Consider the following 72089-nt stretch of genomic DNA (forward strand, 5'->3'; position numbering starts at 1 on the left):
AGGAAATTTAATGTCCTCTACATACTTTGAGTTTTCTTTTTCTTGTACGGATAGAATTACATTCAACTTATTGGATAGATTCCTCAACACAAATGCTACTGTTCTTTATCATAGTTCAGGATAGCTGTTTGATGCGAATCCTTTTTCTCTTTCTTTTGCAAATAGTTATCTGCATAATAAATCATCCTAGCGCGTTTCTTTCTTATACTATTGACTGCTTGGGGTTATACAGAGAAGAAAATGTTGGAATCTATACTTCGGCGGTCGATGGGGGGTTCTCCGTAATATCGCCATCTGTTTCCAGGCCAAATCCGTATTGGAAGACATTTTTTTTTTATTTCTTCAAACATGAGTCCAAAAGAGGCAAGGGTACGTTTATATTAAAATTGCAAGACTTTCAAACTTTCCATATTTTATGTAACACTATTTACTGTGGCACGTTTAGATTCTTGAGCACCATCTTTGAAGGAATCGTTTACGAAAACCATACTTTGTCCGCAAAATTAAACTTCCAGCTATATGCATTTCTAGTACAGTAAATCTTCAACATATCAAAATAGGTTTTCCACAGAAAATGCACTGAGTCAAAGCTTAATACATTTTATTTCGTGTGCTTTAAATACATATTTAGCCCTATCTGAGTATGTTTATAACACAAATACACAAGTATCAAGAATTACTGGTGCATGTTTCCTGGTGTATGACGAACATTAATGTCATTAATATAATATACTTCAGTAACTATATTGTTATAAGTATTTGATGGTACTGCTCTTTATAATAAATTCAGTAATTTATAGAAGATATTTATTCAAAACATTTTATCCAAAACGCATTTGCGAAGATATTTAGACTTCGGGTATGCTTAAATAAAGGTTATAATAAGAAGTTTCTTTAGAAAAGTACAGAAGATGTAGAGAAATCAAAAATAATATGGCATGTTATTCTGACAGAAACACTGCTAATGAATTATTAAAGGAATTTTTCATTGACTTTTCACGATATCGCCCTATTAATTGTTTAACATATTGTATTAAATATACAAATATATCAACATACTTCAGATTACATTTTCTAAAAATTCCTTTCTTTCAATCTTCGAAGTAGAAATAAATAATTTGTTGTAATGCCTGTATACGATTTCCTTAAACGTATAAATCTGCTCAAATCATTTATTTAATTTTTAAGCTTCAGAAGTTCGATATGAAATTATGTGAATGGCAGGGATAAATATATCATATGCACACTGTATTTGATATTTAACAATGCAGTTTCCTAGATGAACCAACTACATCGTCCCCTTATTTTACATACAAACACAAGTTTTTATTTCATGTGAATCTTTGATTATGGAATTGTAACGAAATGATTGCTGGAGATACTGAAGCAATAAGAATCAACTAAAGTTTCATAAATTTCCAGGTTTAGTTTTGAAGGTTTCAGTAGAAATTTCCACTTCAACTGCAAAGGTATAAATTAGGAAAGAAAATTCTGCTCCGACGAAGCAATAATAGACCAGATAAATAAAGATAAGGGTGTCTATATAGACAAAAACTGAAAACAACTATGAAAAAAAATTCTTTAGATCTGGAGGTAATGCTACGATCATAATTAAGTTAATTAACTAGAACTGAAAGATTTTTTATCAATTTGAAACGCATGTGGAAAATTTATTTCATCAATGTTAGATATCTTTTGTATAATTTTGACTGCAAAAATGGAAGATCTGATTGACAATACAAGATTCATATGTTTCTTAACATACGCCTCATGCTTCTTAATACGCTATTTCAAAGCTCTCTTAGTTTGATTAATACAGAATAAGGTTGCGCAAGTCGTACCCCCTAAAAGTAGGTATAAATCGCAGGACTTATGAAAAATATTCAAGTTATGCATGGTAATAATATATTGTGTTATCGTTGCTGATATTAGTTACAATAAAATTCCATACAATCTACTTCCTTCGATTAAATTAACAAAAGTTTTCTACACGAACTTAATATGACTTCAAAAATCAGTATTTTAAGTCGTACCAGATATAGTTTAAGTCGTAATACATTCAAAATTGGGCAGTGACAAAACCACTTTCTTTTCCTGAATTAATTTATATATACAATTAATTACAAGAATGTTCACAAAGATATATTATTTTAACTTTATTGTCAATTGTAGCACATGAATTGGCACTGAATCATATTCTCTTCACAGTCCTCCTCACATATATTACAGGGAGTCGAACACGATGCGAAAAAATATGATCGACTAGGGCGGAACTGGTTTTGTCACAGGGCGCGCAGTTGGCAAGTTATTAGGGACAACATTAAGACTTAAGGGGTCTCACGACCTTTAAATCTTCAAAAATATCGATTTTTTGAAAAACATATATGTTTTAGTTTGAACATTTCTGCGCACTTAAAAAAAACCGTGTTAAAATATTCCGTGTAGTTTAGGAGATATCATTAAAAACGTAAAGGTCACTGACACGAGAATCCTTCATCACGTATGTAAATAAACATTTAAAGGGACACGTCATTTGCTCACAGCTGTCCTAGCCATTATATAACTGAATGTTGCTACATTCTAGCCTACAAGTCTTATTTTTATTTCGTCAGCAATCAGTAGCAATGATTCTACTCAACTTAATACTTATTCTGAATGTTTACATCGTGTTTCCGTAAGCTATTACTACGTTGTTTGATTCTGCAAAGTTGTATTGACGTTTGCAGCATTTATTTGGTGTATATTGAATTTTTGATGCGTTAGTCTTTTTGCTGCAATAATAAGTATATTTATATATTATATTTGTGATGGCAAATAATAAAAGAGCTTCTGGGAAGCGAGCTAAAAAACGTCGCTTCCACGGCAACCGCTACACGAATATCAGATCTGAACTTTCTGATAAAAGCTTGGTTTCATCAGGTGATGACCATAATACTCAAATTGAACATGTAGAAAGTGCATCCGAGAAAAAGCTTAACAATGCATTATTTAATGAAAGTGATACTGACATTATGAATCGTTTTTATGGCTATATAATTATGGATAAAGACATATTGTTTGCATTTTTGAAAGAGAATGTAATGTGCAAATTGTGCTATAATTCTGTCAATATTTCTGAGAGAAAACCCTTTGGATTATTTTCAACAATTTCTGTGAAATGTGAAAAGTGTAGTTTTAAAACAGAATTCAATAATTCAAAGTTGATTGGTGAACACAAAAATGTTCCTGAATTAAACAGACGAATTGTTTATGCTATGCGATGCATTGGTCAAGGTCTGGAACCTCTGGAAACATTTTGTGGTGTAATGGATCTAGGTAAACCTGTGACACAGAATGCTTATGACAAAATCTGCAAACATATAAATGCAGCTTCAAAAACTGTCGCCATTCAAAGTATGAAAATTGCTGCAGAAGAAGAGGCATGCAAAACTGCATCAAATTATGTCACCGTAAGTGGTGATGGAACATGGAAAACGAGAGGACATACTTCACATATTGGAGTATGATCTGTAATAGGTGCTGAAACAGGGAAGGTTTTAGATGTTGAAGTTCTCTCGTCCACTTGTAAAAGATGTGATCTATGGAAAGCAAAAAAATCTGGGAAAGCTTTCGAAGAGTGGCAAATGAAACATTTGCCAAATTGTCAGAAAAATCATATCGGTTCTTCAGGAAAAATGGAAGTCGATGGTATGATAAAAAATTTTCACAGATCAGAAGCTGAAAGAGGTCTCAAATATATTAATTATATTGGTGATGGTGATTCTAGAACATTCCCTGCTATACGTGACAGCAAACCATATGATGATGAAACTGTTTCAAAACTTGAATGTGTTGGTCACGTACAAAAAAGAATGGGAACTCGACTGAGAAAGCTAAAACAAGACTATAGATGTAAAAAGCTGGAGGACGGTAAACCTTTATCAGGCAAAGGACGACTGACAGACACCATGATAAATAGGCTGACTCAGTATTATGGAAATGCAATTCGCTCAAATGCTTTGTCAGTTGATGAAATGCGTAAGGGTATTTGGGCAGTTTATTTTCATACGAGATCAACTGATGCTGAACCGTTACATACATTTTGTCCTGCTGGTGCAGACTCATGGTGTAAATATCAACAAGCAGTTTCAAATGGCTCAGTGGGTAAATTTCATCATAAAGTGACTTTGCCATCTTCAGTCATGGATGTTATAAAACCTGTTTTTAAAGCTTTATCAAGTCCAGATCTTTTGAAACGATGCCTTGGTAGCTTCACTCAGAATCCAAATGAATCTTTTAATTCCCTCATATGGCAGATGTGTCCGAAAACTTCTGGATCTGGGAAACGAATTGCAGAAATTGCTGTATATGAAGCAGCAATTTTATTTAACATGGGCAAAAAGGGTAGGCTATCTGTCATAAGGCAAATGGGTATCCATCCAGGTATAAATGCAATAAAATCTCAACTTCGCAGTGATATGAAACGTGTAAATACTGCTAAGAAGAGAGCAATGCAAAACACTATAGAAGCACGAAAAGCAAGGAAAAGATCCAAAACAAGTTTAGAACATCAGCAAATTGATCAAGAAGGAATAATGTATGAACCTGGAGGTTTTTAATTTGTGTATATAAATATTATGAATAGTAACAGTATTTTGTGATAAGTTATGTGTGTCGAGAAAAATTTAAACATCTTGTTCAAGAAACTGATTATTAATTATATTTTTATTCTCAAAAATATTTATAGGTTTATAACACAGTTTGCACATTGCATTCTCTTTCATGTATATGAAAAATATATCTTTATCTGCAATAATGTATCCTTGATAACGGTTGACTGTGTCATCACTTTCATTAAACAATGCATTGTTAATTGTTTTTCAGATGCAGTTTCCTTATTATAAATATATATTCTGTCATTAACTTTATTCAAAACACAAACAAAAAGCATAAAATACAAATTAGGTACCAAATACTACGAGTTAAGTCACAATGTTACTCATTTTTATAGCGATGCAAACTTTTTACACATTAAAAAAACACGTTTTGAGATAAAACAGGTCTTTATCTCAAAACGTGTTTTTTTAATGCGTCGCGCATGATATTTCAAAAACTTTTTAATGTATCTTTATGGAATTTGTACCATAGTATTATCATGTTACACTAAATTAATTAAACTAAAATTTTGGTATTTTAATGAAATGTTTCAATTTTATAAGGTATGTAAAAATCAAAATATAGCAAAAAAATTATATTTAATATATATATCATAAAAAATTAAAAATGCATGAATTGTGTAATATTTTTAGTTCAGTTATATTCTCAAACATTCTTCTGCATAAAAAAAGAAAAATTAAACATTTTGGTACAAAAAATTTCTTGTACATGTGCGCGCAGTGTGCGTACAGATTAATTAGATGTGAAAAATGTCTTATAATTTAACATTTGTTTTTACAATTTTTATTATAATTTTCAAATTTCAAGTACATTTAATTAAAGAATAGACATTAAATTAATAATGAACAAAATATTGAGTATTTTTGATAAGAATTAAAAAAGTTGCACAAGATTGAAAAAAGGTAAAAAAATTCATCTTTCGACTCATTCAAGGGTCGTGTGACCCCTTAAGCTGTGGTACGACTTGAGAAACTTTACCCTATATCAAACCACGCTGGCAGGGAATACTCTTTATATACTAAGGAGATTATACCCGAAATGGGGTCTTTAAATGTGGAACTTCGAATTCGATTAATAATAGGAAACATAACACGCACGAAAGTTAACCTTCTGTAAAGGAATGCAATTTTATTGCTAATTTAAGAAACGAAAGGAATAACTACAGAATTTTTAGAATCTATCACAACTGGAAAATGTTCTTTATTATGTAAAAATGAGCGCTTTTTTAACCGCTTAATCATAAATATTAAGTGAGAAACCTCTAGAAATTACAAGTGTTTTACGTAGTTCAGTTCTTAATCAAAATCTCAAATACTTAAGAGCTATTTTAATCACATAAGCTCATGTTCCTTCTTTATCATTTTCACTGCTGCAGCTGGTGCTGTTCAGATCTTCGTAATTAATGCTGAAAATTTGTACAGCCTTCACTGTTTCTTCTTACTTCAGTATCCCTAACATTTATTCTTCTGCGTGCTATTTTAGTTAACAAGGTTGTGATTCTTTAAAATGACCCGGATAGCTATTTCTGGTCGATGCCATTATGTCTTTGTTTAACGAATGGGTCTAATATCGTTTAGGATGAGTGTATAGACTGTAGATAACAGCTTACGTTTGATCAAATTTCGCTACGTAGCCTAATCAATAAGTAAATCAGAGCATGAGTTAACGGAGAAGGATTAATGCAGGGTCAGGTCTTCTTTTATAAGGACATATTATCTGGAATTTTGTAGGCATATTGTTCACTCAATTTGAATTTCTCTAATTTTATCTCATAAAGATGCTTCAAATATCAGTTTATGAAAATTATTACCACTCAAATGAAAATAAACTTAATGGAAGGACAAAGATACAGGTATAGGTGGAATTAAAAGGGGCACCAGAAATTTACCAATTGTAGTACATGTACAATTCCGCCCTATTGTTAAGGGAGAACACAACGGGAGGGGGGCGGTTTGATGGCGCCTTTACACTTACAAAAAATCTATGTTTTCTCCGAGATTTGAACCTGTGCCCATCGATACGGCAGTCAGCGCCACTAACTATTATACCGGCTGGGTGGTGAAACAGAAAAACACATTATAAATGATTAAGTATTTCAAACTTGTCCCAGAGGTAAATGTTTAGCGATAAGACAATAAATATACGATTGTTACGTAAAAGACTATTTCATTTCTAAATAAAATGCAAAACATTTTATCTTAAACACAAATGACAAAATGTTAAGTCACATGTGTATATTATGGAAGTAAGAAAGATAATCCTTTTTATGGAAATATAAGAGCTCTTGTTAGGGCATATCGTAAATAATAAATGCGAAGTTCCACGCGAAAGTATCGTATACATTATTGTATTTAATGCGAGCATTCTTGTTATGGATCAATATGTCTGAGTTTTTCCGTTTGCTTCTTAACAAAAATACTGTTCTGCCTACCCATTATGAGAGACGCAATAACAGGATATTTTTATAATTATTAGAACCAGATATATAAAAATGAAAGTACAACAAATATTGAACTGAGTTTGTGTGAGTAAGAAGAAACTGAGTCAAGAAGAGATATAAAGAAGCTTCATTGTCCAAGCAGGATTTGTTCTGAAAGATTGCTATAAGAGTAAATCATCACTTTATACAACTATCAATATTTTTTAATCAAATTAAGTGAAAACCCTTTTGACTAACATAGCAGTTGTTGTATTAAAAAAAAGACTCTGCAGTAAGCAGATATGCCTGCGTACTTACTGAATCATTGCTCTCTGATGCTTGCTTAGTTAACAAGCATGGTATAACGTAGCGCAGCTTTTAAAAATCCGTAGCGAGACATTTTTAACTGCAAGCTTATTACTAATAAGAAGAGATAATTATCTTTTCTGATATTTTACTCACGGGGCAAACTTCTCGAAGCCTAAGGAATAAGTATTCAGTTTTATTGGAAACACACTTTTACAAATCCTCTTTGTAATACTCTACCTCTAATCTTGAGCTAGTTAAAGCATATGCATGCATGACGAATAGATGAACAAGTATTACACTCTTATATATATATATATGAACAGTCGATTTCCGCTATAAGGGACTTCAAGAAACCGAAATTTTTTTCGTTATAACCAGTGCCTCGCTATATCAGATTTGAAAAGAAAAAAATAACTTATCTAAAACAATAGTGTCTAAAATGATTAGTGAATCACAACGTAGCAGTCAAAAAAGAGGGTAATAACTATATTAATTAAAAAGTAATTAAAAGCTACTTATAATTATTATTATGAGAAATTACTAAATAATGTGCGCAACTAGAGCACAAGGTACAAACTAACCTGATGAGCTTCAGACGCAAATATTGTCGCCAGGTTGATGATACATGGCGATTTCACCCATTTAGCAATTTTCTGGAAATTTAAATAACGAAACAACTTTCTGATACTCTTAACCGTGAATTTCTCAGAATTTCCTTAAAGACCATGCAAACCTATATAAGCCTGTTTTGTATGCCCTATATAAACCTGAGTTCGACCAGCTGAAGTCAGCTCAGACGCGAGTTAATTCAGACAGACTGATGCTTTCGCTACCAAAAGACTTCAAAATATTACCTGAATTATCTTTCAGAGTTTATTGCATTATTTCTCGCATGTTAAGAAAGATTTACATTATTTTACATTTTTGAAAATTTACAGATGTTTTTAGAGGTGCAGAAAGCAACGAGAACCAGCGTAATATTCTGAAAACTGCAAGTTTAATTTCGAAAGTTTAAATACAGAGTCGTCTTCTTCATCTGCACAAGTGCAAATGAGAAAGTGGATACTGTTCTCAGGTCATAACAATAAGAGGAAGGAAGTCAACCTACTGGTGCTATCTGTTGATGAAAATGGAAACATAAATTCATCTTTAAGCTAGTGTTTTTTATAAAAAATGCTCATTTCCACACTTAAAGATCACATTCCAGCATTAATCCCCGGGATATATATGATTCTTAGCAAGTGTATTTTAACACTTGTGCAGTAGAACACGAAGCATACACTGGGGAGGAAAAAACACATAAATCTTTAAAATCCTATTTTCCATACTTCTGTAGTCAAAATTATTTATTCAAGAAACATCTTTCGTAGGCAAATTAGGTTTCCTAGAGGCATTCCACAATCATAAAATCTTTCTGTTCTAGATAACGATCCCAATGCGATCAAAAGATATCGCCAGTAGCTTCACTTCCTTCTTCTCATTGTGTAATCTGAGAACACGTTTCTCTTCCGTCATCTGCATTTCTGAAGCTGAAGAATAAATTTCTAGACTTAAAATCTTCAGAACTAGTCCTGGAAATGAATATTCCGTTGATACTTGTTGCCTTAGAACTTTCTATATTCAATATTCAGCGCGCTATTTTAAATCAGATTCTCAGATTTTATTTGTTATATGCAAATTTTTTTAATTACGGCAACTTATCAATTTCTTCTTGTTTATCTAAATATCTTCCGACTATATGACTTTTTCCAGTACGAAAAAGATTTTGAAACTGTTTTCGCATGTCTGCATTTAAAAAAAGGCTAACTACGATTTTCATGTGAAATGAACTTTTATATAACTTGTGATTAATTACTCAATTGACTAATTCTCCGAAAACATTCTTTAAAAAATTCAAAGCATTAAATATTTAAAAATTGCTAATCATTTGTAAATTGCGATAAAAGGTTAGATTAGGCTATTTAATTACGGCAAACCCTCGAGGGCTATCTGACCAAGGGGAGGGATGCCTGCGTGGAAGACATTCTAAGGGAAACTGGCTCTATACACGTTACACATGGGGAAAACCACGAAAACACCCATGCAGCCAGCCCGTTCGCAGGATTCGAACCTCGGACCAAACTACCAGTGTTCAGCGACTTTGTTCAGTGTTCAGCGACCGCTCGGCCGCTGGTTGACAATTGAGATGAAAGAAATTATCGCTCTGAAAACGGTAAATAAATTAGCAAAATCATAAATCATAAAATGTCTCAAAATCTGATTATGTAAATCTGTGTATTAATTAAAAATTGTAAGCTTTGTCAAAAAATTTTAATTTAATCACCGATAAGGAATTTGAATTCATATTATTTAGCGTTATTTATGGAGCATAATATAATTAAGCTCAATGAGAAATGAATTCAATAACGTAATTAAGATTACAAAGAATAATGAGCTTCGTATTAAAATGGTATTGTAGGTACCGATAAAGACAAATTAACTGCAGTCAAGTAATGCCAAAATCGAAATTTTAAAATCGAATGCTACTGACAAAACTTTTATATATATGAAATCTTGATATCTCATAAATAAGCCAAATGTTTTGAACAAAACTGCTTTGATGAGGCTGCTGTGATTAAGAAAATTTGTCCACGAGTATATTTCTATGAATTAGTATGAAGGTCTAATTACTTCTATGGATAGTTTTAGCTTATAACTCTTACTTTTTGTGATAGATCAAGTATTTATATTTTTCAACAATCGTTTGTTTAATTTTGTAAAAAAAAATCTTTGTTTTGTTTTTCTCGGGTATCAATTACTAACTAGAGCTAAATTTGCATGTCCAAAATGTTTGTTCTATGGAGTAGCAACGTTAGTTATACAGTCTAGTTTTAATCTCAAGAAATGCATTTGAACAAAAATAGTTGGAATTATATAAATATTGTATTTGTTTATATTTTATTATATTTTATAAATAATAATTATTATTTTTTTATTATTTACTTGTTAAGCATGTAAATAATAAAAAAAAGTTTCGCTTCGTATTTACATAAATTAAACTCTGTAAAATCTTAGAATTCCTCAAGAGTATTCTGAACCTTCTTTTAAATAATAGAAGAAAGAATTAAATAATAATTCCAATTGAAACCTGAAAGGGAAAAGATCTACAGCTGCGGAAATGACAACTATTATAAAACATGCATTTTATAATATTTACTGTCTATTCATTATTGTTGATAATAATTAAATTTATTTATGATTACTGAACGAATTATTTTCAGTTTAATATTTTTCAAATAAATTTATATTAACAATGATAGATTGGGTTTTGGCAATAATAAAAGGCCAGTTTTTGTGTAGGCCATGTATGAATGTGAAATAACTCAAAACTGAATGTTAAAAGACGATGTTATTATGAGAAAGGTGATATCAAACAATAAATTTAATTTAATATCAGACAGTGTTTTCTTTTTTATAAAGGAATATAATAGCGCTCGCAAAATTTTATTGATAGAAAAGTGAGAAGAACTCGGGCAATGATCCAACTATTACTAGAAGATTTTGAATTTTGTTCAAAGTCGGGTCATTTTACTCCAGTTTTTAGCAGGAAAAAGCTGCAATTAACTGACGAGTTTATTTATAATCCGTGTTTTCAGCGTCTTTGTGTCATTATATTGATTTCTTAAATCGCACATAAGAAAGCAGATTCAAAAGCATTTCAAATTTTGGAATTCAATATGCAGAACGCCGCGAAAGTTTGTTAATACATTGAAGAAATCTTAAAATGCGTCTCTTGAAATTTAAAATCTTTTGATAATTGGATAAAAGCATAATAATACCCCAATTTAATACCTTTTTCGTACTAAAAAGTCGCTTTTATTGCAGATATTTTCGTACCAGTTATACTTTGCACATTGCTTGAAAGAATTACTAAATTTTAGGTTGAAGAGGAAAACAGTAATTGATTTAACTGTGGAAGAGTTTTTATAATATATATAATTAGAGTATATACTTAATATATATATATACGTAAGATAAAAATATGCAATTCAAAATATTAATTTAAACTAACGGTAACTCTTTCATCCTCGCTCTCTGTTTTAAAAATCGTAATATATTCTTTGGATTGCGTCAATTCTAGATCATTTTGCATGGCCTGCGCAACGCATGCTGATGACGTAATAATTGGGAACTGTAACTTTAAACCAAAACTTTTCTTTTCGTGTGCACCTTTCATAATTACGCACTTCAGCTTCGCTCTCTACCCTGCTAGAATGTAATTTCGCTGTCTTGCTTGATGTTGCAATAATATCAAAAATGTAAATGTTCTGTAAAAAGACACGACTAGAGTGTCAAGTGATTGTGGCCACAAACGTCAACTGGAAAATAAAAATGGAATTAAAACTGCCTTTACAGCCAAGTTTCTTAGATATTAACATTTTAGCTTACGACGCAATCAGACAATCTTCCTCTCCAATATGCCATCTACGATCTATCTGGGTATTACGTATCGACAGTGTCCAGCTTTTCCTTTGCTATTATTTCATATATATATATACATATATATATATATATATATATATATTCTCTGTTTCATCGAGAAAATACCTCACTCTGTACTGAAATATATTTTAAGAAAACTTCAATAGTATGATATAGAATTATTCAGAAATAAATGTTAATTTAATTTCTCCATCTTTATAATTTTTTCGTTTTAGCAATACGTGCTAGGTGCAATATGTGAAGCAAGTAAGAATTCAGGCCCTGGGAGATAAATTTAGGTTGATTCTTCTCAGATGGACAAATGCATAATAAATTTAAAGAATAAATGGTGAAGTTAATGGCAATTTGCTAGAGAAAACTACAGCCATTAAAACAATCAATGATAGTACTACAGTACGTTCTGTCAGGTTACCTTTAACTTGAGTAGAAGGGTAGCGAAATTTATATTTCCCTTTACTGAATTATTCCAGTCCTCTGACTATCAGTTTAAGTTCGATGCTATAAAAATTTTTAGAACTCAATATGCTTAAGCTTCAAATTTATGCTTTTCAATTATGCTTTAAGCTCAGTACATGAAGGTGAAGGTAACAAAGCAAACTATATACCATATCTCAAACATTTCTGATACTACAGAGGTGTTTGATAGCTTCTATTTATACCTGCATATGCATGCTATTTTTTAACCTTCAGTATATTATTTTATGAATAATTTAAGGCAATTTAAGTTTTATTATAAATCCCCGTCAAATTATTTTCCAGCTATAGGCTACTGTAATATTTTAGGCAGAAAATATTCTGATACTCTGCAGCATGATTACTATATGATATTTTCAACTTATGACTTAAACTCAACGTACTTCGGAAGCATATGGGAGATTCAGTACTGTTGATACTGAAGCAGAAAAATAATCTTAATTTCTAAATTTATTCCTATTGACACAAAAATATAGCATTCTAGTATAAGAGAAAAACTCCCTAAATTAATACAACATCTATGAACACATTTTCAGTAAAATATGTTGACCATATTAATGCATTATTTTATTTAAAAAATTAAACTGGACGATGATGATTTTATGAAGGAAAATAGTTGCTGTTATCAACATTGCTTACTGTTTAATTATCTTATAAGGTATTTCTCCCGCCTTCAAAGTGAGCCTTCCTAAGACTGCACGCTCAGCGAGTAATTCAGAGCTCCCTGGTTCGATTCCCGGCGAAAGCGATTGCTCATTTTTCATCTAGCCTGCTTCATAAAATACCTAATGTCTCTGCAGTGCCGCCCGAATAAAAGGATGTTGGATGATGGTTCTCCTCTCCCAGGATTTGGCGATTGGGTCCCCTAAAAAAGAAAAAAACAGCCACCCTTTAAAAGGGGAAGTATATAAGGTATTTCTCCCGCCTTCCTAGCAAGCCTTCTTGGTGTATTTGTCTGCGCGCTGAGCGTAATTCAGAGGTCCTTGGTTCGATTCCCGGCGAAGGAGATTCCACATTTTTCATCTTACGTGCTTCCAAAAAAAAAAAAAAAAAATAAAAAATAAAAACCTAACTCTACAATATGATGCCTTGAAATGTGCCTTGATGCTGTAAAACTGTTTTATTACTATTAAACTTAAATTAACATAAACGTGCAAAACAGCTTCACTAATAGGCATCATAAGTTCAAATCAAAACTCAATGTATAAGGAGAAAAACCTTCGTGGACACTAAATAAACTGTGGTCAAACTATTTCAAGAGGCAAATTACATGATTTTGTATTCTTTTTCCGGGACTCATGCATAGTATAAAGGAAATTATTCATATATAAATAAATATATCTATACAGAGCCATCTTACAATATGTATATGTGTGTGTGTGTGTGTGTGTGTTGTTAGATGAATTGGAGTAAGCTGCAACGGATTGGCGATGATTCTCGGAGTTATAACCCTGAAGAAACTTTACTGCATAATTAGAAAGGCGACACTTGAAGGAGAGACTTGAAGACAGGCGTGACAGAACTGAATATAATTTTTATTGATGGACACGAACCGAAGTTATATTTTTCTTCACCCATAATTATGGGAGAAGTACGCAGACCATAATTTCATGCAGAATATCACATTTTAGATAACAGCGTAGTTAGCAATACGACAAAGCGAAGGGAAGGAAGTAGCATCTTGACTGCAAGTCAGCTGAAACTAGAATGCGATATTATTCAGTATGGAGGCTCACCAAGAGAATGTTTTGGTTTAGGTTAGAGAGGGTTCAGTTCACGAAATTTTGAGTTCAAGTTCCCAACTGGCTACGTTATTAACGTTACGGAAGCAATGCAAGGTGGATTGATCTAGAAATGACACAGTCCAGAAAAGTTATTACGATTTTTAGAGTAAAGAAGGGGTATCAAGGGGTTACCGTTAGTTTAAATTATAATTTTGATTTACATATTTTTTAGTTACATGCATATCTATCTATATATATATATATTACACACAGAAGGAAATATATATATATATATTACATACAGAAGGCAATATATATATATATTACATACAGAAGGAAATATATATGTACTTCCTTCTGTATGTAATTAATTACGATTTGATTTTTTGTTTTGTTTATATATACTATTTCTTTTCTTTCTCATTAAGTACTCGGATTTTTAACGAGAGAAGAAAAACAAAACGTATTACAGTAAGCTGTTAGATCCCAAAGGAGAAAAAGTTAAGTTTTTCTCCGTTTCAATTAATTATTTATTAAAAATTAATTCATACGACTTTAGATATTTAAACTTCAGATTAGTTACAATTTATTTCAATGTGAATTCATTTTTTTTAGTCATTATATGAGAGAATAAGATCTTAATGGGAACAAAAAAGTATAAAGCATTTTCCAGTTAGATAATTAATTATTACTATTAAAGTTTGTATCTCAACTAAGCGGAAAAGTTTCCCTTTTGTAAAATGGCAACAATTAGATTCCTATTTAAGTCTTACTTTCAGGCTTGCAATTAAGAATTAATCTCAGGAATGGAAAACTTTAAATTGTCTTTCTCAGGAAACAATAGAACAAAGGAAGAAATCCTGCTGGTATTCTAGCATTTGGAGTATTCTGTTATATTGCAAAAATCTAACCATTTAATTAAAATTTGAATGTAAAAATTATTCGCTTAATCAAAATCTCGAAAGAAGTTTCTTTCATTCAAATTAAAATATACTTTGCCGAATGCCATTATGATAAATTTTCCTGTATTTGTTTTCAGCTAAGTCTTTGTTAGAAAGCTAATTCTGGACGTTTGAAAACAAAATTCTCATATAAATAATAGCTAAACTAATCTTTCCATTTCCCGAAACTTTTCCTAAACTTTGAATATCACTTTAAAATTTGAAATTTAGGGTATGCATTTTACTGACTAATAATTCGGTTAAGGGTAAGAACTTTCGACTAGGAAAAAATGGTAATGCTTGGATATAAGGTGGTTTATTTGCTTAAAGCAAAGAACACGATACGTATCTACAAAGGGAGCGATGCTCTTTCATGGAGGATTACCTAAGGAAATGAGGTTTGTATTTCATTTCTTCCGGTAAATAATGGAAAACGTAAGTCAGTCCGTTTAACAGTGAAACTGAACTGCAAAACTGATGAGATCTAAAAGCAATGTTGTTTACGTCTGATGTGTGGTCTAAGTAATAAAAGTTTGCTGCAAGTCAGTCATATAAAGGTGAAAATGTAGTACTATTCAAATATTTGAAAAGACGTTGTAGAGTCATTAGGTTAATTGGAAGCAAAAATGATGAAAAATATGCAACCGTCTTCGCCGGGAATCGAACCACGGACCTCTTTAATACCGGCTCAGTGTGCAGAACCGCTACAACACGAAGGCACCTAGGAAAGTGGGAGAAATACCTTATATACTTCCCTTTTTAAAGGGCGACTAGGGTTTTAGAGGACCTAGTCGCCAAATCCTTGGTGCGGAGAATCATCATCAACAACCCTTTTAGTTCGGGCGCCTCTTGTAGAGTCATTAGGTTAATTGGAAGCAGAAAAGAGGAAAAATATGCAACCGCCTTCGCTGGGAATCGAAACACGGACCTCTGGAATACCGCCCCAGTGTGCAGAACCACTACACCCCTAAGGCACCTAGAAAAGTGGGAGAAATACCTTATAACGTTAACTTAATTTTTCCCTTGTTTACCCAGAATCCTACTTCAAATTTGCCGTTGGTGATGAATAATTTTTACACTATCTGAGGAATTTCATTATTCATTTTTTCCAAAATTAATGTGATATTTTACCAAATTGAATCTAATTTGTTTGAATTGAATTTGTTACGTTTTAAGTTCTGTTAAACTTTTATCATTAAGGATTCTCTTGGTTATAATTTAAATATTCCTTAAATTCCTCATTTTAATTTGTATATTTTCTCTCTGCATTCGAAAAATAGATATACCTTTTCTGGACTTTGTCATTTCTAGATTAATCCAACCCTACGACAAATAATAATCACTAACTAATTCGGAAGTTAACTCAAAATTTCGAGAACCGAAAACTTTTATTTAATAAGCTTGACAAATTGGGTAACTGCGCACTTTCTACCTCTGTTCTTGCTAAGATGTTGCCTCTCTGTTTTCTTCTACCTTAGGAATTTTGTATGTATGTAAACAGTTTTAGTGAAATTCTAGTAAATGTTGTATAATACCACATGAAATGCTTGAATGAGACGAATCTGTACCAGAAAAATAAAATGACAGTCTTTGTAATTGGTCTTATTAAAGTATGTTTAAAATTAAGGTAAATGTCTATCTCTCTAAATTGGCGAGATATCGCTCACTTTGTGATAATTTTGGCGACTAATTTTTGTATACAAAATTTGGCGAGAAATCGCCAAAATTCGCTAAACATGGCGACCATTGGTCTTTGTAATTGGTCTTATTAAAGTATGTTTAAAATTAAGGTAAATGTCTATCTCTCTAAATTGGCGAGATATCGCTCACTTTGTGATAATTTTGGCGACTAATTTTTGTATACAAAATTTGGCGAGAAATCGCCAAAATTCGCTAAACATGGCGACCATTGGGCGAAGTTTTGGACCAGTCACTGTGTAACTATGATTAGTACTGTAATTGAATAACTGTAATTGATCCCTATGTGTAACTGTAACCGTATGAGTCACTTAGATGCAACTTTCATTGATTATACCTTCCAGAAATTTTGAGAAACTGTACGTATTAGAGATTTCTCGGAGGCCAGGTGAAAACTATGTAACACCAGATAAAACATCTCCTTTGGGTTGTTAGTTCAGAGATGAGTTCAGAGTACTGAGATATCCGTGACAGCTTCTCGTTTTAGATTCACTTTGTTGTTTGAAGTTTAACTACTGACTCTGGATGGTATGCTGAAAACAGCTGTATGAGTACTTTTATGAAATGTCCAGAGCTGGAAGGCGTTTCTTTTGATAAAATAAATTTTATTTGGTCTTGAGTGCACGCAATCCATTACAAACCCGTACGCACGCAACAATATAAAGACTCCAAAAAGGTACAATAGCTGTACTAATTTTCGGGGGGCCGCAAAATGTCACTTGAAATAAAAATTAATATTGAATCTGCCTCGGCTTCCAACTTAGCTCTTCATTATTGATCAATATATGCGCAATCAATATTTCTGCAACATTACATCTAAGTTTGCTTCATTACAATCTAGTCGACAGGATGTCGTAAGTATGGATGGGAAATTCATATATGGGATTATAATGACAAGGACTGACGATTTGCTAAGACTATCGATTTTATTTTATTCAGCATGCATAAGATACATCGCTCTTGCTCTATTCAATGTGAAAAAAAATCAGTGCTTGAAAAATTAATCCAAGACATTGCACATATCAAGTGATTTTATGAGTGTTTCCAACGACTGAGGGTCCCGAAATTAAAAAAATAACTACACATACTCAATGCATTTGAATTCCGCTAATTTCTATTTAAAGGATGTAACTCAATTATATATGTGATAAATTTAACAGACGTTATTCGTCTGTTAAATTTATCCTTTAGTTTATAATTATTTTCTTTCAGTACTAGTGTGTTAAACTGACATTATTTCAATGCAAAAAATTTTAGATTGTAGTATGTATTTAAAAATTTTCCGTAAGTGCTTTTATGAACAAATTGTGTTCATAATTAGTGCAGCTAGAAATGTGTACAATTTAATCATGTAGAAATTGCTAATAATTATTATTATTATGATATCTGCAAACATAACACTGTTATCTTACTGTACTAGATTTTAAAAATTTAGCACTGCTTTAGGAAAATTATTATAATTCTATGGTATCAAAATATATCATTTTTAATAATTATATTTAATAAATTAAGTAACGAAATAAAATGTGCGTTTATTTTATTTAAGAAAAGTTTTTTTTAATTGCTGAGTTAATAACTATGCTTTTGAATTATTGTTTGAAAAAACTTTGAATTTAATTATTTTGAGAATGATGTGAATATGAAAAATGAACGAAATAATTTTGAAAAATTCCTACAATTTTTTTTTTTTTTAAATAGGGTACTGAGTATAATGTTAAAAATAAGTAAGAAGTAATTCAGAATTCAGACACAATAACACGCCGAATAAATACTAATTCAGAAGTCAAACAACAAAAATCAGCGTTATATTTCCAAAATTTTCACAGGACTAGTTTCGATGGTTTCATCGAACCACCATCCTAAGCTGCAAAACTGCAAATTGTATTATTGTTGCTTTTGCACTTCTCACAAAATCCTCAAATCTCACACCTTATTAAAATAGTACTTTTCTTATATATAATTATTATTTTAACTTATTTTCATATACAATGTAGTATGGTTTAATTTTTTTAGGTATAATGAATGTTTGAGTGCAGTTTGCAAAGGTTATCTAGCTTATGCAAGGAACTGAGGCCTGGTAACTGCTAACCATTCCTTAACCACTGAGTGGAAATGCTTAATTAGATGGATATGTTTGTACTTGGACGAAGAATAGGTATGCTGGATGCCAAAACTGTAGATCACTTAGACGCAAAGCGTTTATAGGGTGCAGCACGAGGAGGTAGATCTACGTCACATAAACTTGAAGTGATGCAAAACAAGCTGTTCGCTCGATTACAAGAGCTGCAAAGTTCACATCTATCGATGCGATTTAATTATTGACAGGAAATAAGTCATCCCGGTATATTATGAAAATGAGGGCCTTGGTTCTCTATGGAACGCTACTGCGGATGGAGGATCTCTACTGTAGGGATACATAGTCAAGGCTATTAAATTAAAAACCCAATATGGATATATTCAAAAGGTTCTGGACATGAAGAAAGATCTTGAGATTCCAGGTAATATACAACCTTTATTGACAACCAAAAGCCCTCTAGGTCATTAATGTCGAAGTAAGGCTACACCTAATGGAAACCATTCATAGAAAGCGAGATGTTGCACCGAGTGCTACTAAATTTCTCATTTTGAGACCATTGCGACAAGATATCCAGTTGTTCAATGGTGGCTAATTTTTACTGATGGTTCTCAGTTTGACTGTCATTTTAAGGTTGGGGCTGGTGTGTTTTCGAACCGTTGGAAAACATATGTTTGTACTTAGAGAAAGCTGTGGGTTATTCCAGTTTTATTAGAAAGAAATCAATGCAAAAACTAGTAAGAATGCTATAATGAATTAGATTAATAAAAAATTAAGAAATGTGATAACAAAACTGAATCCATCAGCAATATTACTACTATATTTATGATGTTAAAAATATTTTTTAAATATTAAAATTATTATGTAAAATTTTGCAATTTGCTTAATTATTCAAAATAAGTAATGGGTGTGTTAACTTTTAAAATAAAATGTAAATGTTTCTGAAAAAGCCCGATTAGTGTTTCAATTTGTTTGGAGCCGCAAAATGTTATGTATATATATATATATATATATATATATATATATACACATAGATAGATAGATAGACAGATAGATAGATACCAAATAATATAACAACAAGAGTAATGTTTTTGAGAAAAGCAATAAAATATTAAATCATTAGCCAAAGAAAGTCCAGTTTTGGAATTCAAAACAACGCTTGCAGAATTGAAAAAATTAAAAATGAAATGCAATAAAAGAAGAATTAACACCTCCCCTACATCTTCTTTAAGAAGTTGTCAAATCGGCAGGTTTAGATTGAATAACCTGTTTTTGAACTGAACGCGACATAAATTTCCTACATTTAAAATTTAATTTAAACACAAAAAATGTACATTTTTATCAAGAGTTGGACTGCTTGTTTTCGTGTTTCTTTGAAGAAACAAATTATTTTGAAATGGACAGATGTTGGAGCTTCCATTAATTGTGTTTTGTATTCTTCCTCATTTTAACTAAAACTCTTTCAAAATATTCAGTTTCATCTTCTTTCTTTCGCTTTACAGTGTTCCAATTCGAATACTAAAAACTTAGTGTGTGTGGGGAGGGGGCTACTGCGCCGAAGGTAACTGCTGTTAAGTTTTACATCATAAATACTTTTACGCTGAAGAAGCATTGTGTATGGAACTATTGTTCTGCTAGCAGCTTTATAACTTGAAATTAAACAAATATTATTCCAGCCTGAAAATTACTTTTCGATCGTGTACATCTTGCACAAAAAATTGGGACAGTTCTATATCCCGCGTTCTACTGGACCGGTTGTCGAAATTTAACTTGCGTTTTCCAGCTTTCGAAAGTGCAACTTTGAATATATATTAGATTTATATATAGCATTATTCTAACATAGGTGTTTTGACACAAAATAGGACCATTTTCTGAAATAACATACCTATTTTTCCCATATTTCAATTCCAGGACTTAAATTATGCCAAAGTGCCAAGTTTTAAAAAATCGCAGTAGTAGATTTTAAAAAATTAGCTGTACAAATTTTAGCTTCTCTATGTTAATTGAATTTGGTACATCACTTTTTAATTAAATTTATTTTATTCTTCCTTAGGTTCATTACAAGTAACATTCGCCCATTCTTTATGATTTATGTTTAAAATTTGTATTTTTAAATAATTTTTATAAATGTTTCGAAAACAAAACAAAAAAAATGAATTTTAAGCAATAAGAGTTTTATTATCGTCATAAAGTACGTGTATTTCTAAGCATATTTGTACAAAATTAGAGCTTTTTATTCAAAATGTCATAAGATATACGTGAATTTTTATTTTGACGCGTTTTGAAGTTTGGCATATTCGTGATGAGCGATAATAACGCCAACTGTCCTTTACGCACTTCGTTAAAATTATTTGAAAGTATGAACGATGTACATTTTTACAGCTCATGCGCAAAGAAGAAAAGGAAAGGAAAATAGGTTGCTATAAATTAAAAAGTTCGCCAAGTGAATTATTTTAATTGTGAAATTTTTTAAGTGATAATTTTTAACGTTCTCGGTAAGTTTGTCATCAAATTTTACAAAATTTGATATTTGGGCATAATTTGAGTCGTATAATCGAAATATAGAAACAATTGGTATGTTGTTTCAGAAAAGTTTGATTTTGTATCACAACGCCTATGTTAGAGCAATGCTATATATAAATCCTATATATATCCAAAGTTATAGTTTCGAGACATGGAAAATGCAAGTTAAATTTCGACAATACGTCTAGTAGAACAAGAGATATGGAACTGTCCATTTTTTTTAGCAAAGTACATTTATCCATTTTGATAAGTTTAGTATCATTTTCTAGATTTGTTATAAGTTACAAACCATAACAGAAATGACTGCATATTTGAAAATATTCAACTATGATGAGGTACCATTTTTATTTTCCGGATTTGACCCTTTTTTTGGATCTGAATTTTTTTTTATGCAAAAGAAATTGTTTGCATAATTCTAGTGCTCAATTTTGAAATTATCTTGCGAATTTGTTTTATATGCTTATCTTTAGTATCTCACAAGGAAGTCGAGCACGGGAAATCTGATTATTTATTTCTACATACTGTCCTTCGAAATGAATTATAATAGTCTAATTTATTCCTAGTTATATCTATGGTTTACATTACTGTGTTGGTTCTAAGTTAGAGAGAATTTACTCTATATTGATTTACTGCTTGCTGTGTATTGATCGAAAGTCGCAAAAACATTTTACAGTTACATATATTCAAGCCTTTTCCAGGACTAAATCCGAGTAGATTAATTCTTCAGCCAGCATCGCTAACCGCTGTGACGATCGGAGCAGCCGATGCTGTTTTAGTATTAGACGAATTTGGCGTATACCTTTTTTATTGTTCCATATGAAAAGTACATTTCATTACGCTATATTTAATGAATCTCTTTTTTATGTTTCCGTTCCCATTGGAGACACAAATTAATTAAAATAAAATATATGTTACTAATTAGAGAGGATAGGTGAAAGAAATTAAATCTTTGTCAACTAATGCTGGAAGCAAGCAAAAACTAATTCTTAAAGCCGTTCATGATAGCGGAAAAATGATGTATACTACTGTAGAATTGGAAAATCTGGTATTCAGAGAATTGTCAAAATTTTAAATCCATTAATAAAACCATTTTTTTTATTTTGAAACACGATTCGCAAAACTTTCATACTTATTGATATACAAACAGCGGAAGAAAGCTTGCTTTCGTGTTTCAAACGTATTAGGGAAAAAATTACCCCCATTAGTTACGTGCTTTTAAAAGAATCTTTAGATTTAGATTTCTCGATTTCCAGATCGAAGCGGATGAGCTAACCAGATTTAAAGATCGATATGATACCGTTTTCCATCAGCTGTTTGCTGAATCAACGTATGTGCCCAATCAAGTTAAAGGTATCCTTGTAAAATATATTGCGCTGGATATTTATTGTGTTCATGAGATTAAATTATTATTATTCAGAATGAGGTCAGATAAAAGTCTCATTCAAAAACGAGAACCGTCTTCGCGTCTTGATGAAGAAAAAAAATAAAAATTCTCAAAAATCTCAAAGAATTTGGTGAATTGTCTCAACAGATTTCTTGGCTATAATATGGATATTACAGTTAGGAACAAAACCGTTGTCGCTGGTAACTCTACAGAGCCTTGGGCTAAGAAATCGGTTTCATGTTTACCATTGAATAATGTGCGAAGAAAGAATTTAATAAACACTTTCTATGTTAAAATTCTAGATGGCAGAATAGGTAAAAGAAAGAGGGCCAGGTGAAGAAATACCCTTCGATTCTGATCAACATCAATGAAATTTCTATAAAGCTGTACAAGAAATTCAAGTTTTAGTTGCAACCTTTTGAACAAGATATTAGTCGCTTTATTGAATTATATTAGTAAAAAAAAGTTAGAGATAGATCTTCATCTTTCTCTTAGAAGCAAATAGAAGACAGAACTTCGAATATATACAACTAATGTAAAATGACAGTGCTTTTGTATTTACCAGTCAGAGCCAAATATAGTTAACCGTATTTATAAACTGTATCCAGAAATATTTATTCTATAAATGAAACGTACTGTGTTTCGGTATCGATATCTCAGGTTTTAAATTACCGCAAGTGGTGATTTAAAAGCCGCTTTATATTCTGTTTTGCCGAGACGTGGTAGAAACATCTCTTGGACTTTCCATTGCAGTATATTTTATTGGACTGCATGCTGTAAAAAAGAGCGAAACAGCAGTAAAAGTGATGAAAATTTTGTCGTCACAGCTACATCTGGAAGTTGAGATTCCGCAATGTGTCCGCCTGATAGTACACCAATTTATGGAGGTTTCAAGATGTAAAAAAGTACAAAATGTCATGTTAGAAATGTCAAATGCTTGTATTAACAATGATGCAAAAAGCAGGCTTCAGTAATCGCTTTTGCTTCCAAACGAAAATCATATGTTACTCTGTATTTATTTCGTTAAAGTCATAAAGTTTTATGCATCTTGAATCAAAATAATAAAAAAAATAACATTATAAATAAAAGTTTTTATATTAAGAAGTATTTAAATAAAACTACTCTTAATTTAGGAATAAGATTTTCTGAATTAATTATACCTGAAAGCATCTAAAGCATTTGAAGTAATGTATTCTATGTATTCATAGTTCAACGTGCACGTTTATGGAAAGCAAATTTAACCAATAAGTATATTCTCCTTACAAGGAGTGCATATTTTATATTCTCTGACATAAAACTCTTTTTTGGACACTTAACGTGTTGTTTCCGAAGCAAAAGGTTTAGCAGGCGAATGCGAGCGCGTAGAATGGAAATGATACTATTTTATACCGGAGAGTAAGCGAAATTTATTCGAATGCACGCCAATGTTTGCAAACATTGCAGATCTGCATGATTATGTTACATGTTTTCGAAATAAAATAAAAAAATAAAATAAGAAAGAAAGCAATCCGTTCTGAGAAACAAGTTGGAAAATTAGGTGAAGGAGAATCAAGAAGATAAATTAAATAAATGATATAGAGAGGGGAAAATACTAAAGGAAGCAATGACAGAATGGTAAAGCCGGAGAGCAGAAACTCACACCAACTAAATTACAAATCATCGAAAAAATGCGTTATGAGAAATATTGTACTGATAAACAAAAGTCGAGAAACCTGTGAAAGTACCATATATGTATTTGACATTTAATGCTTTCTATAGAAGTTCCATTAAGATTCGCATTTTTAAGACTGTGTGATAAAATTTGTTAAAGTAAAATTTGAAGCATGTTTTTAAATTCATCTAAACAGCTGGCTATATATTTATTCGATAGCAAATTAACAGTAAAGTTGAAAGTTTTATTTGTGTGTTATTTGAAAATGTAAATATATAGTAATTGCAGAAACTTTACTTTCTTGAAGTCGAGAAAGAGAAAGTTCAACAGTATAAGGCGTCGCCTCTCAAAAGCTCTTCGAAAATATTATTTGAAATGCAAAGTTGAAAACAAGTATTTGCAACTATTCATCACATCAGTTAACGCTGGCATAGTTGAAACTACTTTCGTATTGAAAGTAAACATTTCAAGTAATGAATGTACCGATTCGAGCGCTTTGTATGTAAATAATCCTCATTTTATATTCTGTGTCAAATTTTGAATCTTCTCGCGAGAGGCTTTCGTTATCCTAGTTATTATTCAAACAATAATCGATTCTGTCAGAGATATAACACTCTTTTCGAAAAACGACAGAATTTTAGTACAAGAGCGGAACATTGTTCTTCGTCGAGTGACTGAGGAATAGCAGCGTATTGTTCTACCTTTGAGAAAGTCTCGAAATATTCTCTGAAATAAACCTTATGGAGATGTGTTACAATGATCTATAATATTTTCAGATACCTTTTATTAGCAAAACCGTACAGAGAGAGACCAAATTAAAAATTTAATAGAAATATTCATACTTGTTATTGAATCTTCAAAATTAATGATTTCTTTTCTTATATTCGTAAATTTTCGAAATATTTGCTTTTAAAGTTTATAGTCGATATAAGGTATCTAATCTATACATATCTTCCAGTTTTATGTGCTTTAGAATGGATCGTTATATATTTTTGTAAGCGAGTATAATATTCATGGTAAATCAGGACAGCTTTTATTGGGTGTACTATCAGAAGCTTTTGCTACATATGTTAAGCTTACATTGCTTAGGCAATAAATACTACGAAAAATGGCTTTATACTTCAACATTTTAGAACGTTCAAGAATTTCTCAAATTTCTGACATTATGAAAATGGTCTTTAAAAATCGCATATCGATATTTATGCTTTTTGATTTAGGAAGAAAAAATTACATAAAACATCGACAACTATATTCAGTACAACTAAAATGATTGTCGTCAGGTGTTTTCATTCTTAAAGATTTTTTTTTTATTTAGACAAGACGAAACGCAACAAGAATTTCAAAGACAGAACAAAACGTATGTGACCGAACGGTCATTACCTAAGACAGTCTCTGGCATGCCAAAATAGGATTGTTTCGTAGTCATAACCCAGAAGTGTACGACAGCGATGAACGTGGGCTCTGTTTATGGATTCCATAAGATCGCTGAGTGGTCAAAATAGTTATGCATTTAACGATTTAAAACAGTAGTTTAGAGTTTGAGAACTGAGACGAATATATACATGCTTTATTACTTTATGCAGGCGGCCATTTAACTTTTTTTAAAAATAGATCTCATAAACATTATATATGGTGTTCTAAAAGTAAATATTGTATATCGGCTCTCCGTTCTGTATTCTGTAGAATTAACGTTAGTATAAAATCTATAAACTTAAAAAAATGAAAAATAAAAGGCTGCTTTTTTAAGAGCTTTTATATTTTGACTTGACATTTTGAATTAAATGACGTTAAAAATAATAGTACTTATGATAACCGAGAACAAATTATTATTAGCAAAAATTCCATAAAAATCTTGTGAGTCGAAATATGAATAGGGATTTACGTATATGTAAGACAGGAATACTGTGCTTCATTTACTCATTAGAAATTCTGGTCGCTGAAAATGATAGATGAAAATGATCAATTTTTACATTTACATATACACTTTTATCTTCATTTCAAATGCTTTCATTCGCTAATTTAGTAGCATAATAGCAATAGTGAACTCATTTTCTTAAGCTATTCAACTGTTTTACAATTCGTTTGCTAAGTATAGCGTTTAAGCGCTTATACTAAAATCATTTAAATCTACAATTGAGTCATTTAGGCTGTTCAGTTGTCTTAAAAAAGTTTGAAATTGGTTATAATTCATAAAAACACCTCTATATTTATTTATGTAATCTGTTTCCGGAAGATAAAAATGCTATGGATTGGTTTCGATTGATTAATTATTACAACGTACAGTAGTTCTGATTGAGAGGATTTCTGGTTTTGTATAAATAAGTATAAATGGGAACAATTTTGAACAATTTTTAAAAGCAAAAGTGAATGAAAGTAAAAACAGAGGCAAAAAAAAAAGTATCTCCTTTGATTAGTAAATGTTGGTTCTTAAGGAATGTTCTTGAGGAATGTACGCGATATAGGTTATTGAATATTCTTGAATAGGCACTTACCGAGAATTCGGTAACCTTATTTGATCAGAAGCCTGTTTAGACTATCACATTTGCCTATATGAGTTGTTTTCTGTCGTACATGTCGTATCTTAGGAAAATAGGTCGACATTCTCGATCCATCAGCAATATAATATGCTACCGCAACCAAGGATTACCTTTTCTCAATGAACGAAAATATTCATCCCTTCAGGACACTTAAAATCTACCATTTTATTTACAAACGGCTTATTCAGCGAATGAATTGATCGGATCGATCACCAGATCATAACCTGTTCGAGAACTTATAGGATGCCACTGAAACGTCAAAATAGAGGAGAGTAAGAATTTAAAAACGTCAAATTCTTACTCTCCTGAAACCAAAATGGCATGCCAGAATAAATTATCCACACCATGGCATGAGCAATTATTTTAAGATGTATTTATGTCATAATGTAGCATTCAGTAGTGAGTTAAAGAGATTAATCACATTGTACTTGAATCCTAAATCACCTTGCACTTTTCTCTGTGTTTCACAATAAAACCTGTATTGTAGGTATACGTATTTACATTAAACGTCAGCTTTAGTGACTTTAGATAGGAAAAAGAGTAGCGAAATGAAATATATAAAACAAATTATAGATTGGCAGTACTTCTTCATCAGCATTTCCACGTAATGCTATTTCTATAATTGTTTTTCCATTTCCGTGGATATGAGGCTGATGGCTATCCAGCTTTATTTTTCTTTTATTGTTTGTTAGTTTGATTTTGAAACAAAGCATTTTCTGTGATTTTCTCCCCTTCCCAAGGAAATTTATTGGTTTCCCTTAAAATACAAAATATTGTCCTGGCAAAATGAAATTCATACGACAGAACCAAGCCTTGAAAATGGATAGATATTAGTAATTCAATCATTATTACACAAACATAGTTTTATATATGGTTCGTTTTATATATGGTTCGTATATAAAACTATGTTTGAACAATACTGACTGAATTATGAATCTGGAATATAAAATTGAAAGCGTTACTGATTTAAGTTCTGAATTCGTATTTAAATATTAAACTAATTTTTTAATATTCTCTTCCACTTTTAAGACTACCACAAACTTGCGTTCTATAAATTGTTTGTCATCAATAAAACATGTATGTTGTACTTAATATTATGCGCATGATTAATAAAATAGACTTATATATTTCTAACTCGTATATTATGTGCTTCCATTACGGGTTCATTAAAACGTGCGAAAGTTATCTACCTAAGATCTATTCCCGTTTCTGACAGTAAGCAAATAATAGGAAAGTTACGAAATCCACTTTCCTATCGTAAATGGGTATTGCAACTGTAAAATTTGTCTTCATTTTAGCCAACAGTCTTCTATTTAACTGTGATAGTCCTCTATTTCGATTAGCTTTCTATATGTAGGTAGCATTTTAATACATTTTACAAACATACCACTGTATTCTGAAAGGTAAGCTGAAAAACACAAGATTATTGACATTTTTAACATATCTCTGTTAAATGTACGTCAGGATTTCATGTCAGGAGTGACGCTTTCCATATAACTTCTAAAGCATTTAATAGAAAATTATAATACAAAATGTGTTAAATTTGCACTAATTTTAAAAAAAGTTTCTTATGCTTTAATTTTTGGAAAATCTTCAGTGTAATATGAATGGAAATGGTAATGGATGGAGAAATACATTTATTTTTAAAGTTGTAGAGTATCATTTAATTTTATAACTAGTTATTTTAAGGTGTGTTCTGCCTGCTTGAAGACCACGTTTTTAACATGGATTCTCTAGCGTTTAGAATTCTGCGGCGTTGAGTTATTCTTGCCATTACAAGCTTGTTTACGCCAACTTCGAGTAAGAGCCAGCTTGCGCGATAGTTAAACTATGAAGTCGTTAGGATATACTCAATTTTAGTTATTCATTACCTTTTGATTTAACCAAAAATCCTGGATTCTGTAAGCACGAGTTGGAGCGGACAGCTAAATTTGCTTTGAGTTAATAAAGGGTTATATACACCCTTCTCCTGAGTTTGTAGTATTTTAAATGTCTTAGTGATAATCCAGTAAACAGACTTTCAACGTCGCGTACACTTTACGATAGCTAAGAATACAGGGCGTTACGGGGTAATAAATGAAATTTCTACCCTTTATTAACTAAACTGACGTTGTAAAAATGCAACATCTCTAATAAGTAAATGTAAAAAGCTTCCCAGGGATTGATACCTTTGTTGAAATAAATAAAATAAATAAAAATTAATTATTTTAATTTTATTATGTCAATAACTTACAGTTATTACTTACTTAAACAGTTATAAAATGTCAACATATTTATTAGTTGATTTAGATTTTTGTATAGCAGGTTTTGTAACATATCTGACATTGTTTTGTAATAACTTCAAGTTCTACAAAATATTTATATTGAGGGAAGTTATCCTAAATTCATTCATCTTACATTAAAATATCCAGAACTATTCTGTATGTGTAAAGGGAGGCTATATGCAGCTACGACTGAAAATACCCTTTCATATTCCTTAAAAAAATTCTAGTTGCATAATGCTTTTAAAGCATATTTTATTTTGAAATAAACTAGATTCAGAAATTTAATATTGTGGCGGGCATATTTAATATTATGAAGGGCGTATTTATTTTCAAATGTTCGTGGCTTTCGTTTTCCTATTTGAGTAAGTAGTTTTCTTTCATAGAATTTGAGAACTTTATCTGCGATTTGCTAATCAGATTATTTTAAAACAATCGAAAATTTAATCAAATAGTCGACCTATTTGGTTCTGAACCTAGTGAGATCTGCAGCTACGCTGATAGTTAGGCAAAACAAGCTCTTTGGCTACTCCCTCTATAACTGGATCGTCATTTCCACCTCTTGTATTGAACTTTGAAGAGGTGTTCTTCAGAACTATTAATTTAATTGCGCGACAGAGTAAAGTTGAACTCCGCCCTTATCTTGAACTAGTCTAGACTTTTCTATTCTCGGGGAAACGCTAATGTCAGAAAGTCTTATTAAAATCATTCAATCTGATGTAAATGCTATTTGGAATGAACAGGGCTAGGTTTCTTAATAAGAATATTCTTAATCAACCATGTAAGCAAAGCAAATTTCTTCTACTGCATGCGGTAAAATAAATATACTATTTATATTACAGTTTATAATTATTATTTATAATTATTACAATTTATATTTTGGAAAGTTTACTGTTGCTTATTTTTTCGATTGGTCTCGATAAACACATTTTTTAACTTAAGAAACTTTTGAAAGCTTTGATACACTAATTAATTTAATGCCAATTATATCATTATTATAAGAGAAATCCGTAAACACATTCTTCTTAGTTAATGGGCCCAAATATAAAATTTTAATGCAAATTAGAACCTCACTGATGCCTCATTTGGGGAGGACATCAGCTTGTTCCGGTAGCAATAAGCAATGTGATAGTTCGTACCGCAAGCTTACGTTAGGTATAAATTAATGAAATAACCTACCAAACATCACACGTCAGAGTAAAAAATCAGAAGTATTCAAGTTGTAATCTTAAATGAGACAACATTTTTAAGCGCTATTGTTCTTTATTATTAGAAGCTTGTTAAAAATTGTTGTTGCCAAACGTTTTATGGAAGCTCTGAAATTCTGACCTAAATGTTTGTTTTGATATTTCATCACAGTATATCAATGAAAACGTAAACTTATAATTTTGAATGAATGCCAAGTGTTTTTAGCAGTGTTTTAAATAGAAGTTATGTAATTTTGCGTATCAGTAAAGATTTTAATCTTTTGATTGCAAATCACACATCGCTTAGTTACGTCTGGATTTACTTCCATGAAAAAAAAATCATTTGATACATAAAACAAAGCCGTATCAAAGGTATGTGTTGAAATTTAAACATAGAAGTAAATTGGGTAAAAACACAGTTATGAACATACGTGTACTTTGTCCTTGTAGGTAATAAATGTCAGAAGCATCCACAGAATAGTTTATGCGTTTACGGACAAAACGTGCCATACAGTTTCGTCGTTATAAAATAAAACTGGAACAATGTAAAGACTGCAATTCAAAAGCAGAATATCCAATAGATTATTTTAAATGAGTTTGAAGGATAAATATTTCTTAAACAGCATTAATTAAAGCCACAAAACAATATAAAAAAACGTATAAAATAAATGAATTAAAATATCCAGAGCTGATATTATAAACGTTCAGACAAGTTTAATTTTTTGCAAGATTTCATATCAATCAAAACTGGCCTTTATACATTTCGCACTCTGAATCTGTTGCTAATTTTACACCCAGTATCCACATACTATGCACTGATGAAAAGTTGATTGTATGGCAAACATCTAGAAAGGACGTTGCATGCTGCCTAGGTAAAAGCGCGATAAAACTTTTTAAAACTAAGAATTTCCATATTTTTTATTCACTCCTAATTTAATTATTAAAAAACAAATAAGTATTGCCATCTTTTTTGGATTTATTTTACAATAATAAAAAAAGCTGCAATTAACTAGAAATAAAAAAAAAGATGTTTTAACAAGAAAATGAAAAAAAAAAAAAAAACTTTCGGGAAAAGTAAAATCTCCTTGACTTATAAATGGATTACTTATATAGACTGGAGTCTCAGGTGGAGTTAAATTTGCTCTACTGGAAGATAAACTTTACATTTGTTTGTATTAGGCACATCTGCTTTCCGGTATCTTCATTTCTTTTTTTTTTTTTTTTTTTTTTTTTTTTTTTTGTTATTTGCAAAGCAAACCTCAGAGTCGCAAAATTGGTTTCGTACCATTGCAATTTAATAGAAAACAAAAATTACTTAAATTGTGATGCATGTTTATAAATGCAAAATAATAGAATGATCAATTGTTTAATATAAGCTATAAAATATATCAGAGAAAACAGTTAACGTAATGATTTTTTAATTTTGAAATTGTAAAACCAATACAATTATCATATTTTTACATCCAGAAAAATATTTTAATTTACCAAACATGAACTTTTGTCTTTTTTTTCCTTATAGCATGCAGCTATTTAACTTTTGACTTGAATATTAATTACATTAAAGTAACAAAAAACAGTAACTTTCTGATATTGCATGTGTAGCTTCGTACAACCTTTCTGCTGTTTTTATTAGACAAAAGATTCTTGTAGCTGTCTGTATAACAACTGCAAGAATCTTTCTGTAGTTGCTCTGTAGTAGTTCTGTAGCTGTTCTTTCTTTGAAAAAGTTTAAACTTCCAGCACGTGCGCTATGCACAACGTTTACGACAAATTCGGTTTTTAATGCACACTTCTCGCATATCGCAGCCGAGACGTCTGATTGTCATTTCTATTCCTCTTCTCAACCCTACCCCACATCATGGAATGTGCCAACAGGAAGTTATATGACTTTTTTTGTTTTTTTACTGGGCTTTTGCGATACATGGCAGCTTCTTAGTAAATTTACGACACGCGCGTGGTCGTGGGTGAAAATTCGGAAAGTACGTTTTTCTTAAATATTTTGTAATTTTGTGTTATTAGTTGACTGTATTATTTTAATTTGTATCTCAATAAATTTTGTATCGGTTTTCACGGCAAAAAAATATGTGCAACCAGCTGATTTTGCTCGTATTCTTCAAGAATTATCTGATGAATAAAAAGAAGATAATTAAACCTTTGAATGCCATAATAATAGCGATCTCTTTGAGGAAAGTATCGAGATAAATAATATCAGAAGTAACTCTGAATATTATAATACAGATGATGATAGTAATAATGATACAGAAAAATGGAAGGATGATGATATATTCTATGTTAGTAAAGATAAATCTTCTAAGCAGCAAAGATGAATATTGTGAGCGTTACCTGGCCTAAAACACCAAGCTAAGGATATATAGGATGAAGTAGGAACATTTTTGAAAACAGTTGATACAAATATGCTTGATGAAATTTTGGAATGTCAAATAAATATACAAGTTTACTAAAAGGCAAAATGCTCAAGAGATAGAGACTGCACTGTTACCTGAGTGGAAATGATGGCCTACTTTGGATTGTTATATATCATAGGAATAAAAAAAGGACACCATGTAAATGCAAAAGAATTGTTCTCAAGTGATGGCACTGGAACTGAAATAACAAGAGCTGTGATGAATTGTTTTCAAGTGATAATAAACAGGACAGGACAGATGATTATTAAAACTTGTTGGATTTAAAAATATATTAATTAAATAATAAATTTTTAAATTTCTATAATAAAATACATCATTTCTTTTCCACCTGACTAAATATAAGCGTTTATAAATAATTTACTACCATTTAAATGTGACATCATTTGTATTTTACAATATAAGGTTAATATTTTATGTTTTAACAAATTTATAACCAATATACCACACTTAGGACAGGAAGATAATGATTCCACTTCTTTTAGGAGCAACTGATTTCAGGAATATTTATTATAATCATATAATTATTATATTTAGGATAGAAAATGCATTAAATTAAGATGAGACTTAAGGGTTTATTGAAATTTTATGTTAGAATACCCTACGTAATCGTATATTTTACCTTACACAATTCCAACTAATAAATGGTAGCTCCAAGGTTCGAATCCCGGTGAAGGCACAGTTGATTGTTCACGGTTGCATTAGAAGTCCTAAAAGCCTAATTATTTCAACAATGGTGTCTTATTTATGCATAGGATTATTACTGTAATTGTAAATATTTATAAAGAACTGCCACGTGAAAAAATTGTAGAATCATGAAACCGAGCTTATGTGAAGATCATGAAAATGAGACAATGGATGTATTATCCCTAGTTTAGTCTAGTGTTATCCCTTGTTCAAATAACGCTAAATGAGGGGAAAATTTGAAGAATTTTAAATATTTAAGAATATTTTGGAAAAGGTGTACTTTATTTTTTATGAGACGAAAATGCTGCACCTGTTATGTTAAAGATATACTTAAAATACTGTAATTTTCTGTTTATTTATATAAACGATTGATTCAAATGCTGCAGTTTTGAAAATATATATATATATATATATATATGTATATTTTCTTAAATCTGAGAAAATGTCCGTTGATTTTGCAAAACAGCGCATTTTTGGTACGAAATGATCACAAATTATTTGAATTCCATCAGCTGTTAGAGCTTACATTAACATGCTTCGCTAGCAACTTGTTACATTTTTATAATAAATAATTTAATTTTAGTGGCAGGCCTATAGTTACCTATATTTGATCAGATATCGTTGACAGTACAAAATGCATAGCGCGTTTTATAGAATAGTTTAAAAATATTTCAGTTCATATATCATAATTAAATGACTAATAAAAAGAAGCCAAAATTATATACAAAAAATCAAGTTATAATATTAAATTTGTTTAAGTAGATTAGCTTGTGACAGTTACCGTTTTCAAAGATTAGTCAAATCGCTTGTTTTACGAGCATGTGAACATTTGTCATTAACGGATCAGCTTTTGATAATGGATTTTAGTCCGTAAACAAAGTAAATGTATCTTATTGTATTTATTTGTTTCTTAACTTTATAACATATGGCTTTTGCCTAGTTTTTGTAATCAAAACTTAATGCCAGATTTAGTTCCAAGCTGAGATATTAACTGAACAAATTTGTAATTTAATTCGCGACCAGGTCTGTCTAAAAATTAAGTCTTCATAATTGAAGTTTAAATAGAAGATACCTATAGACAAAGAGAAAGTTTGGTGGATGTAATTTCAGTTAATTTTCTTGTCTTAATTTTCAATTAATTTTAGAACTAAATTTACAGTGAACTATAACTAAATTTACAGTTTTATTATCATTTTCCCTTTGCAACCCTCAAATTCATAACGAAATATACATATCATTCAGGATAAAAGTATTTAGTTAAACTTTGTTTAGTGATATCGACCTAATAACAGTTTACTAATTTCAAATACTCACGCTCTATTTACCAATAGCTTATGATCTCTAAAGCAACAGATAAAAGAAAAAGACTTGCTTAGTTGTAGTGATCAACTATCTAGCGAAGATAGGTTGACACATTAAGTGATGGACATTGGGCTGTAAATTCTGTTACGGAGAAGTTCCTACTCAAAGGCGATAACACAGAAGCTTTTCCAATCGATGTAAGATGAAGATCGATATTTTAACTTGGAAAACCGTCGTGCTCTTAAATAAATGTCATTTCCTATAAAATCGATTCACTTCGGAGATTTTTGGAGCATTTCTAGCACATGACAACACGTATGAGGAGGAAGAGAATGTGAGAGAATTACCATTAGGAACTTTGTAAGGAAACAGTAGAGTCTAATGACATTTAATCGTCGATTCACTTTTGAAATGCTGCCAAATGGCTTCCATATTTCGTGTAGGAAATGTACTGGAGAAGAAAAGAGGAAGGGAAGAAAAAAAAAACTAAAAACAGATATAACATCAATGTTACGGCTGGTTTCCCTGGTGTATGCGGTTCCTGTTCCATTGGCTAATGTTGGTCGTGAAAGGGGATGTGTATGTTTAAATAAAATATACCAAATCTCTGCCGCAATATTATTCAAGCTGGAAACTGCTTTATGTGACTTTTATTTTTATTATTTTAATAGCGTTATTCCATTTATTTCTATGCTGTTTAAATTAACAAAAATGTAACTAAAGAAATAACGTGTGTTATGTTGTTATACAACGATTGTTGTGTCTCCGATCATGGAATTTTCCAATAAAATATAAATGAATATGGGAGGGAAACAATCGATATTTCAGCTATTACCAGTATGTACTGAACTGTACTTAAAGTAATATCAGAATAGTTGAAAACATCTGAAAGAAAAAAGTAAGCAAATCCATGTCTTCATATTTAATCAGATAAAAAATAAGATGATTTTACCCATTGAAAAATAAAATAACGTATCTTATTAATGTTTGTAATTTATCACAAATAAAGAAAATATTTTTAAAAGAAAAGCTTTTGTTGTTCTCACTAGAATTTCGTATTGTAAACTAGCCTTAAATCCACTTCTTGGCACTTCAAAGTTTAAGTCTAACCGATTTTAAAATTTGAATCTCTATTTTTCAAGGTCATAAAAGATGTATGCGTCATTATAACAAAATGAGTGCAGAAATTACATGTATAGTGATTTCATTAATAATTTTTAATACAAAATCTATTAAAGTTTCACAAATATTAGAAGTAAATATAAACGATTCCGAAATTCTAAATTCTGCTTTCAGAAATGCACATGTCCGGTAGAGTGATTAGATGAGTTCGAAATTTGGTTGGTTTAAATGTGCCTTAACTTTCCAGAGTGCGATTAAATCCCTTGATCACTCACAGAATCTTCCTTTATCTAATAAAAGAGAAATTAAATCGTGCTTTTATGTCGTTTAAAACATTTTGTAAATAGATTTAGATAAATTACCTTTTAGCCATGGCTATTAAATATAATAGTAAATCTATAATTCATGTTCCAAAATTTAAAATCATCTTAAAATTCTTACAATTATTAAAATTTTACACATTTCTTTTCTTTTTTTTAAATTCATAGCATAAAATTATGTTTTGATTATTTAGTTAACAATTTGTTCATCCACATAATTTACATTAAAATTCTTAACATATCGTATTTTATGACAGTTTTGAACTTCTTTAGAATGCAACTACTTAGATTATATAACACATCGTGCAATGACTTCTGCTCGTGTTTACAGTAGAAACTTACAACCTTTGCAGAGAACTCCCAAGACATGTTTAATACTCCATAAAAAATGCCAAATGGTTCGGAGAATTTGTATTTAGGATTTGTCTCATATGACACTATTATCACTATCTTATCTGAGTCATCTACGAAGTCTGATTTAGTGCATACTTTTACAACCAAATCTTCTCTTTCGTAGAATAGAACTGATCTAGTATAACCAGGCTTTAAGAAAGCATAGTTCTCTGCCGTTATAAATTTATTCCGTAGACATTGTGTATACGTGTGTTTCAGCTGGGATTTGAACCCAGAATCTTTTCTCTGCCAACATCAGGCAACTATTTACGTATTGAACCTGGCAGACGGTTTCATATGTATTTCTGTTTAAGGTAAAAGTTTAAATACTTGGACCTTAATTGATTGGCCCCATTGATAAGGGTAAAGGATGTTAAATGGCGCAAGCTTTACCAATGATATTCATTTAATTCAAAAATAATCGTGGAATTCATATATTGCTTAAGGAAGGTCTTTTGCCAAAGACTTTATTTTTGACGCCGAAGACATTAAAATTGAAATAATACTAAAAATCCAACCTGTTACTTTTCACATGATGTTTTTTGTAAATTTAAAAAGCAAAAGTTATTTTCTCTTTTGGTCCACCGTATCATATGTGATACACTGAAACGGAACGTTTTATTTCAAATTTTAGGTGCTCATCAGTTATGAGACAGTGCCAAAATTTCTTGAATAGAATATTTAGAATATTAGAATTGTTAAGATTAATGTTATATTTCATTTTATTGTATGAAAGTTAAAGTTATGCTATTAACAGACGTTCATGATTTCCTTCATATTCATAGTTTCATAATTTCCTGCTTCAAGCAGTGCAAGCAGCTTAACATTTTTGTAGGTAAATATGATAATAGGATATTATAAGCACTGATGATTAAATTCAGATCTGTACTTCAGATTAATCTCTGATCTTCACATCTTCTCATCTTCAGATCTTGATACATAAATTATCAAGATTTTTACTTTTATATAAAAATAATTTACATTTGGGAATATAATCATTATTACTAGTATTGCACTTTAACGTATTCTGAATTTTATTTTTATTTTAAGCATTAGAATGTTTTGTTTATATTAAAAGAAATAACATTTAAAAAAAACTCTGAAATTTTTCAGATTTTATATTACTCCAAAAGGGGTTATTTTAAACTTTTTCTGTGTTACTTTTATTTATTAAATATCATGTTCTTTGCCATTAAACCATAAAATTCAATTCAACAGCAATATCACAGAATAATTTACAAAGAGCATATCTTTAGAATTTTCAACACTCAGTCTTCGTGAGCTGGAGATATTTATTTTTCTCGTACAGTGTTACCGTTGCCAGCTTTGAAATCGTTGAGATCGTTAATCAAAAATTCGTTAAAATTTTACAAAATATGAAATAGATTTAAAATTAGGGCCTCCAAATGCTCATATTCGGATGGGGATGTACGTTATTCAAAATTTGATGGCTCTAGGTACCGTTGTTTTATCACAATTCAAGAAACATACGTACGTTTATTCAGATTCATCATTAATTCCTTTAAATACTATTGTCCAGGCGCGGTAAGATAGCTTCCCCGCAAAGCAAGTTTAAGGGTGCCATAAAGTAACAAAAGTAAGGCAGTGTTGCCACATTTGGCGAGAAATCGCCCATTTGGCGACAACATAGGCGATATGCGATAGACGGACGGAGAACCTTCTGGAACAATTTCTTGCCGGCTTAGTCCAGAATAATCTCGAACAAAAGCCAAAAGCTATATAGTCCCTGCTGGTACGCGTAGAATGAGTCAGTCCATGTGGAGTCAATCGAGTTGATAGTCGGTCAGCGTGTGCCGAGTGGTTCGTTGAGTGCACCGAAAGAGTCTCTTAGTGTTTCGCGGTTAGTGCATCGTCGAGAGAGTCTGTTGAGCTCCACGAACGACTGAACCGAGGAGTCGGGAGCTGTACTCTAGTGCATATCGAGTTATAATGTGGAGAGTACGTGGAGTTCCAAGAAAGGCCGACCAGAGTCGGGAGCTGCACTCTGGTGCTTTCCAGTGAAGCTGTCTCCACCGTTTTAGCCTGATAACCTGGAGGATGTGTCACTGATTGTATCAGCGTGTTTATTGCAGTTCTTCCACGACTGTAAAATAGCTGTCCTGAGAATACTGGCTGATAAAGTGTGTTTTGAAACTTCATCAATTGCTGTTGTAATTATTCACTCCAAATCGACACGAAACCCGTAACGAACGTACCAAATACCAAAGGAAAAAAAAATAACGTAGCAATATAACACAGCACGATTATATTTGGTGGTAACAATTTGAAAAAGTGAAACGCCACAAAATGCCAAGAAGAAATTAATACCTATTCTGGAGTAACGCCCTTTGTGATAATAACATATACAAAAATCCAAATATTTAATTAAAACCTGATTTTATAGAAATGCGCATGTTCATATTTTGCTGAAAAAAGGGAATACGGAGGCTTGACTTCTGAAGCCAAAGACATTAAAAGTGTAATAATGCTACAATCACGGTTGTTACTTTTCATATATATTTTCTGCAAATTTAAAAATCAGGCGATATTTTCTCTTAATCGCAAAATGTGCTGGAGGGCACACTGACTTTCAGCGCTCCAGCCTCAATGAGACACTGGAGTAATTCTTTCGCTCGATGTCAGGATCGAAAATATTTGCGAATTCGAAATAATTGCATTATTTTATGAGCATCTCCATCAGCGATCAACAACTCTGAATAAGGTGTCCTGACTAGTAGCATAATGTGCATAAATTATTCGTAAAATATTTTTGCTCTTATGTATTGTGTCTAATAGTCCTATAAATAAAATACAACCGCTTGCAGATAAAGAAGATTGATTTTTTTAATTTTGGCAACGAAAGAGAGCGAAATCAGCCTAATTGGACTGGAAAATGTTTATGGATAAACCTTTCAAAAGAAAAATATATGATGAGTTTGTAGAGACATTAGGTACTTCCCTAACAGCAGACATAAAAAATGAGCAATGGCCTCACCGGTACTCATACCTCTCGAATGCGCACCAAGTGTGTTAACCATTATGCCACGATGGGATGCCGAAAAGAGGAAGGATATATTTAAAGAGCTACGGGAGACTAGGAAACCTAGTAGTCACATCCTAGCGGTGAAGAATCATCATACATCACACTTTTATTTTGGGCGACACTGTAGAGTCATTAGGTTGTTTTGAAGCTGAAAGACGTGAGAAATGTGCAATGTCCTCATCGGAACTCGAACCTGAACTTCTTGAATACGAGCCGAGTGTGCCAACCATTAAACCACGAGAGGGAGAAAATAGGGAGAATAGGAAAAGAGGTAGAAAACGCCTTAAAAGTTCCTTAAATTATAACAAAACCAGTCCTATTCAGTTAAACTAATCAAGGTGCGAATAATGAATGCTCTCTGATATAATGTACTAAGCTATATGAGCTTATAGGATGTGACGGTAGTAGGAAGGAGCAATTTTTTTATTATTTATTTATATTTCATTACGTAAGGCCAGATATTATGTTTTCAGCATGTTGCAAAGTATAAATATGAAAAATCTTGTTATACATTTTATTTATATTAATCCAAAGTAGCACGTCTTGCAAACTGGTCCGAGAGGTTGCAAAGTGGTCGTAGTAACTTTTACGATGTCTTTGCAACGTTGCGAAGACGCAAAATATTTGTCGTTGCATCTTGGCAATTTGTTGACGTCGCTGAAACGTCATGATATGATCGCTTTTAGACGTGGTTGTTTTAGCATCTTTTTCATTGTTCATCAACGTTACTTTTAGAATGAAAAGAGACTAAATCTGCTCCTTCAAGAATCTGAATTCCGCATGAGATTTATTTTGCAATGTTGCATTACTTTATTTCATCTAAATATATTAATCTAAGGTAGATTCATCTAATGAAATACAAATTTAATACTTGAATTATTAAATTTAACTAGTACTAAAAATACGTGCTAAATTATTGTTAAAATTTTGTTACAATAACTAATAATTAAAATATCTTTTATAAATATTATAGCAAAATATTTAAAAATGAAACTGTTCTATAAAGTAGGTTATTAAGTTATGCATTTTATATATTTTAAAAAGTCATATTTCCGAAATCAATGCAAATCACATGTTAGCAATTATTTTACTGCTGAAATATGACTTGATTTATTATTTTTGAAGTAAGGACGAATTTATTAGAATTAATATGCTGACATTATATGCAACATTTTTACAGCATTCAGAGCAAAAAGTACAATTTTCGATGATTGTGCGTGAAGATGTATTCCCGATTATAAATGGGGCGATTTTAAGAATTCCGAGAAACGTCCAATGCTAAAAGACGTTGAATATCCATGCATATTTAACGGTTGCTCAAAATATCTGACGGAAAATTAATGGAAAAGGAGAAATACTAACACTTTTAATGGATAACGACAAAATTAATGGCTTTGATGTTGACATCAAAATTAGAGAAACTGTGAACAAAAATACGAAATTCATTACCTATAAATGTTCTGATTAACTGTTTATTACGTTTTTCTCCATCTCCATCTATTCAAAAATTCTTAGTTTAAACCTAGTATACGGTATACTCGGGATTTGGCGATATTGACATTACAAAACTTTTAGAAAGCCCGATAAATATCTTTTTGTAAATATAATCTTGTGAACATTGTTATTAATTCTATTCAGTTGAAATAATTCTTCTATGCCATTTATAAAAAATTCCATTAAATTATCAGAAGAACCGTCGAAAGGTTTAATGTCATCGTATAAACCGCTGAAAATTTTAGACTGAACTGATGTTCGAGAGATTGACATTCCATGTACATATTATTTACTGGATGATTATATAAAACATCTAAGGTCGAGACTTGCGCGCTTTGGCTAGCTGCCAAAGTCGAGCAAGTCAGTTAACGGCGCAATAATTTCAAACTCCATTTTATTTTAAGAAATATTTTGTTCACGGATTTGTAATTCACCGTCGGAATTAAATACTGGAGAGCTTCAATATTGAAAGAGAAAGACGTACAAAAATGTAATGATGGCAGTTTATTTTGAATTGAGGAGAAATCTAAGTTGTAATGCCGAATTTCTGCTTATTTTGTTTATCTGCTTGCGTAATAAAGACGTAATAAAGATGTCTTTGCAACGGTTGCAAAACAGTGGATGTTCGCGTACATCTGGGTGTCTTGAAGACGATATATTGCAACGTTTTTGCAACGACATCCGCGACGAGTTAGCAACTTCGTTACGACGTTGCTGTGTTACTTGGGAATGTTACCTACACTCACGTTTGTGAAAATTGCAACACCATGAAGGACTTACGCGAGTGAGCTGAAATTTTCAGGAAATGCAAAGTAGGGCATGATATGCAAATGATTAGAATTGCAAATCCGTAGCGCATGCGTATGCTGAGCAGCGCCCTCTGAACGGCTGATGGATCCGAATAAATAGACGGCTGTAGCGAGGCGTGTATGGTTATCGGTGGTTATCTGCTAGTGGTAAACGTTAACTCAATCTGTACTTATGCCTCTTCGACGAAAGAGAGCGAGATTTGAACAACTTACAGAGTTTGAACGAGGGAGAATCATCGGCCTTCGTGAAGCTGGATTGTCGTATCGTGCAGTAGCCTCTCGTGTGCAGCGTAACAGCAGCACAGTGATGCGCGTTTGGAAGCAGTGGACGGACGAGTGTCGGACAACTCGGAAATCCGGGAGTGGACCCCGAAATGTGACGTCAGCTCGCGATGATAGACACCTGGTCCGCATGGCGCGGACGGACCGTACAGCTTCCTCTAGACAATTGGCAGCACTGTGGTCAATAGCTACAGGTGTTTCATTGTGTGCTTCATCAATTCGTAGACGTCTGCTGCAGTGTGGACTGCGCGCACGGACTCCTTTATACAGGATCCCCCTAACGCACGACCATCGCCGCCTGCGGCTACTATGGGCCAATCAGCATAGAGACTGGCGTGCTGATTGGCAGCATGTCGTGTTTTCTGACGAATCTTTAATTTGTGGTACCATGATGGCCGCATTCGTGTCAGACGCTATGCCGGTGAACGCCACCTTCCGGAGTGCATTATCGAACGCCACAGTGGACGAACACCCGGAGTTATGGTCTGGGGCGCCATAGCATATCATAGACGATCTCAATTGCTACGAATTGTGGGCAATCTGAACAGCAACCGGTATATCCGTGAAGTTCTACAGCCCGAAGCTGTTCCCTTCCTTCAAAGCTTGCCAGGCGCTGTATTACAACAGGACAATGCCCGCCCTCATACTGCTCGGATTGTTAAATCCTTCTTTGCAGCGCAGCAGGTACAGCTTCTTCCTTGGCCTGCGTGTTCTCCGGATATGTCGCCAATTGAACATGTGTGGGATGTCATTGGTCGGCGTCTTGCTCGTGATCCTCGTCCTGTTGCGTCTGCAGACGAACTTTGGGTACGCGTACAAACGATATGGAATGCTCTTCCTCAGTCAGACATTCAAACTTTGTTTGACTCCATGCCACGTCGTGTAGCAGCACTTATTGCGGCGCGTGGTGGCCACACAAAATACTGATTCTGATCTCTTGTTCTTGTTTGTTTGCTTTGAACATTTAATCATTTATTTGTACCACTACCACTCAACTGTGTATTAAATTGCATTCAATTATGACGATTCCTTCTTGGTGTTGCAATTTTCACAAACGTGAGTGTATTTGCATGTTTTATGGAAGTCAACTGAAGTAACATTGGGCAATTTTAACAATAGCTTACCTAATATACAAGATACTGCATAGTGAGATACGAAATATTCAACGCCTTCCAAGATTCTGAATTTCAGTCAAGTTTCAATTTTTGCTAAATTAAATCCAAGAAATTATTATGTTTCACGCATCTTTCTCCTAATCCTCAAACATTCCACTTCCGCTTTTAAAATCTTCCTAAATACCTTCAAATTTGAATGTTTGAAAAAAATATAAATAATAGAAACCGCAAATTCAGCAATGATGAAAAGAAGATTATTTATTCACACCAAAAAAAGAACTTTTCTCGTGTTTTGAAAAGTTTGAAGTTAGATAGAATGAATTGTATCGTTTACTGTTTGTTAAGAGAAGGTACATCATTAAAAGATGATAAAAGGAAAATTCTTATATTCAGGAGAGGACAAATGATAAGGCGAATCGGCACAAAGCAACGAAACTGAAGTGACATTTCCAAAGAACTTATGTAACTACTTTATTTGTTATATAATCACATTAAAAAGTTAAAAAAATTGCTTTGTATGGAACTTATTCATATTCAAGAAAGAAAATATAACTTTATTTTTCATATAAAATAAGTAGATGCATAATTAGGACCATTTCAATATTTCTTAAGAAAGTCCTAACCGCTTTGAATAAAGTCTTCAATGCATAAACAACTACGTATTCATAGAAATATTGTTTTGTTACAGGCTGCATAACTACGTAGGTAGATCCAACAGTTCCTGGTCTGATATAAAAGATATCATTTGGCAATACATTCTTCTTGCAGATATATAGTGGCAATACTAAATTAATAAATTTTAAGATTTTTTTTCTTTTCTTGACTGGTTACTGAATGTAGCTAGGTGTCATTTTTTTCTGAAATATTTGAAAATTAGTATCGTACTATGCTTAATGTTTTTATAAAACAAAGTGTCCATCATAAAAAACTAAAACATTGCTGTGATCGTGCATGCGGTGATTTATCTCTTTGTTTGTCTACAATGAAAGAATAAGCAAAGCGCAAATTTTACATAGACCGAGAATTTTAAGTTGAACCTTTAGACGATCGACCATTGCGCGCGTTGTCGATCGTCTAAAGGCTCATCTTAAAATATTGTTTCTTTGGGAAAATTAAAAATTTTGCTTTTTGATATAAGAATCATTTATTTTTTATTTCATATATGTGATAATTATTATCACGTTTTTATAATATTTACAAGATATGAAATAAGTGTTTAAATTCAGGGTGAATAAGAGTTTGTGTATTTTAAGGTGTCTTAATTGAAAGTAATTCTTATAAGTCTATCGAGAACATTACCATCATTTTAATTATTAATATTATATATGCTTATGATTTCAATTCTATCATATAATTATTGTCATATTTAAGCACTACAGAGGAACTTATTGCTTTGAAACTATATCTCAAGCCCATCATTTTTATTTAAAGTTACTCATTAATATCGTATTCTGTGTTAATTGAAAACCGCTAATTCTTCTAAAATTTAATTGCGATAAATTAAAAAAATAATGTGACAAAGCATTTTAGTTTTATTGCGAAACGTATTTTTATGAGTAAGATTAAAATAATGAGAAAGGCGTAGAATTACGTGTGATTATCAGTCTGGCTGGGCTGATAAAAACGAGCGAGGCAGGAAAACTTATGAGAGAAACGGCTTCAATTGGTCCCATGGCTCGATATGAGCCGTTAGATTAATTCAATTCCATATTTGTAACAGGCCAGTAGAAAATTAGATTATATTTTACTCAGAAATTGAACGAAATTGCAGGTAAATTCGACAATATTATTTGTTATTCGTTTTTAATGTTTTGATATTTTCATGGATAAAATAATTATTCAGATATGTAAAGGTGTAAATTTAGAATAGGGAAAGAACCATCATATATATGCTAAATAACTGATAGTGTAAACTTATTAACTTATGGTGAAACTGGGAAAGAACGCCCATCAACTTTAATAGCTGTGAATAATATTATTATAATTAAATCTTAATATACTTTAAATTAAGAATAAATTAGATTTATTTTCACTGCTGGTTAAAATTAGACAATCTTAGTTACTATTTTTTCGATTCATTATTTAATTTTTATGCATATTTATGAGATCATATATTTTTTTTGTTCGGACTAGGAATAGGAACCACTGGTTACAGTGAAACAAACTTCCGATTACTTAATGTTCATTATTGCCAGGCTTGTTTGGATTAAAATTTATCCCTATTTCGTTTAGAAATATAACGGGCTCGAAACTATTGGATTTAACTACAGATGCACACCTGATCTATTTTACTCGTCAACGATATAGAATCTCTAGTCAGTGAATGCTTCAATGAAGCAAATCTTTCCTTCAAAATGCGCGATTAGATAACTGCTGAACTTTCACCTTAAATATCTGAAAGCGAATAATTATCATTTCCGTCCTGGTGCACGTTTCAAAGTTACAGCTAACTGGACGATTCCTTGTTAATATGACGGGGATAATAAGTTTGCGGTTAACAAATTGATGTTGAAGAGTACAGCATATCTGTAGAATAATATTTTGCATTTGCATATTGCAAATGTAATTCATATCTTTTTAATTTTTTTTCTAACTGATTCAAAATGTTATTTCTTATTCATTATTTGCAACTAGTTGCAACAGAAAGCGTGATTTTGACATATACGGTTAGTTTTTCATTAAACTATTCTTTGTTTTTTCCTAATGATATGCAAAATCAAAATTCTTCTTTGCTTTTCGCAAAAAGATATCATCATGCCTGTATCATTTAAAATCATAAATTTATTTGCTTATAAATTATCGGTGCATAATTTATATCGAGTACTATGTTATATAGATGCGTGACGGATTGATAAGAAGCTTTCCGCATGAAATAAAGCACACTTAAAGAAAAATATGTTATTTTGGTATACACTAAAGAAGATAATTTCGAATTATAATAAGCCCACTTATTCAAGAAAACTAGACAAGCGAAAGAATTTAATATGCGCATATATCCCCCTTCTCATGCAAAACTATCAAATTTTGTTGATATAAGCATTCATGTATCAGATATTGAATTACTTCAGATTCGTTACAAACTCATTACTTTCAACTAAAACAGTAAACTCGTGCCCCGCTGACATTGTCGCCTCGTTAAAGAGTATTTATATTCGTCAATAAAGTAACAAACCCTTTTCTTTGCGCCATTTTGAAATCTTTGAAGTGTTAGAGAGGTATGTTTACGATTCAGAAAAAAAAATGATTGATAAACATATTATACATGGATTTTTGAAAAACTGATTTCGGATATTCTAAAATATAGATTCAGAATCAATGGAAAAAGAAGAAAAAAGAAAAAAACAAGAAATATTTTTTTTGGAAAATAACAAGTTAATAAACATGTCGGAAAAATTTGTGCCTTTCTGTAGGGTCTTTTGCTTATCTACGTTTACAAGTCTGTTTAATTAGCACTTATATACCTTGTTCTTTATATATTCACTTATGATAAAGTAACAAGTAGACTATTGTGATTCCCAAAAGTGCTTTTAAACCCTTTAACCTGTTTTACATGAATTTCTCGTAACAGAGCTTGCGTTTGTACCAGAAAGGAACGTATATTTTTAGATATTCAGTTATTTCTTTAAAAGTTTCATCTAAATTGCGTTTCGATAGCTTTTTATTACAGATTTAAAAAATGGAAATAATTACACCCGTGTTTAATAAATAGAAATTCATGAAGTTTTAAGTTAAATTTCTTTCAGAGAAAGAAGGTGACCTGCTTAGCAATACTCAGAAGTCAACAAAATTTTTCTGTTAGTTTGGCTAACTAAATAATGGAATTGTAGTTTAATTTTTCAAATTATATATGTTACTTGATGCATTAAATTTGAATAGATACTCAAATAATATAATAATTTCTAACTCGACACTAAAAGATCACAAGTAAATAATGTAAACTGATTGTTGCAAAAAATATCCCATAAATAATACAAAGTACTTACGTATATAAGAAGAAGCAAATCTCCTGGAAAAAGTATACATACCTAAAAAGAAAAAAAAGAACATAATTAGCTACTTGATACAAGGAAATGATACAAATTCAAATGATAACATTCATTTAAATTAAGGCTTATTATCGCAACAATAGATAATATTTCGTAACTCATAAAACAAACAGACTTTAACATCTTATCTCTATGTGATGATTTTTAGAATCCTTAAAAAGTCGCATTACCACAATACTTTCAAGTTAATTATGTGTTTCATATATGTAATCCATTATTATGAAACAAATAGTGATAAAATGATAATAAAGTGATTTTCGGTTTATCTTTCTTATCATCAGCGGACTGAATTTAAGTAAGAAACTTTATAAGGGATAAAGAAGCTAGTTGGTGTACTTATTTTTACTGAACAGTAGAGAATTACGTATGTATGCATTTCTGCAGGATAGTTGTTAGAAGAAGAAGAGGCAATCTTATCATACACTTAACGTCAGAATTAAAATATCAAATAAATATAAAGAACAGTTTTAAATCTATACATTAATCATTTTTTTAAAATTTTTTCTTAAATAATTTTTTTCTGGAAAATGTACTGACGATGCACTGCCTTCCGAAAGTTAAGCAATGCAAATTAGCTATTTTCGAAAGCGTAGTTGAATTTAAACAGCTGAAAATCGCAGATGGTAGTATGCAAATATCGTACAACCAGTCACGACGGACTGTCGTAACATATATTAGTTATGTAGTTGTTGAAGACGTCAACATTCGGAGAGATTTCAGATGATTCGAAATGTTTACAACTTTAATAGGATAACTTTTGATGATATTATTTGTTCTATGAATCAAAAAATCATAATAGCATATAATAGTCTCTGTCGAGCTGTCAAATGCATTAAAGCAGGCCACTCGATCAAATATGACCCTCTTTTATTTGGAATTGATCATTCAGTATTTCCTGGAATGTGGAAATACCTTCTAACGATTTCCTGGAGACCTGTTACTGTTTAGCTAAGAACACCCCCTCCTCTCCTAAAGAGCAGTAAATTGATATAGTAGCCAAACTGAATCGACAAGAGACCTCTACTTCTGTTAGAACCTTAGTTAAAGGGCCACTTGATATAGCAATATTTTCCAGTACGCTGCAGCGAAGGCTTTATATGAAAGACCTTGCATGAGTACCAAAGGTTTGTTTTCCACTAGCCGGTCAAGCTGGGGTAACAAGATTAAAATGACAACGTCATCTCATTTAGGGCTCTAGATTTCTCTACTTATTGTTCATGGATGAGTCTAGATTTTCGGTGTAATCAGATGGTAAGCATATAAGGGTATGAACAGAATGATGCATATGAAAACAATCTCAGGACATCATCAAGCATCACACATTCAGAGCTCAACATCTGGGTATGATTAGGAATTTCAATGGGATACCCAACTATACATTTTTAAAACGGTTCTGATAAGTATCGGATGAGGTTCTAACTTCATTGTGACAGCTTATGCTGAAGAAATTCGACTGGATTTCCACTTTATAGATAATAATGGCCCTCCACATGGTAGCATTTACATTAGAAAATACCTGAAAGTGGTTCTGGTATGTAGCGGCTTCCGCACTCTTACCATCTTAATCCCGTAATAATTAATAATTTTTCGAATGTCCTCAAGAGTGTTCTCTCTACACCTTTTCCTCATTGCAGTCAGTTTTGGATAGTTGGAAACTACACTAATGATGGTAATGATACTGCTAGCATCTACAGTAGTTGGTCACTTGAGTAACTCCTGAGCAATCTCTGTAAAGTTTGTCTAAAGGCCCGGGGTGGTTTCGTAACTTATTAATGCAAATGTTGTTGGTGTGCTTTTATTTTTCAACATTGGCTTGTTAATGACCCAAAAGTGACCAGTAAAATATGTCTAATCTACGAAAATTAAACATTTTTGTCATTTTTGAACATATTGCTTGGTTTCTTTCATTTGTAAAAAATGCACCGTCTTTATATGTAGTTCACTGTTAATCGTAGTTCCATTTTTCTAATTCTAACTTCGCGTGTTTAAATTTTGAAAGCCAATGTGTTTTAAAAACATAATAACTTTAAAGATAAATCAGTTTATCGTAAAAGCAGCTCATATGTATTTTATATTTAACAGACTACTCGATAACAAATTACCATTCCACAAAAATTAAATTTTTTCTATCATAAGGGAAAAATCATCATTTTTTAAAAGAAAATATAGCTACGAATCTTCAATGTGTAAATCAAGCTTTTTAATAACTTAATATATCATGAATTTGAATGTAATTTTAAACCAGGCTATTAAGAATGGGGTTACTCACTAAGCTACCAATGACATTCGGAGTAATATTTCTTTATGTAAGACAAGAATTTTTCGGCTTTAATTATGTAACGAGAGCAGATGTGCACCTTAAACAACGCAGTCTTACTAGTGAAAAGTCAGCTTTTAAATAAGCTTCTAATGTAATCAAAATAAATATTTATTAATTTTAAACCACCCAGTTTAGAATTATGACTTACTTATGAGTACTTATGCGTGCATTTAGATCTCATGTTTCATAATTTTTTTGCTCACAGACTAGATATGGTAACATATCTTGTTCTTTTTTCATTGTAGGCTTTGAGAAATTTTGAGACAGCTTCTTATTACGCAAGATGTTCCTGTTCAAGCTGATCGCTTAAAATCATGTATTCAGTAAAATAATCGAATAATGTTTATGTCTAATACCACTTTTATTAAATATGTATTTTTTCGACCCAAATAAGATTATTATTAATAATGCTAAATATTAATATTAATAATATTAATAATTATTTTTAAGTAATTCTTAAAAATAATGCGTTAAATCGGAAATTTTAAAACACTTAAAACTTTTAAATTTATATCATTGTCCACAAACTGCAAGTAACCGATTAAATTGGAATGAGTAAAAAGCATAAAAAATAAAATATATTATTAAATATCATGTTCTTTGCACTTAAAACACATTCAATTCAACAGCAATACCCCCGAATAATATCATGTTCTTTGCACTTAAAACACATAAAATTCAATTCAACAGTAATACCACCAAATATTTAAAAACAGCATGTCTTCATAATTTCCGATAGACAATCTCGTGAGCTGGAGATATTTTTTTTTTCTTTTTGTACAGTTTTGCCATTGATCGCTTTGAAATCCTTGACCTTGTTAATACTAAATTCGTTAAAGTTTTACAAAATATGAAATAGATTATGAAACAAATTCGAAATACAAAATTCGTGCTTCTAAGTGTCCATGTGCGGGTGGAGGATTACGTTATTCAAAATTTGATGGCTGTAGGTACCGTCGATTTTCACAATGCGGGAAACATACATACATTTATACAAATTCTTAATTATTGAATTTCTTTACATATAATGCAGGGCAATAATTTAAAAAGTGATTCGCAGTTAATAGGGAAATGCCACAAAATGTCGTTTTGAGACTAATAGCCACTCTGAGCTACTGCCCCTTTGCTAACACTGTTGAATACTTAACCCAAAGGGCGGTACCTTGAAGGCTATTGATTTTGTTTTGGCATTTTGCGTTAGTTCGCTAAAATCGGCGTTTGATTTTAAAATTGTTACCAAAAAATTTTACAACCCTGCATTATATTTTTCGCACTGTGAAAAAACAACGGTACATACAGACATCAAATTTTGAATTGCATAGCCCTCCACTTGAATATGGGCATCTGGAAGTATTTTTGATTGACAAATTCAACGAGTTCAAAGCGAGCAATGAGAACTCTGTACGGAAAAAATTATCTCCAGCGAACGAGATTGTGTTTCGGAAATTATAAAGATATGCTCTTTTTAAATTGTTTTGTGATACCTCTGTTGAATTGGATTTTATGGTTTAAGTGTGAAGAACATGATACTTAATAAATAAAGATAACACACAAAACGTTAAAAAACGTCCCTTTAGGCGTAATATTAAATCTGAAAGCTTTCAGATTATTGTATTTTATTTTCAATTTTTTTCTTCTATTTTTTAAATTGGGAATTTATGATTAAAATAAAAGTTCTTGCAACAAAATTCATTTCAAATTTATTTTAAAAAAGTAAATTTTAAATGCCTGAAGAATAATTATTGTAAAAGAGAATTTATTTTGCTATTATTGTTATATTTTACATAAGTTTAAAAGTAAAAAGAAATTTAACGTCATTGGCTTGTTCAATTCTAGACTGTTCATTTCTACTGATTACATTTCAGTTGCAAGCTAAATGATGTACGAAAAGCTTAATGATGTACACATGTAAATTTCAAGATCAAGTCAAAGTACTTTATTTTTTACATTTCCAAGCTCTTTAAACACATGCTCGAAAACATAATATGGATGTAAAAAAAAACATTATTTTTCATGCAAAAGCTTTGTCAAAGAAATGTAAACATTATCGATTAGAAGAAAAACAGAATTTTCATCCTGGAAAGTGTAGGGAATTGCTAGTTAGCTTTTATTTATATTATGCAAGCAAAAACTTCGACTATGGCATTTTTTGTAAATTTTGGCATCGCATGTATGAGCTCGTGTGAGTGAAATATGTTAGCTTTGATTGCAAATTTAAAGACATAAGTGATTTTTGACTATGGTTTTTGAAAACTAATATTCGTATGTTTTCTAAAATTCAATAATAAATTACTTGAAGTTAAATATTAATTTAATGAACTTATTTAATATTTTAAATTTTTATTTTAACATGCCTCAACTTTGGGATTTTTATGCATGAAGTTCTATAAGATTAGACACGTAAATATTAAAAAAAGAAAAGGACCTAAAGATCAAAATTTCGCTTTTTATTGTAAAAAGGAAATAAAAACATAGATGAAAAATATCATTAAAATTTATAACGAAATTCAGGGAAAAAATTAATTTCAGTGAATATTTATAAAAGAATATTTCGAATGCTTTGTTTCAAACGTAACACAACAGGATATGAAATAATGATACTTTAAAGAATTTTTTTTTTTTTTTATTTTTTTTTTTTTTTATTATATAATTTTGTGTTGTTTTCGATATTTCGCACAATTGTAAAACCTGATTAATGTCGTCACACTAGTAGACCTAAAACACTCTTCATGCTTTTATATATTGCTACATCTTCAAAAAATTGCAGCTTATATCAAGATTTTTCAAATCATTTATTTCTTATATTTCATACATGTAATTAAAATAATGTAATTGAATTAGATTTTGGCACTAATTTCAGGACATTTAGGGAAAGGAAATGCAGTAAGTCATGATATATGATAAAGATTTCTTAAATTAATAAAGGTTTCATTGCTTGTTCAGATTTTATAATGAATTCAATATCTTTTAAATAATTTAATTTTCTTTTAAATAAATAAGTGTTTAAATGAAGCAATGAATTTTCTATGCTTAAATGATTTTGCCTTTGAGAGCCCATTTTTCATCTTTAGCAATACCTGGATCTATGAATGCATAAACTGCATTTATTAATTTAGTAATTCGGTTTGGCTGGTACACAAGTTATCAATATTTCGGGCTAATTTCACCTAAAATGTTAAAAGAACATTTAAAGAAACATATAAATAACCATATTTAACAAAACAAGATAAAATTTAGTGCATGGTTAATTAATTTTGGATGTTTTTTTATAAAACATAATTAATAAATCAGAAGGTGTAAAATGTTTTCGAAGGTAAAAAGTTATGTAATCTTTATATCACATGAAATAAAAAAATGGGATGAATAATAGGAGGAATTATATTAAAATTACATGAAAAAAAATGAAATGATAACAAAGTTTTAGCATAATTATTTTTTCCTTAAGAAAAATATGCTCATATTTTTAATTTATAACAAATTTATTAGATCAAAGCAATACTTGCCTAAAATAACCAAAATGTTATTGCTGATTGTAATTCCATTTGATTTTTTTCCAACATTATGAAAGCGTTGTAGTTAAAGGCTATAGAATTTTAGTTGCTCATATGGAAAGAGTAGTCTTTAACTCAAAGGAGAAATGTGGGGGGTCAGAAAGGTTTTCTACACTTTCCCCCAAAAAAGGTAAAAAAGAAGAACAGCATCATTAGCCAGATTACACAGCAGGAAAATTCCAGCAATGGGTTATCATATATAGCAACAATAAAAGCTATAAGAAGCCTTTCATGGAAACGAGGTTCTGCCAGCCCTAGTTTGAATGGGATGCTTCTAGACAAAATCGCTCGCTGGACGCTAGGTTGGAGATACGTACCCGAAGCATTTTACGAGACTAGCATCTTTTACATAATCTAACTTCAGCCCCGTTCTGGTTACATGTGCTAATTAATGTTTTTGAATTTATTTTTGCCTTTATTAAACTGGGAAACTTAGCTTCCTTAAGCATTATTGACTTGTTACTAATTTAACTTCCTAACTGGCCTGATGAACTTTGCCAGCCATGAGAATTTTTTTCATTTATAAAAATTTAGCTAAAAAGGATGTTTAAATACAAGTCTTCATGAGCAAATCCATAACACTGCTCCATTCAAAGGGTTTTGATAAATTATTAAAATCTTTATTAAACTAAAAATTTCTTGTAAATGTATATTAGTTTAATAAATCATATAGTAACTTAATAAATTATGTATAATTATGAATGAAAATACATACTAATTTTTTATTAAAACCGTAGAGTAGCAAATATTTTAAAATCGGAAGAGAAACACACGAACATAATATTAAAATTTAAGGAAAAGAAAAAGGTTAGTTTGATGTTGATTTTGAATAAAATTTATATGATTTCGAAGCCGATCAAGTTCAGGTTCTTCTTATTCAGGTACAAAAGCAATTTTGGGGTGAATGAAATAATCAGTGAGAATTTTATGTCGAAATCGTTTTAAATAGGTTTAACGTACGCTTATTTTTGCTTTGCTTCCTATAAATCCATCATTCATTGCTTTCTATATAAAATACCTTACGCTCCTCCCGTTTGTTTTCGGAAAAAAGACGCTTCATACGAACAAAAACCTAATTTAATCACCTTCGAAGTCGATAAAGTTTTATTCAAAATCTTCACCTAACTAAAGCTTTTTTACGCCTAATTTTGTGCAAAAAAAGTGTGTTTTGCTTTAATCTAAATTAGAATATAGGTAGTATTTTTAAATTAAATTTCAGTTTCTTTAAAATAGATGTTAAGTATTTACAAAAGCAAGGTTATAGATACCTTCGGGAATGATAAATCATCCTCAAATTACAGAAATAAAAATTATATAGCAATTAAGTATCCTAAGCAAAGAAGATAAAGAAGCGTGATATCTATGTATAAAATTTCAGGCTCCTGGTATTATATATGACTCTTTGTTATGAGAAAAAGAATCTTATATTAAAAAAATTCAGCTTTGTTCCAAGAAAGTTCGACTTAAAGAATATTCCCAATAAAAAATAATAAAACGACTTATATAGAAAACAAAAAATGAACATAAAGTTAATAAATTTAGCGTTAATAAAGCTAACTCATCTTCAAATTTCAAGCACAAAAATCTGTACTTAAACCAAATTCTCAAATACGTTTGGCATGATTAGTTCTTCATTAAGTAATCACGATCAAAAATCCGTTTTATTAATAATGTGTCACATACATAGTATCATAAGAACTCATTCTTATTTGCAATATAGTATATTTCCTGATAAAGCAGATGTAAATAAATAACTGAAATTAAGCATAGCAAGCATGATTTGTAAATACTTGCTAAGCAAGAAACTTTTTTTTTTTTTTTTTTTTTTTTTTTTTTTTTTTTTTTTGCACAGTCATCGAACTAAACCCGATGAATTTTAGAAAAATACGTTAATGTACCCATATATTTAGCATAATATTGCTGCTAAGTATGATTGTAATTTGAAGTACTATTTCAACAAAGATAGCAATACAATACAATTTTTATTTTGAACTTTCATGAAACTCAATTTTTTAATGCATAAAATATTTTTAATGTACATAAGATACACGTCATTCAATAAGAACAAAACTGGAGAAATTACTTTAACTAAAAGATTACTTAGTAAACGGCGTAATAACAACGTGAAACGCTAACTCTTTATGAAACCATTAGTGAGCTGTTGAAGTTAGTAATACAGCTGAATGCAAAAATAAAGTGTGAATTGGCAAAGCGGCATCTTCTTAAAAATCCCTTCATCTCTTTTCATTTATCTGGATATGGTAAATCATAATACATATCTTCTTAAATGGAAGGTTATTTTGTGTTGGCTTTTGCAAAGGAAACTTCCTTGTATTTATGTTACTCATTAATCCAAGTAGCCCATTCACCAGGACCCGTACTCGTATCGAAATGCCAGTGCTAAACCGATTTATTCACTCGATTACTGTTGATGTTTAATTAACTGATTCGCTGACTCTTTTTTTTTTTTATTGAAAATTTTAAATCCTTGTGCACCACATAGTATTATACAAGGCTTACAGAGGTAAGTAAAAAAAATACAACAACACAACACAAAATAAAATAAACTTACAAATTCACACATGATACGAAAGAGATAAATTTACAGAAGAAAGAGAAAGCCATTTTATGTTGGACAAATACATGAAAAGGGGGAGGAAATGAAATATTCACAGAGTTTAACCCAGAAATGAGTTCCTTTCGTCCTTCCTTGAGCTTTGAACAATAGAACAACAAATGTTCGACATTTTGTACTCCCACGAAACTGCATGAACACAAGTCTGTACTAGATAATCTAAATCTCTTCAGATATGAATTGAATTTACCATGTCCAGTTAGAAATTGAGTAACTTCAAAATTCCAGACAAAGTGTTTATTATTCAGTCTGTGAGGAATGGAAGGAAAATATAGTTTAGTCAAAGAGGCAGTAGTAGAATTCCTGTATAGTTCATTCCACTCGAGTATGGTATCATCCCTATTTTTGTTCTTGTAAAATGACTTAGGAAGTATCATTGGAGTAATTACTTGAAGATGTGTAGCTTGTTTTGCCAACGAATCAGCCCTTTCATTTCCTAGATTGCTAGTGTGGCCACGTACATGAGAAAAGATAACATCAACACCTTTATTATTAAGGTCTTTAAGAAGGGCATGGGAAGTCACAATTAATTTATTATATGAGAAGATATTCCTAAGAGATAATAAGGATGAAAGAGAATCAGTGCGAATAAGAAATTTAGCACTTAGCGAACAGTTGTTAGATATCCATTTAATTGACTCACTAATGCACAGTAATTCGGCTTGGAAAACACTGCATTCATCGGGAATTCTAAGGAGTTTGTATTCCAGTTCAGAACCATTATGGAAAACGACATAAGCTAATCCAACTCGATTATTAATTTTACTGCCATCTGTATAACACACAACAGGGAAATTATCATCAACAGAATTGTCATAAATGATAGTTTGAATTGGCAAAAAATTTGCAGGATGAGGAAGATCTTTAAACAACACCTTGGCATCGAACATAAATTTGCTGATGGTAACTTTAAACTTTTTGTCATTCAAAACATGAAGGTCAATCGGAGGAAATCCTGAAATTGCGAAACAGGGTTCTTAGCTAATTGTTCTGTAGCCACGCACAACTCTTACTAAAATTCTTCTTTGAATTCTGCGAAGTATACGGGAATTAATCTTCTTTTCTAAAGCTGTTCCCCACACTCTAGAAGCATAGCAAATAAAGGGGACAATACCCTGCTTATAAATCATATTAATAACATTAGATTTTAAACCAAAAGTATTGCAAGAGACACGATTAAGTCCTCTAAGTGTATCTTCACTCTTATTGGATAAATACATAATATGATTTTTCCAACAAAACTTATTATCAAGAATAACGCCTAAATATTTAATTTCATTTACCGTTTCGAGTAAGGTATTATACAAGTACAGTTGTTGGTTTGTATAGCTGACATGCTTTCTTTTAATTATCATAATTTTAGATTTATTAGGATTGAATTCCAATTTCTGTTCTCTGGACCAATTGGAAATAATATTAAGGGTGTTTTGAGCCGTATTAAAGAGAGTAATGGGACACTTCTCTTGACAGCAAATTAGTAGATCATCAGCAAAAGCAATTGTTTTACAACTCGGACAATGTGAGAGTCTATTGAGAAGATCATTCATAATTAAATTCCACAATAAAGGTCCGGAAACCGAGCCTTGAGGGAAACCTCTTTCCAAAATGCGGGAGGAAGAAACGTGGCCAAGGGAGAGCAATGCAGATCTGTCATGCAGAAAATCTTTAATAAGGTGGTAAATATTACACGGAATACCAGCTTTCCTTAAAAAAAATATCCCAGGCCACCAGGCGTGGTCGAAATCACCTTTAATATCAAGAAACACTAAAACTGTGTGTAAATTTTTCTTCTTACCTTCGTCCACTATGTCTTTTAAGTACAGAAGAGCATCTTCACAACTCTGAGGGGTAAAACCAAACTGTGCTTTATTTAGCAGATTTTAATTATGCAAGAACCAGGTAATTCTATTAACAAACAGCTTTTCTAGGCATTTTCCTAAACTGGGAAGAAGACTAATGCATCTCAAGTTATCTAAATGCGGAATACGAGGACCACTATTCTTAGGGATTAAAACGACATTCGCTGTTTTCCAGCAACGAGGAAATGAACCAAACCTCAGACAAGTATTGAAGATTTTGGAGAATAAATTTGGAAACATTCTATGAACTTGCTTCAAAATTTCGTTTGAAATAGAATCAAGACCAGGATAAATTAATAGTGTTATAGAAAAACTGTTGGCAACCGACGTCGATTCCCCTAGCGCATGCGCATGATAAGCACGTTCTCTGCTGCGTAATACTTATACTTAGTAGGCAGTTAGCCAAAGTCAATGGTGAGTAATGCATGTAAGCGAGAAGGGCTAAGCGCTGTGTAATATCATGTTTCTACTCTGCTGTTCAACGTCTTCGTAGTTTAAATAAATGTTCGTTATGTACATAGAAGACGTCATTTTATCCTTCAAAGGTTATGGGCCCAGATAGCGCTTAACTGTGCAGAGCAACTACCATTGTTAAATTCTTTCGGCAAGCCAAGCTGCGTCGATTGAAATGAAAATGGCGACGACTAATACAGTGTCAATTGAAAAGCTAAACAAGGACAACTTTGATACGTGGAAGTTGCAAATGGAAGCAGTACTGATTAAAAATGATCATTGGGACTATGTAACTGGGAAAATTCCGAAACCAGAACCTGGTGATGAAGAATTTGCTAAATGGAGAACTACTGACCAAAAGGCACGAGCGGATATAATCCTATCCATCTTACCCAGTGAACTTCCACAAGTAAAGAATCGTGTGACATCTCACGAACTGTGGCGTAAATTGCATTCTATTTACGAATCGAAGGGACCAGCTAGAAAGGCCACAATTCTAAAAAAATTGCTTTTTACAAAAATGAGTGATTCTAAACAAATGACTGTTCATCTAAATGATTTTTTCATTCTTGTGGACAAACTGAAAGAAATGGAAATAAACATTGCGGATGATTTGCTTACAATATTGCTTTTATATAGCATACCGGACTCTTATGAAAGCTTTCGAATAGCAATCGAATCTCGTGATGAACTGCCTTCTCCAGAAATGCTGAAAATTAAACTGTTGGAAGAAGCTAACGCTCGCAAAAATAAAGATTCAACGTTTTCTGAACCACAACATGCGTGCTATTCAAAAGATCGGAAGTATACTCAACGACCGATTCCTAAACCGAAACCAGATAAATCTGCAAACCGAAGACAGTATCCAGTTAACTACAGATGCAACTTCTGCCATATCTATGGGCATAGAGCATCGGAATGTATGAAGAAAAATAAAGAAACTAAAAGCAAACGCCTCAGTGAAACTGCGATGTCTGCAGAATATCAGAATTCCCTGGAGCAAGAAAAAGCCGTAGCATGCACTAATACTAATTCTAAAGCCTTTTTTTGTCTGGATAGTGGTGCAACATCGCATATGTGTAACAGCAAGGAACTGTTTCAAGAAACTCACGAGGTAGGTGATACTTATGTTAAATTAGCTGCTGATAAAACTGTTAAAGCTATTGGAAAAGGAACTGTTAAATTTAAAGTTCGCATAGGTTCTAAAACTGAAAATATCAAACTCAAAAATGTATTGTGTGTACCTGATTTGAAAAATAATTTAATCTCAGTGTCTAAAGTAACTGAAAATAATCTTTCAGTAATTTTCAAAGAAAAATGTGCTCAAATAATTAATTCTAATAACGAAATAGTAATTTTGGCTAAACGCGAAAATGATCTTTATTTTGTCATACCAATATTTGAATCTGTATCAATTGCTAAAGAAATAGATCAGTGGCATATAAGATTTGGCCATTTAAATGAAAATGATCTTAAAAAACTTCAAATAAATAACATGGTTAGAGGTCTTTCTTTTTCTCAAAATGACTCTCTTTCTACTTGTAAGGTATGCATTCAGGGTAAACAAACCGCAACCCCTCTTCCCAAAGAATCTGAATATAGAAGTACTGAATTGTTGAATCTAATTCATTCTGATTTGTGTGGTCCCATGAGAACTGAATCAATCGGTGGATCATTTTATTTCGCAACATTTATTGATGATAAATTTCGATATGTTCGTGTTTATTTTCTAAAATCTAAGGATGAGGTTAAAGAAGCTTTCAAAAATTTTAAAGCATCTTTTGAAAATAAACTTAACTCTAAAATCAGAATCCTGCGAACCGATAACGGGCTAGAATATTTAGGGAAAGACTTTAATAAATTTCTTAATGATGCGGGAATAAAACACGAAATGAGCACTCCTTACACGCCAGCCCAGAATGGCGTCGCCGAAAGATTAAATCGCACTTTAGTTTCAATGGCGCGATGTTTGTTATTGCAATCCAATTTGCCTCAGAAATTCTGGGCCGAAGCCGTCAATACGGCTGCTTACATTCGAAATCGCTGCCCAACGCGAGGTTTAAAACACGAAATAAAAACACCTTACGAAGTGATGTTTGGCAGAGTACCTGCTGTCTCTCACTTCAGAACCTTTGGCCAAAAAGCATGTTCGCTAAATAAAAGGCCAGGAATAGGCAAATTTGATATTCGATCTAAAGAATGTATTTTTATTGGCTATTCTGATGAATCAAAAGCGTATAGACTTTGGGATCCCGAGGCATGTAAAGTGATAATAAGCAGAGACGTAAAATTTATTAATGAGTTTGAAAACTGCTGTAGTTATGACTCAGAGCAAGAAATAAATTTGCCTTTCGCTCCGGAGGAAAAAATTATAAATAAAACATGTTGTGATGAATCATCACCTCTGGACGGTAAGGAGTCGCCACTTCACTCTGAAGCTGAAAAGGAAAGCGGAAGTGATTTAGATAACGAATCAATGCTTCCTATCCTGATTAAAAGGGGGCCTGGTCGACCCAAGAAAATAAAAACAGGTTTGCCAGGAAGGCCTAGAAAGGAATATCATTATACAGTTGTAAATAAAAATGAACTAACTCAAAATGTTGTTGAGGAAAGCATTAATCCTACGGTGCAAGAAGCATTAAATGGACCATATGCTGAAAATTGGCATAATGCCATGCTGTTAGAATATAACTCGCTTGTTCAAGAAAAGGCTTGGGAATTAGTAAAAAGACCTGAAAACAAGAAAGTTATTGGTAGTAAATGGGTTCTTAAATTAAAATATAATCATGACGTCACTATCGAAAAATACAAATCTAGGCTAGTTGCTAAAGGGTGCGCTCAAATCCCTGGTCTCGATTTCACTGAAAACTTTTCCCCTGTTGCTAGATTAAGTTCCATAAGAACAGTTTTAGCCTACGCAGTAGAACACAATTTCAAAGGTTACCAATTAGATTTTGTAATGGCCTATGTAAATGGAAATTTAGATGAAGAAATCTACATGGAAATTCACGAAGGTTTTCGCTATGAAACTAATTCAGATAAAGTGTGTCTTTTAAAGAGATCATTATACGGTCTTAAACAGTCAGGACGTCAGTGGTACAAAAAGTTGGATTAAAAATTGAAATCTATGAAATTTAAATCTCTTAATTCAGATAATTGTGTTTATATTAAAAAGACGCCTAACAGTGAAACTATTATAATCGTTTATGTAGACGATCTTATCGTTTTTACCGATTCTCAGCAAACGTATGAAACAATTCGCGATAGTTTAGCTTCTGCTTTCAAAATGAAAGACTTGGGAAAATTACATTATTGCTTAGGAATAGAATTTTACCAAAATGAGAATTCAATTAAAATTTCTCAAAAGAAATACGTTGATGATATTTTAAATCGGTATAACATGCAAAATGCTAAATCTGTGTCTTCACCTATAGATAACAGCAAAAAATTATCAAAAGAGATGAGTCCTAAAAACGAAAACGAAAATCGCTGACATGAAAAATGTTCCATTTAGAAATCTGATCGGATCATTAATGTACCTTTCAGTAGCTACTAGGCCAGATATCACATACGCCGTGAATTTCTTAAGTCAATTTAACAACAATCCTGGAAAAGAACATTGGCATGCTGCGAAAAGAATACTTCGATATCTAAAGGGAACCCAAGATCAAGGACTAATTTATACGAAAACAGGAAAACCACTCATCGCCTTTGTGGATGCAGATTGGGCATCAAATGTCGATGATAGAAAATCCTACACCGGTTTTGTATATATATTAAGTGGTTCAGCTATAACCTGGGAATCACGAAAACAACGCAGTGTAGCTCTATCTTCAACGGAGGCGGAATATATGGCTCTGTCTGAGGCCGCCAAAGAAACTGTCTACCTACGTCGTTTCCTGAAGGAGCTGGGTTACAACATAGAACACCCAACAACAATATACTGCGACAATCAAGGAGCTCAGAAAATTACAAAGAACTCTGTGTTTCACTCCCGTACAAAGCACATAGACATTCGCCATCATTTTGTGCGTGAAGTGTATGAAAGCGGTGAATTAGATGTGAAGTACATACCTACCAGTGAAATGGGAGCTGATGTGTTAACCAAACCCCTGACTCCTGTTAAACATCAAAACTGTTGTACAATTGTAGGATTGAATACTGTTTAATATGTATTTTGTTTTATTTTTCAGGAATAGGAGAATCAACGTCGAAAGGGGGTATGTTGGCAACCGACGTCGATTCCCCTAGCGCATGCGCATGATAAGCAAGTTCTCTGCTGCGTAATACTTATACTTAGTAGGCAATTAGCCAAAGTCAATGGTGAGTAATGCATGTAAGCGAGAAGGGCTAAGCGCTGTGTAATATCATGTTTCTACTCTGCTGTTCAACGTCTTCGTAGTTTAAATAAATGTTTGTTATGTACATAGAAGACGTCATTTTATTCTTCAAAAACTTAAATGCAATAAAGTTTTTCTACAACACTATTAATTTCTGACATAGTAAATGGAGGATCTGGATTAGCAACATAATTTAACGAAGCTTCAGCCCTAATCATTCTATGAAACGAATTATCCGTGCTAAAATGGTCCGTGGGAAAGCTTCTGTTAAGAACCTCGTTAGCAGTTTCTTCAAGCGACTTTGTACAGTTACCAGATGGGAGATAAATTCCACTGACTTCAATTCCTTTCATAAAATTTTTCTTTATACAATTCGTATATATTTTTTCCAAACATTCCTTTCATTTATACTCATTAGGAATTCTCTCCATGACTTAAGCTTTGCATCCTGGAGCTTTAAACTGTAACTATGCCTTAAGTGAAGATATTTTTGTTTATATAACTCTCTAAGAGTAGAGTTACGATTTCGTTTAAACCTACGTCTAGCAGCGTTAACCTGTTTTCTCATACATTCGATTTCAGTAGTCCACCAAGGTACTTTATGAACCCTTGACTTTTTTAGAGGCATGGAAGCCTTGGATGCGTTATAGAGAATCGAAACAAAATTTTCTAGTCGAGAGTTTAATGTCAGTGAACAGTCTATTCACATGATATGTGATGTAGTCGGAAGGAAAGAACTGCTGTCGAAGGTGCTCTGTCAGAGGGCAGGAGAGCAGGTAATGAAATGCGTCCGCGTCTTCTCCGCGAAAACCGCAAGAACAGTTGACGTCCCGTCTGAGGAAACGTCTGTAATACGCTGGGAAATTCTCGTGGTTGGTACAGGCTTGGAGGAAGAGTCGGTTGCATTTCAGTCTCTTGAGAGAAGGTATTGGGAAGATGTTGTAAGTAAATCTTCCTGTCTCTTCTTCCCGCCATCGTGATGACCATTTCTCTTGAAATGCTGTCTTAAGGAGCCTTTTTGCAACTTCTGCGGAAAGCGGAACTTCCTTGCCAATGTCTGGTTTGAGAGCTGCAGTCTTAGCTAGTTCATCCGCTCGTTCGTTGCCTTTCTGCCCGGTATGTCCTTTTATCCAATTGATCTTTAAAGGTATGGAAGAGCCTAACGTCAAGATCACTCTAAGTGCTGACGTGTGCGGATGTTTTGGAGGAAAGGAATTCAGCGCATTCAGAACGCTCATGCTATCTGTGAAGAATGAAGTGTGAGCTGCTGGTTGCGTACCTAACCATAGTGCTGCTTCTTTGAGTGCTAGGGACTCGGCTTGGAAGACTGATGCATGATTGCTTAGACGGAATTGTGCTTGATAAATTTCTTCATTGTTCGAAAAGACCGTGAACGCTGCCCCTACTCGTCCTGAAATTTTTGAACCGTCAGAAAAAGTCTCTCTTTGTTGTCCTGAGGGTGGCGATTTGCACCAGGAAAGGATGGGTAGATCTCTTGGGTGTAAGTCAGGGGGATCTTGGAAGCTTTCTATGCTGGCATAGGATAGATGTAAATCTTTTTTAGTGTGAAGGTCCTCTTTGTAATGTAGAAGTCGATAGATTGATCTTTCTAATTCTGCTTTTAGGTCGAGTGGGAGCGTGCCAGCTGAAACCTGAAGTGCTGCGGTTGATGTGGTGCTATACGCACTGGTGATTTTTAACAGGATTACTCGCTGTATTTGATGTAGATTTTGACATATTCTTGCTGTGCCATTCATCCAGACTGGGCAGCCGTAGAGGATCATGCGTTCAATTGCATTAAGATATAGATGTTTTAACAGGCGCCCCTTTTGGCTCCACTTCTCGGTGATTATCCTGTTTAGTTTATTGATGATTCGATGCGTCTTATCTCGGACTTCCGTAAGATGTGATATCAACGTGAGCTTCTTATCAAGCGTGAATCCGAGGTATTTAATGGTATCCTGGCGTCGCAGTGGATGCCCTTCCCACTTTATGCGTGGTGGATTCGCGTCTATTTTTGAAACTTTTGGAAAGACTATCATCTGTGTCTTTTCAATACTGAAACACAGTTTGTTGTCTTGACTCCATTTTGCAAGCAATTTGAGTGCTGCGTCTGCTTTACGCTCTATTGTTGTCCTATTGCCTCTGTCTATTATGAGTATAATATCGTCGGCGTAAGCTTGTATCTTGGCATTGTCTCCAAAGTTGATGTCCAGCGCTGAGTCTGCAATTATGTTCCACAAGATGGGTCCGATATTAGACCCCTGTGGGGCTCCTTTGTGGTAATTCATCGTGATATTTAACCTTTTGAGGCCGGGGCTTTGGAAGCAGTAAAAGCTACCAAAGGACGGGGAATCTTGAACCGAATGCTTTCCCCCCTTTAAGAAATCACCTCCTATTTGCAACAAAGATTCTTGTGTGTAGTTTAATGGATTCTCAGAGGGGTGCATCTATGTCGCAAAAGAAAGACCTTTGAAAGAGATAAGGGTTTAAAACGCTAGGGACGTCAAATTTGACATTTCACCCCACTTTTCAGCCTGGAAAATAGGGAAAAAAGACATGGCCACTAAAGTGGACAAACCCGTCTTTTCAAAGAGAGGACTCTATGGCCACTATAATGGCCATACCGTCTTCAAAAGGTTAAGCCGTCTCTTTCGTAGGTCTTTGGACATCGCAGGTCTTTTAGTTTTGTTTTGAGCGCTGGCTACCATAGTTTATTGAATGCGGAAGCTACGTCAAGCGATATTATACACGTCAAGCGATATTATGGAGGTTATTTTGTCTGTTATTTAAGATGATGTCTTGAACACGGTTGAGGGCGTCGGTGGTGCTCCGCCCTTTAGTAAACCCGAATTGGGCGGGGTTTAGTAGTTTGTTTTTGACCAGGTAATACGTTAATCTCTGCCTAAGCATCTTGTCAAGGACCTTGCCCACGCTGAGAGTAAGCAGATAGGTCTGTAAGAACTGGGCATGGACTTTGGTTTTCCCTCTTTCTGGAATAATACTAGCTCTGCGTTTTTCCATTCCTTTGGAAAATAACCTAATTCAAGGCACTTGTTAAAGAGTGCTAGAATTTGTTTGTCGTCCGCGAGCCTAAGCTCTTCAATGGTTTCAATCGTGAGGCCATCCAGCCCAGGAGCTTTACCTCGGCGTGTTGAGTTTATCGTACGTTGCATTTCTTCGAGTGTGAACGGCTGATAGTCTTCCGAGTTTGGAATCTCGGTTGATTGAGAACGGATATCTGCGTGGTATGTAGAGTCCTCGTTGGGGTCGTCTTCTGGAAAATGTAACCTCATGATTTCTCTAATTGTATCCTCAATTGTGCTCGTCATTGTGCCATCTTCTTTTTGAACTGAACCTATCTGTAATGGATCCATGCTTTTCCCTTTAGCTAGATCGAAGTATGTTCCGAACGGAGAGCTAACAGTGATTTGCTTGACATCAACTTTCTTGCCAACATCCTTGATTTTGCTATTATAACGAATGCAATTTACACAAGCTTGTGTTTCTTGAGTTTGGCAGTGCTCACTTTTATGTTCTTTTGCACATTTGAAGCAAGCAACAGAATTTCTGCAGTTAGCTCCTTTGTGATTATAGCCAAGGCATTTAAAGCATCTATTTATTATGATAAACTCCTCTACTTTACAAGCCGACCACTCAAAATGCAAATACCCCAAAGATAAGCATTTTCTGTATAGCTCGGGTTTCATTTTGACAACGATATGCTTTGAGTTTTGGAATTTTTTAAGAGTAAAACAGAATTTCATGTCATTAATACATTTATTACCATAAAAAATGTCAGGATTTTGATCAAAGAGAACAGTTAATACATCTTTATCATCAATTTCATTTGTCACATTTTTAATAAGTAGAGCAGGATTTTTCTGTCTTGGAAGAGAAGAAATTAGTTCAGGTTTGTTGTTGATTTCATCTTTTAGTTTATCACGATCAGTTAAGGAAGAGCATTGCACTAAAATTCTGTTATTCGAAATCGTCCTAATATTTTTTATACCTAATTTCTTTTCTGTAGGATTAATTTTTTCCTTCAAAAGTTTTTAACATCAAGGGATGTAAAGTTTTCCAATCCAGCATCTGCCGAAACAAGCAAATTACAATCATTTGACTGTTTGTTTACATTTTCTCCCCTAGATGGCGATACCACCTCAGCATAAGGTCTCATAACAGAGGTTTTCAAACTTGCCACACATGCTTCGCGATAATTAGCAGATTGTAATCTTTCAAAATTTTTAATTATAAGAGAATTTAACTCACCCAAAGCAGTCCTAGCATGTTCACGTAGCTCACCGTTCGTATTACATTTAGATGCAAGTGCTGTGTTGATAGTGTCATAATGTTTTTCAAGAGACGTGTAAAACGCGTCAAGCTCTTTATCCGCCATCTTGAATCTTCGATTCGCTGACTTTAAGAAAACATTTAATCATTTATGCAGCTCACGACAAAAAAAAAAAAAAAAATCTAGCTACTGACTGACTGTAAAGGTTAATGCTGATTTTTCACTTAAAGCAATGACGTTTTATTGTAACTTGGATGGGTTTATGATCCTCGATATTTCGTACATCAGATACATCTTATTGTCGAACACTGGTAGCGAAAATCTCCATTTAGCGATGATTAGTAAGATTTGTTTATGGTAAAGAGATTGTCTGTTTTAGATTCCTGGAAAGTAAATTATAGGGAAGAGAATCCAACATTCTTTCAGGATTACAAATGCTATCATCTAAAAAAATCCTTTCGTAGCATCAAATAATCATTTTTCGTAAGTGGTCTGGAGTAAAATCGCTTTCACCCTCATTACACTTAGTTCAACGATGGATGCTTGCTTTAGTATGATCATTTAGATAATGCCACTGAGATATGTGCAATGATCTTCTTTTTAAGGTGCAGAATGAACTAAGAACAGCAAGAAAAGCTAAAAAAAAGGGTGGCTTTACGTAATCATGAAAAATCAATAGTGAAGAAACTGAAACAATATAGAACCTTAAGTCATTACCTTTTAAGAAGCACAAAAATAAAAATAAAAAAAATATATATATATAAAGTATTCTGAGTTTCATTATGCTGTAAATTTAGGCACAGCTTTATAGTATTTTGGATGACATTATTTTTTGTTTTTTGTATTGCTTTTCTTTATTTATCCGATGATCTACATCATTTTGTGCAATAATTTTATGTTTAGTCATTATGGCTTTTTTTAATCAAATTTTTAGTAGTTAATGTGTTGGTATCAGTTTATTTCGTGCAATATGTTATAGCACTCTTAATTACGTGTCTATTGATATTTGAGTTGTAAAGATAGCTTAAATCGAAGCAATTAAATGAAGAGAAATTTTTCTTCTGGCTTTGGGGAGATTTACGCCTTACGAGCGATATTTCTTGAAACCTCAGTCTGCAGTTGTTGTATTGTAGAACACCTCAATCACAAATATTGCTCTCGATTTCGCTTTGTAAGTGTTCTACACTGCTCCTCACGTGGTAAGGAGAATTTGTCTTTTGCATTTTACCTTTGGATTAATTATAGTTGTGTATCTCGCTGTATGATCTAGTATATATTTCAATAATGTTTAAGGTTTTCTTTCTTTCATTTTTTGTGCAATTAGATTTTTTTCTCTTTTTGCTCACGTCTTTACAAGGAGAAATCAACGAGCACACACCATGTAATAGTCCTCTTATTTCCAATAAGGTAATTAAGTAATTTAAGGAATAGGAAATTTAATATTTAACACGTTTTAATATGCTCAATTACTAATTTCCAAGGAATCTATCATAGTGCACTCTAACTGTTAATTACAATGCAGTTGTAATTCACAACTGTGAATTATATATATAGTATTCATTGCAATACAATACATCAGAAATAAGGACAATAATAATATTCACAACAGTAAATGAACTTTCTCCCCACCATCAGTTACAGTTGCCAGCTTAATTTTACCTAAATAATGATTCTATCGCAGAGGTATTTAATTTTACCGCTAGCTGGAATGCTATTGTCAGAAATGTACCATAAATGTGGAAAAGCATTAAAGCATTGTTTACCGTATTTTATTTTTGAATTTTTACTAGTAATGAATGAATGATGAAGCCAATAAGATAAAACCATTCATTCATGCCAATGAAATTCATTTTCAGGACTTTGCAAGTGGAAATTTACATAACGTAATCCAAACGTCAAAATATTATTAAACTATAATATTCTATAAGGAGTTGCAAAGCATTTCATAAAGAGAATTTTGAAAGAAACTAAATCTTATGACAAATGTCTGATGTTTGCACCCCATGAATACCCTGTACAGCCTATTAATTATACACACTCTTTGCTACATTTCATTTAAATTTATTTCCTCGAATTTCGTTGGAGATACATTTCTCATTCAATCAATTCAGTTCTCAATTCGCCGCAAAGCAAAAATATCTAAAAACACAAAGCATCTTCATTTAAAACTGTAAAATATGGGGAAACGTTAAACACCAAATACAGTTTTAAAACAATTTTTACAATTAAAATTATATTTTGTACGCCAAAACAAGCAATTCAGCCAGCAGCAGGAAGGCAGGTTTTTTGGTGTACAGATCTGAAAGCTTATATTTGGTCCCACCCGGCAAAAATACACTGAAACTGATGCACAAACTGACTTAATTCACTATTTTACTAACAGTTTGAAATGTAAACCAATAACGGACTCGTTAGGCTTAACTTAAAATTTAAACTGTTGATAAGTCTACGACAAGGGGATTAACTAAAGGCATGAAAAATATAACCGGAACATAGTACAACATAATTAAATCATTTTTAAAGCAAAAGAGGCAGAATTTACCAATATATACGAATAAAAACTGAGCTCACCGAGTCGGTGACAGATAGAATATACATATACAACTAAATGTTATACCAGTTCCATATACACAATTTCAAACATCTAAGGTTACTCGCTTTTGAGTTATGAGAGATAAATACGTATTTAAGAATGTCACGAAAAAAATCTTTTCCGAATCCATTTTAAATCCCTTTTACAATCCTTTTGGAAAAAGAGTCTTTTATTCTGTACTCACGTACAGGTGCCGAGCAAAAACATCGTTCAAATAGATTCGAGAGTTGTCAAATTGGATATTTTCGTTGATATAAATTAGCCGAAATTTTTCGGGATTACAATAATTCGTTTACTTAGTAAGTAAGTAGGAAGTAAAGAGTAAATTTAATCTGTAATTATACCTAAACTTTCAAATGAATTTTGAAATTCATTGAGAAACTTTAATCTTTGCTCTAAATTCATCATATACGTTAAATTGATAATATTACTTAAAATGTAACATTTAAACTATGCTGAATTCTATAAAATTCATAAAATTACAATAAATGAGTTAATAAGTTTTAATTTTCATTTGACATTCTACTAGCAGCATAATTACTGCTGGAAGAAAAATGTTATTCGTTTATTCATGTTAATCATTGAATTAGTTGATTTGTATTTTCATTTGACATTCCAGTTCCAGCATAGCTAATATTGGAAGGAAACGTAATATTCGGTTGTTCAAGTTAATCGTAAATCACCAGTTTAATTATATGCAGCATTATTTTACAAAAGCTTAATTATCACTAAAATGAGATTATTAATTAGCCACAGAGTTATGTCTTGAGAATGTAATAACAAAAACTCAGAAATGTCTGTCTTATACCCTGTAAACAAATGTTTTGCTTGGATGTATAATGCATTCATGCACTTTACGTGAAGAAACATATAATTTGCATTCTTGCTAGAGAATAAAATTCAACCCTGACCAGTCGATACACGAACTGTAAAGATAACTTTCAGCTTTTACTTTAACATGCAGAAGGATTAATATATAACTCCAATCAGTTGAACAGCAATGTTAATATATTTTTAACAAAAATTATAATTCTAGCATTTTACACTTTGGTTTGAGTAAAAAAAATAGTTTAGATTTTATTTTATTGCTTGGATTTTTTTATAAGCTAAAACTATGTACTAGGGGAATTTATACATTTCTTTGAAGAGATATTTTTATATTCAATTAATACGAGAACATATTCTAACTTCCAAAACGAAGCATATTACCACTACATAATGCTTCCATGAATCAATTAATTTCCTTTCTTCATAGAAGGAATTACGGTATAATTAAAATTCATAATCTAATTCTTCCCTAGTTTCGTAAATTTCTGAGTGTAATTCACAACAACACAATGAAACAATAAAATTTCTTTATGGCACTTTTTTATTTTTACTCTCCTAATTATCCACTCAATAATGCCTTATCCGCAGCAATGTTCTGTGATTTGCATCCTCAATTAAATTTGAGTAAAAAAATTACGCACCTGGAATTTCTTTAAATTACTGGTAGATTAAAGAAATCTAAAACAAACATTGTATGAAATTGACTTCACCTTCAGGAACAACAGGTAATCCTGGAATTCAGGAACAACAGGCATTTCTCAAAATGTTTGATGAAAATTATGTTTATTTTAAGGTGCAGTACAGAAGTGACATAAATTTTGAGTTTTCCCATACAGACTTCTATAAAACGTTTTTCTGGAATTTAGATAAATTCCTTCCCACACTTTAAAGCAAAATCTTAATCTGGAAACTGCGCTAATTTTGAAATGAATTGACTTTCAAGTTTCATATACCCACTACTTAACACAGAAATTCAGTATCAGTGATTTTAAACTGTTGTAACCTAAATGATTTAAAAAACAAAAATATGGGACTAAATTCTGAGGAACACAGACTGGAGGATATTTTATTTATTATTATTTAAATTTTAATTAAAAAATACATACTCTCAGTTCACTATACGTTATTAAATTATTAGTTGCTTTTGTAAAAAAATTACTTTTATGTTTATAATGTATTATTGCTAGACTAAATAAATCATACTTTTAAATCTGAATGTCCATCCTACCTATTGAAATTAATGACAAACTGAAATTTGAGTTTTAATTTAAGCTGTTGTATTTCGATTTCTTTTCGTTATATATATACATGTGTATGTATATACTCAATCTGGAAAAGCAGATATTTTTCATGCATTTAAGATAAAACGCATACTCTTGTAATACTATCGAAAACTAATTAACGACTATAAAAATATGCATCACTTTCTCTGATTGCCTAAAAGCCACCTAATGGAACACTTTTAATGGCAAGGATTAATAGCAAAAGGATTGTCTTATCTGTAGACGAGATAAACTTATACAAAGTGAAGAATACATTGAAGGAGTTGCATTGAGAATTTTTGTGTTGCGTCCGATACAACTTAGTTTACGCCATATAAGATGAAGAGGAAGATTATTTAGAAAGATGAATTGATCTAGATCTTTATTGTCAACTTAGATAACTTTGAAATTAAACCTGAATCCTGATTCTAATGGTCAACCCATCTTAGAGATGGCGAATATAATGAAGAAGAAAAGCAAAAGGATTTTATAGTTTATATCAAATAAATTTATAAACATAGCTAAAACGTATAGGATAGCATAAGCATTTGTAGTATATATAGCACTCTATCAGCTAGGAAAATTATACTGATCATAT

At 32.0% G+C, this 72089-nt stretch overlaps 2 protein-coding genes across 2 annotated transcripts; both read left to right on the forward strand.

The window, feature by feature from the left end:
* Positions 1-2633: 2633 nt before the first annotated feature.
* On the forward strand, positions 2634-3506 carry LOC146997783 (uncharacterized). The gene has a single exon (XM_085814291.1). It carries the CDS (start codon positions 2808-2810, stop codon positions 3504-3506), a length of 699 nt encoding a protein of 232 aa, XP_085670417.1. The 5' UTR covers positions 2634-2807.
* Positions 3507-3623: 117 nt separating this feature from the next.
* Positions 3624-32647, forward strand: LOC146997784 (uncharacterized). Its single transcript, XM_085814397.1, has 2 exons — positions 3624-4422; positions 32559-32647. Exons 1-2 carry the CDS (start codon positions 3624-3626, stop codon positions 32645-32647), a joined length of 888 nt encoding a protein of 295 aa, XP_085670523.1.
* The last annotated feature ends 39442 nt before the right edge of the window (positions 32648-72089 follow it).

This window comes from Stegodyphus dumicola, chromosome 4, assembly GCF_044657685.1.
Source record: "Stegodyphus dumicola isolate Sdum_Otavi_A_Nest chromosome 4, ASM4465768v1".
Taxonomy (NCBI): domain Eukaryota; kingdom Metazoa; phylum Arthropoda; class Arachnida; order Araneae; family Eresidae; genus Stegodyphus; species Stegodyphus dumicola.

What these genes read in the sequence shown, in the direction of transcription:
- LOC146997783 (XM_085814291.1), top strand. Translation starts at nt 2,808, where the DNA reads ATGGCAAATAATAAAAGAGCTTCTGGGAAGCGAGCTAAAAAACGTCGC.
- LOC146997784 (XM_085814397.1), top strand. Translation starts at nt 3,624, where the DNA reads ATGAAACATTTGCCAAATTGTCAGAAAAATCATATCGGTTCTTCAGGA. An exon ending in GCAAATGGGTATCCATCCAG is followed by an intron (nt 4,423 to 32,558) that starts GTATAAATGCAA and finishes ATTATAATACAG; the next exon opens with ATGATGATAGTAATAATGAT.